This window comes from Canis lupus, chromosome 25 (assembly GCF_048164855.1).
Source record: "Canis lupus baileyi chromosome 25, mCanLup2.hap1, whole genome shotgun sequence".
NCBI lineage: Eukaryota > Metazoa > Chordata > Mammalia > Carnivora > Canidae > Canis > Canis lupus.
The window spans coordinates 41,160,075-41,229,008 of NC_132862.1; the positions used below are offsets into that span (position 1 = coordinate 41,160,075).

The 68,934-nt window shown below is 44.2% G+C and overlaps 2 long non-coding RNA genes across 3 annotated transcripts; one reads left to right on the forward strand and one right to left on the reverse strand.

Moving 5' to 3' along the window:
* Positions 1-24,899: 24,899 nt before the first annotated feature.
* Positions 24,900-28,759, reverse strand: LOC140616899 (uncharacterized). Its single transcript, XR_012017218.1, has 3 exons — positions 28,597-28,759; positions 27,608-27,818; positions 24,900-25,996 (listed from the first exon to the last, which is right to left on the reverse strand). It is a non-coding gene; the product is annotated as an uncharacterized lncRNA (long non-coding RNA).
* Positions 28,676-59,161, forward strand: LOC140616898 (uncharacterized). 2 transcript variants are annotated; one of them, XR_012017217.1, is made up of 4 exons: positions 28,676-28,790; positions 28,984-29,065; positions 47,141-47,302; positions 58,185-59,161. It is a non-coding gene; the product is annotated as an uncharacterized lncRNA (long non-coding RNA). The 2 variants fall into 2 exon arrangements; XR_012017216.1 differs by lacking the exons at positions 47,141-47,302; positions 58,185-59,161 and adding an exon at positions 29,884-30,111.
* Positions 59,162-68,934: the final 9,773 nt, after the last annotated feature.

Here is a 68,934-nt window from a genome sequence, read left to right on the forward strand (position 1 = left end):
AAGACAAGTGATCTAATTTTTTTACTTGTTAAAATATATACAAAATATTTTTGGGAGAAATTGTATGATGTCTGGAATCTATTTTAAAATTCTCTAATAAGGGTACCTGAGTGGCCTTTGGCTCAGGTCATGGTACCAGGGTCCTGGGATCAAGTCCTGCATTGGGCTCCCTTCAGGGAGTCTGCTTCTCCCTCTTCTTATGTCTCTGCCTCTCTTTCTGTGTCTCTCATGAATAAATGATATCTTAAAAAAATAAAATTCTCTAGTAAGATAAATAAATAGATAAAGAATTTTAAAGGAAACAATATTGGAATTAAAAACATAAACGCAAAACTAGATCATGGATACGTGGGGTTCTCTACACTCTTCTCTTTCCTTTTATGTACATTTAAATATTTACATAATAAAAAGTTTTAAAAAAATGGCTTGCAGGGCAGCCTGGATGGCTCAGCGGTTTAGCGCCGCCTTCAGTCCAGGGCGTGATCCTGGAGACCCAGGATCAAGTCTCACATGGGGCTCCCTGCATGGAGCCTGCTTCTCCCTCTACTTGTGTCTCTGCCTCTCTCTCTGTCTCTGTGCCTCTCATGAATAAATAAATAAAATCTTAAAAAAGAAAAAAAGTGGCTTGCAGAGAAAACCTTCAGTTATCTGGGAAATCAATTTAATTGTTTGATAATATCAAACAAAATGAGTGTCTTTAGATTGTCTTATTTTTAGTCTATTTCACTTCAGTGAAGGTAATATGTGTGCATGATTTTTTAAAAAAGATTTTATTTATTTATTCACGATATATATATATATATATATATATATAGAGAGAGAGAGAGAGAGAGAGAGAGAGAGGCAAAGACACAGGCAGAGGGAGGAGAAGCAGGCTCCATGGAGGGAGCCCAATGTGGACTTGATCCTGGGATTCCAGGATCACACCCTGAGCCAAAGGCAGATGCTCAACCATGGAGCCACCCAGGTACATGATTTTAAAAGTCAGGCAGTACTATACAATTCATAACAGTTATTCTGCTATTTCTTGATTTTTTTCACTTTTGGACATTGCTCATTGATCCTCAAATGTTGATGTCTGTGAGTCTTTACCTTGGGTCAGTCAATTTCCCAAGAGGGGGATCTTCTCTGATCCTCTGCTAGAGTGGGAAAAAGGGTGAGAAAGATGTTTCTGGCTGTCTGCGTGGGAAAAGGATCCTCATATAATCAATCTGTTAACAACCTCCAGCTTATAGCCAGACCTTCAGAGATACCTGGTGCTCCCAAATTCTGGGATTTGCTGGACAGTTTTCCTGTTAGTCCTTCTACCACAGGCATTTATGGATTTCTCTGCTCCGTTAAGTCAGTGCGTATCCACCCAATAACTTTCCACTGACTACAATCATCATTTATTCATTTGACAAAGAATTTATTATCTGTGATGTGATTAATACTATTCTAGGTCCATATCAGTGAACAAGAAGTAGGCATAATAAATAGTTATGTTATGTATGATATTTTTAGAGCAAGAAAAGGTAATCAGAAATGTGTGTATGGGATGGGGAGGTGTCAGGTCAATTTGAAATAGGGTGAACAGGGATCCCTGGGTGGCGCAGCGGTTTGGTGCCTGCCTTTGGCCCGGGGCGCGATCCTGGAGACCCGGGATCGAATCCCACGTCAGGCTCCCTGCATGGAGCCTGCTTCTCCCTCTGCCTGTGTCTCTGCCTCTCTGTCTCTCTCTGTGTGACTATCATGAATAAATAAATAAAATCTTAAAAAAAATAAAATAGGGTGAACAGGGTAGGCTACATTGAAAAGGTGACATTTGAGAAAAAAACTGAAAGAGGGAGGGAGTTAGCCATTAGACTGTCTAGGGATAGTCCCTTTTAGTTGAAGACTTTTGTCTGTCTTCAGACAAGAAGAAGGACAACTTCTTGTTGTCCTTGTATGGTGTATCTTGCTATTCTGCTCTACTATGGAAGTGAGTGTCAGGAGAGAAATGGACATAAATATTGATGTGTTCAATCCACCACTTTCAACCAGAAGTGCCTCCTATTAACCCCACCTTTCTCAGCCTAGGGTGTTTCCTGACTTTTTCAAATTGCCTAGCACAGATGAGTATATGAGACTTCAGTAACTCATTGTTTATTGCTACATTAAACCAATAAATCATTAGAGTTACAAATGGCTTTCAGAAAGCTTGATTTTGTCATAAAATGTTCAGCTTCCTACAACTCCATTTCTTTTCTGCGTCCTCTTGAAGTGCCACCCCATGTGCTGTATTGTAAACAGTGAAAAGATTGGGTACCTCATAGCAAAAAGATTGGGTACCTCATAGCAATTAAGGTTCTAAGTAGTGGGTAGGAAACTGCTGTTTGTGCAGGCACCTACCTAGAGTAGGATCTTTAAGAAATAATAAGTGCAGGTCATTGACTAAATATGATTGTGCTCAGAGAATGTATTGGGTGATCAAACTGTTTTCTATGATGTAGAGATGGTGGCTAACTGTGCACTCGTCAAAACCCCTAGACCTATACACCATAAAGAGTGAATTTTACTGTATACAAATTTTTAAAAAATCAAGATTTACAGTTTCTGTTCCAGTGCAAAAAAGTTTGGAAGTCACCATTCTGTCCTAACAAGAGTAAAAAGCCAGAAAAATTGAAAAATCAATAACTCTTCTTATATTCATTAGAGAAATGAGGTCACAGGGCAAATTGATACACCTCAAACTGGAAATAAAGGTAAGTACAGAGAATCATAATTTAGTAGAAATCCACAAGTAGAAACCTCTGTGGGAACCAGTGCCTAAGGAAGGAAGCCTGAACTGTAACCGATAAATTGCTGGAGACTCATGTGAACAAATCTGAAAGATAAAAATCCCAAGGGAACCCAATCACTGGGGTCACATTTTTGTGAGTTTTACCTTCAAGAACTCTATCAGCTTTGAGGGAGAAAAAGCTCCTTATTGCTCTGGCAGGGGAAGGGTAAAGGGAACCATTTGGAAATATACCAAAGTATTCTCTTCTTAACAAGGTCTACCCTCAGGTAAAACTATTTAACCAGAATTTGCAGGAGTTTTATCAGAGATTCCAGTGGGGGAGAGAAATGCCTGGACATCAGCCCACTTTAGCCATCCTGTCCCCTTTAAAGGGGGGCAGGGGGAGACCGGAGAAACTCTTAAGAAGTTTGGTCCAGAGGCAAGAGTTCACTAAAACATGGAGTCCTAATCATAGGATTTCCCCTGCCCTTACAACTAACTACCACATTACTAAAGGCCTATTTACTGTAATTCCTTTCACCTAGTACATTATTCTGGCAATCAAGACAAAAATGTAATTACTAAAGGGCAAAAAAAAAAAAATACAATTTGAAGAGAAAAAGCAAGCATCACAACTAGACTCAGATATGGCAGGGATGTTGGAATTATTACACCAAGAATTAAAATAATTGTGATTAATATACAAAGGACTCTGATATATAAAAGAGATAACATGCAAGAACAGATGGGCAATATAAGCAGAAAGATGGAAATTCTAAAAAAAAAACTAAAAATAAATGCTAGAAGTAAAAAACCTGTAATAGAAATAAGAATACCTTTCATGGGCTTATTGGTAGACTGGACATGGCTAAGGAAAGAATCTCTGAGCTTAAAAATATATAAATATAAATCTCCCAGGCTGAAAAGCAAAGAAAAAAAGACTGAAAACAAAAACCAAAAAACAAAGACCTGTGAGACAGCTACAAATGGTGTAGAATGTGTGTAAGGGGAATACCAGAAGGAGAAGAAAGAGAAAGAGAAGAAATATTTGAAACAGTAATGACTGAGAATTCCCCCAAAGTAATATCAGAAATCAAACAACAGATCCAGAAAGCTCAGAGGACATCAACCAGGATAAATGCCAAAGTAACTAAACCCAGGCATATCAAATGCAAACTACAGAAAATTATAGATAAGGGGGTGGGGGGGAAGCACTGGAGGAAGTCAGAAAAAAAATAAACAACAAACACCTTATCCATGGAGGATCAAAGATAAAAAAGAATGCAAGCAAGTAGAGAGTGGAATTAGATATTTAAAATGTTGAGAGAAAAAAACAACAACCTACAATTCTGTACCTTGCAAAATTATCCTGAAGGAAACTGAAAGAAAAAGAAAGACTTCCTCAGAGAAACAAGAATTGAGGGGACTTGGTACTAGTAGAAGAAATGTTTGTAAGTTCATCTGCCTTGTAAGAAATGTTAGAAGTTCTTCAGAGAGAAGGGAAATGATATAGGTTAGAAACTCAGATCTACATAAAGAAAGGAAGAGCATTAGAGAAAGAATTAGTGCAGATAAAATTAAAAATTGTATTTTTCTTATTCTTAATTTATCTAAGATAAAAGTTTACTTAAAATTATAATAACAGGGGCACCAGTGATCCTGGGTCCTGGGTTGATCCCTGTGTGGGGCTTTCTGCTCAGTGGGGAGCCTGCTTTTCCTTTTTCCCTCTGCCTCTCACCCTGCTCTGCTCTCTCTTGCTATCTCTCTCTCTCTCAAATAAATAAATAAAATCTTAAAAAATAAAATTATAATAACAACAAAATAATAGTAACAATGTATTTGCTTATGTATACTTATGCATATCTATGCTTATGTATAAGTAAAACGAATGATAGAAAATATACCAGAAAAGAGATCTAGGAATTGGAATTATTTTGTTGTTATAAGATACTCACGTTGCCTGTGAAGTGGTATAGTGTTATCTAAAAACAAGCTTGAATTAGTTGTAAATGTATATGCAAAATCTAGGGCAACCACTAAAAAAAGTTTAGAAAGCATATACTAGGAGATGATTGGAGCTAGAAAGTATTATGCTAAGGAAAATAAGTTGGAGAAAGACAAACCATATGATTTTACTAATATGTATAATTTAAGAAACAAAACAAAAAAACATAGTGGGAAAAAAGAGAGAGGAAAACCAAAAAATAGACTCTTAACCATAGAAAACAAAATGATGGTTAACCAAAGGGGAGGTGGGTCGAGGGATGGGTTAAATAGGGATGGGTTAAATAGGTGATGAGCACCAGGTGATGTATGTAAGTCTTGAATCACCAAATTGTACACCTGAAACTAATATTACATTGTATGTTAACTAACTGAAATTTAAATAAAAAATAAAAATAAACAGCGCCAAAGCATATGCTAAGAATAGAGATAAAATGGAATTACATAAAATGCTCAATTTAAATCACACAAGCAGAAAAAGAGTGGAAAACAAAAACAGGGACAAAGAACAAGGATAACAAATAGAAAACAGTAATAACTATGGTAGATAACAATCCTACTATATCAATAATTATGTTGAATGTCAGTGGGCAAAACACACCAATTAAAAGAGATTGTCAGGATGGATAAAAAAGCAAGACTCAAATATACATTGTCTACAAGAAACCCATCTTAAAGACGCATATAGATTAAAAGTAAATAGAGGGAGAAAGATATACCTTGCTAACACTAACCAAAAGAAAGCAGGAGTAGCTATATTAATTTCAGACAGAGCAGATTTCAGAGCAAGGAAAGTTATCAGCAATAAGGAGGAAAATTACATAATGAGAAAGGGGTCAATTTTCTAAGAATACATAACAATTCCTAAAATTACCTAACAATAGAGCATTAAAATACCTGAAGCCAAAAAACTCATAGATTGTAAGGAGAAATAGATAAGTTTACTATCAGAGTTGGAGACTTGAGCACCTCTCTCTCAGAAATGGGCAGATCTAGAGGACAGAAAATCAGTAAGAATATAGTTGAATCCAACAGCACTGTTAATCAACTGGATACAATGGACCTCTACAGAATATCTCATTCAACAATAACTGAATACACATTCTCAAGCTCACATGGAACACTCACCATGATAGACCATATTCTTGTCCATAAAACACACCTCAATAAATTTAAAAGAATAGAAACCACACAGATTTCCTCTCATAGCATAATGAATTGAACTAGAAAGAAACAATAGAAGGATAAGTGGAGAATCTCCAAATACATGGAGATTAAACAACACATTTTTATTTTTTTTTATTTTTATTTTTTTTTATTTATTGGTGTTCAATTTACTAACATACAGAATACCCAGTGCCCGTCACCCATTCACTTCCACCCCCCGCCCTCCTCCCCTTCTACCACCCCTAGTTCGAACAACACATTTTTAGATAACATGAATCAAAGGAGATATCTCAAGAGAAAGTTAAAAATATTTTGAACAACATAAAAATGAAAACACAACATACTGAAATTTTTGGATGCAACAAAAACAGTGCTTAGAAGGAAATTTATAGGATTAAATACAAATATTTGAAAAGGAGAGATACCTAAAATCAATCATCTAAACTTCCACCTTAGGAAATTAGGAAAAGACAAGTGAATTAAATCCTAAGTAAGCAGAAGAAAAAAAAAAAAAAAAAAACTAAAGCAGAAATCGATGAAATTGAAAACAAGAAATCAATAGAGAAAACTAACAAAACCAAAAGTTGGTGTTTTGAGATCAATAAAATTGATAAGCTTCCAGCCTGGCTAACTAAAAAAAAAAATAGAGAAGAATCAAATGATTAATATCAGAAGTAGAAAAGGAGACATCACTACAGGTCTCATTAAAAGGATAATAAAGGAATAATATTAAAAATTATGCCCACAAATCTGATGACCTAGATGAAATGGACCAATTTCTTGAAAGACTCACTCTGCCAAAACTCACAATAAGAAGTAAAGGACAATATGAATAGCTTAATGTCTATTAAAGAAATTGAATCAATAACTAATAATTTTCCAAAATAGAAAACATGGCCCAGATGGAGTCACTGGTGAATTCTATCAAACATTGAAGGAAGAAATTATACCAATTGTCCATAATTTCCTTCAGAAGATAGATGCAGAGGGAGTACTTTCTAACTAATTTTATGAAGCCAGCATTACCCCAATCCAAATCCAGACATAGCTATTACAAGAAAACTGAAGACTAGTATTTCTCATAAACACAGATGCAAAGGCTGTCAACAAAATATTGGCAAATCAAATCTAAGGATGTATGAAAAGATTTGTACACTATGACCATGTGGGATCTACTTTAGGTATGCAAGGTCAGTTTAACACTTGATAATCAGTAATGTAATCCATTACATCAACAGGCTAAGGAAGAAAATTAACTTGATCATATCAGTAAATACAGAAAACACATTGACAGAATTCAACACTCATTGATGATAAAGAAAAAAAAAACTCAGTAAATTGGGTGTAGAGGGGAACTTCCTTAACTTTAAAAGAATATCTACAAAAAAACCTACAAATAACATCATACTTAATGATGAGAAACTCAAAGTTTTCCCACGAAGACTGAGAACAAGGCAAGGACATCCCTCTCACCACTGCTTTTCAACATCATACTGGAAGTCTTAGGCAATGCAATAAAACAAGAAAAGGAAATAAAAGGTATACAGATTGGGAGGAAAGAAATAAAACTACCTTTGTTTCCAGGTAACATGATCATCTATGTAGAAAATGTAGAAAATAATCTACAAAAAAATCCTGGAACTAATAAGCCACTAGAACAGTATTATAGATTACAGGTTAATATACAAAAGTCCATCACTTTCCTATACAGCAGCAATGAAAAGTGGAATTTGAAATTAAAAACAGCATACCATTTACAATACTTAGGTATAATTCTAATAAAATATGTAGAAGATCTCTGTGAAGAAAACTACTAAGATTTGATAAAAGAAATCAAAGAGCTAAATGGAGATATTCCATGTTCAGAAATAGGAAGATTCAATATTGCCAAAATGTCAATTTTTCCCAACTTGACCTATTGATTCAATGCAATATCAATCAAAATCCCAGCAATTACCTTGTGGACATCAACAAACTGATTCTAAAGTCTATATGGAGAGGCTAAAATTCAGAATAGCAAACACAATATTGAAGTAGAAAAATAGAGTTGAAGGACAAACATTACCCAACTTCAAGACTTATTATAAAGCTACAGTAATCAAGACAGTATGGTATTAGCAAACGAATAGGAAAATAGATCAATGAAAGAAAATAGAGAGCCCAGAAATAGACCCACATAAATATAGTCAACCAATATTTGACAAAGGAGCAAAGGCAATTAAATGGAGAAAAGATAGTCTTTTCAACAAATGGTGCTAGAGCAATGGTACATCCACATGCGAAAACAAATCTAGACCCAGACCTTACATTTTTCATAGTAGTTAACTCAAAATGGATCACAAAACTAAATATAAAATGCAAAACTATAAAACTCCTAGAAGGTTAAATAGGAGAGAATCTAGATTACCTTGGGTTTGGTGATTTATTTTTAGATACACCATCACAGGCATCATCTGCAAAACAATCGACTAATAAGCTAGACTTCATTAAAATAAAAAGTTTTTGTTCTGTGAGATGAGAGAATGAAAAGACAAGCCACAGACTGGGAGAAAATATTTACAAAGACACATGGGATAAAAGACAATTATCTAAAATATTAAAGAAAAAACCCTTAAAACTCCACAATAAGAAAAAAAATGGGTCATAAATAAATTTTTAAAATGGGCCAAAGATTTAACAGATACCCCACTAAAGAGGGCTTTCAGATGACAAATAAGTACATGAAAATCCGTTCTACATCATGTGTCATCAGAGTAATCTAAATCCGAACAGCGAGATATCATTATATACCTAAACACTGGCCCAAATCCCAAACACTGGCAACATCAAATTCTTTTTTTTTTAAATTTTTTTAACGATTTATTTTTGTTTATTTATGATAGACATAGAAAGAGAGAGAGAGAGAGAGAGACAGAGACACAGGCAGAGGGAGAAGCAGGCTCCATGCAAGGAGCCCGACGTGGGACTCGATCCCAGGACTCCAGGATCACGCCCTGGGCCAAAGGCAGGGGCGAAACCGCTGAGCCACCCAGGGATCCCCGCAACATCAAATTCTGATGAGAGGATTGAGCAATAGGAATCTCTCATTCATTGCTGGTGAAAATGCAAAATGGTATAGCCACTTTGGAAGGCAGCTTAAAAATTTTCTTAAAAAATTAAACATAGTTTTTTAAACACAGTTTTCTATGATACAATCCAGCAATCACACAATTTGTCATTACGCAAAGGACTTGAAAACTCATATCCACACAAAATACTGTACACAATGTTTATAGCAGCTTTATTCCTAATTGCTAAAACTTGAGAGCAACCAAGATGTCCTTCAGTAGATAAAGGGATAAAGAAATGGTGGTCTATCTAGACAATGGACTATTACTCAAGCACTAAGAAGAAATGAACTATCAAGCCATGAAAAGACATGAAGGAAACTTGGCCGATTTGAAAAGGCAACGTATTGTATGATTCCAACTATGGAGTTCTGGAAAAGGCAAAACTACAGAAATAGTAAAAAGATCAGTGGTTGCAAGGTGCTAAGGAAGGGGAAGATGGGATGAATAGAACACGGAGGGATTTTAGGGCAGTGAAAATACTCTGTATGATACTATAACAATGAATAAATGTCTATGCATTTGTCCTAACCCATAGAATGTAGAATACCAAAAGTGAACCCAAATGTAAACTTTGGACTTTGGGTGGTTTTAATGGATCAATGTAGATTCATCAATTATAACAACTATACAACTCTGGTAGGGGATGTTGATAGTGGGGAGGCTATGCACACAGGGAGAAGGGAGTTTATGGGAAATCTCATATCTTCTACTTGATTTTGCTGTGAACCTGAAACTGCTCTAAAAAACAAAGTCTATATATAAAAAAAAAAAAACCCAAGCATATTGTTGGGGGATCCTAGAATGGAATGCAGAATTTGAAAAATGAATCTACCTGTATTATGAATGTATTGACATAACCTCACTGAAGGGGAGTAGGGGAAAAGGAAGCTGACCTAAGTAACTTTGGAAATGGTGTTTTAAGTGGAAACTAAAAGGCTAGAGACAAAAGGAACTATAAAAAAAAAAACAAACCAACCACTATATTCTTGTTGGAAATTTTGTTTCTCACAGAGGTAGTGGTTAGCAATTCTGAAACTACTTTATGTATATATTAGGGTTGAACAAAATAAGTATAAATTATGGATAATGGGAGTCAAATTTCTCACTGTTCAAGACAGAAGTTACAAGCTGGCTGGAGAGAAGGCTAGGGTACAGGGTGCTGATTAGAGTTGATGAGTCAGGTATCAGTAAGAACTCATTTATTTTAATATGTATATAGATCTACAGGCACAGAAATAGATATGTGTGTATACACAGGCAAGCACACATGCATACATTTCCTAACTGTATGCAGAGAGAGCCCAGAAGCAGTGACACTCTGGTAGCACCAAAAACACCTAGCACTTGGATTCTTATTTCTAAATAATATTCTCCAATAAAAGAAATCAGGGCTTTCTTGGAAAATGGGTGATTTTATGCCTGGAACAGGGAAAATACGAGATGAGCCTGGTGCAACCTTTAGTATCGGGAAGTAAGGAAGCACCAAAACACACACAGAGAGAAAGGGACAGAGATAGACAGAGATTGAGAAAAGAAAAGAGAAGGAAAGAAAAAGAAAGATGCAGATATGTCAAGAAGATACTGATGCTAACCAAAGGAGCTCTCAGTGGCCACAGCTAGAACAATTTGAGGAAATAAACAAATAATTACACAGAGAAGTGAAAAAATAGATTCTAATATAAAGAATAAGGTAAATATCCATGAGTCCATACTGACTGTACTGGGTTGAATTGTGTCCCCTCAAAATTCACATCTGCCAGAATCTTGCAATATGAATTTATTTGGAAAGATCTTTGCGGATGTAATTAGTTATAGAACTTTATTAAAAAATCATTCTGATTTTTTTTGTTATTTTATTTTATTATTATTATTTTTATTGGAGTTTGATTTGCCAACATATGGCATATCACCCAGTGCTCATCCCGTCAAGTTCCTCCCTCAGTGCCCATCACCCAGTCACCCCAACCCCCCGCCTACCTCCCTTTCCACTACCCCTTGTTCATTTCCCAGAGTTAGGAGTCTCTCATGTTCCGTCTCCCTCACTGATATTTCCCACTCATTTTCTCTCCTTTCCCCTTTCACTATTGATTCTGAATTTAGCATGGGCCTTAAATCTAGTGACTGCTGTCCTTATAAGAAGAGGAAATGACAAAGAGAAGAAGATGATATGAACATGGAAGCAGAGACTGGAGCAATACCACTACAAGCCAAGAAACACCAAGCATTGCCAGCAACCACCAGAAGCCAGGAGAGAATAATGGAATTCCGCTTTCCCCCAGAGCTTCCAGAAGCCATCAATACCACGGACACCTTGGTTTCAGACTTCTGTTCCATATTGTGAAAGAACAAATTTCTATTTTTTAAAGCCTCCTTGTTTATGGTGATTTGTGAAGGCAATCCCAAGAAACTAGCACACTGATATAAGTAAATCATGGAATAAATAAGGGGAGAGAAGGGACACATCTCCTTAGAAGAGAATATGTGTAGAATCCATGTCTCAGGCAGAGCTTAATTCCTCTCCCTGTGAGCTTTGGCTAGACTGGGTGACTTGCTTCCAAAGAAGAAAACATAGGAAGAGAAAAACAATAACCCTACAGAAAAAAAATTACTAACTCCCTAGGAAGACACTCCCTTAATCTCTGATCAAGGTTAATATCACTAGTAATAAGTCATATTGATAGCACATATCCCCCAGTATGATGTAGTGAAAGGGTACTTCACTTTCATGGTATCTTCCCCCAAGCCATAACCTCAGTCTAATCATGAGAAAATATCAGATAAACACAAATTGAGAGACATTCTACAAAATATCACTCTTTAAAACTGTCAAGGTCATAAAAAAATAAGAAAAGACTAAGAAACTGACACAGATTAAAGGAAACTAAGATCAGATGATTAATGTAATGTGGGGTCGCGGGTTGGATCCTGAAACAGAAAAAGGACGGTAGTGCGGAAGTTGGTGACACTACCTAAACTGTGGAGTTTAGTTAATAGTGTCATGCCAACGTTAGTTTCTTAGTTTTGACAAATGTGTCATAGGTAGGTAAGTAAGATGCTAACATTAGGGGAAGCTGGGTGGTTGATATACGGGAACTCTCTCGAATATCTTTGCAATGTTTTGGTAAATCTAAAATGATTCCAAAATATAGAAGGTTTAAAAAAATACAACTGTGAGTAAAAGATCTAGAAGTCAGTCAGCACTTTCTCTACCTTTACTTTCCATCTGTGGTTTTATTTCCTTTCTCTGAGATGGAAGAGAATCTTCACTCAACTTCTGTTTGCCTTCTCCCCTCCCCCAACCCCTTTTCCACACTAATGAATACATTTTAGAAATAAGAAAGTAAGTAAATCAAAGAACGAGTGCATAAACAAAGGAACAAACAAATAAATATCTAACTTACAGTAGAATGAGGGCATCCAGCAGTTTAGTGGGAACAATTAGAAATTGTAAATATTTAGCTCTCACAGCTGCCCACCACAATGGCAACAGCCACACCAACACAGGGTTTCAACATGACAGTTTAATATTTGTTCTGGCTTCCTGGTCCGTCTTCCACCAGGGCTCCTTGAACAGCTGACTTTGAATGGAACCAAGGTTTCATCTGTTGGCTGATTCCCCTCTCCGCATGTGTAAGCCGTGCACTGGCTTCCACTCCATCTGATTGGCACTCAAGGAAGAAAAGTGTGGTCTGAGGACAGGGAGCACACCATTCTTAGATATCCTCAGGAGGTTGTTGCACAGATCAGATGCACCCGATAAGGTATGTGAGTACCCTTTGTGAACCTGAACACACTACAGAACTGTAAGGCGGTATTGTTGTTGCTGTCATTTGCCCCCATGCCTTGGCTTTCTAGACTGTAATGCTCTGCTTGTCACTAGCCTGGTGTGTTTCCAGATAACTTCATGGGCATTGAAGACAGTAAGCCAGCCTGATTTGATTCCTCAGCCCCTCCAGCCCTAGGCTCTAGCTTGAGCCATTTGATCTTTATGACTTTTGGTTCAGCCCTATGTTCATTCATTCATTTAAAGGAATAATAATTCAACCTTGTGCTAGGCAGCCTTGTGTTAGGTATAGGAACACAGAGATAAACAGGACACAATCCCTGACTTTGAAGGGTACATATTACTTTTGGCCATTCACTGGCATTAGTTCTTCTCCTCTCCAACTCTAGCCTTGTCTTTCTCTCCCTGGCTTGGTCCATCCACACTTCCTGGTGATCTGATTCTCCAGTTTGGCTTGGGAATCCCTACCTACCATGTCCTGCCCAGCATAGCAGCAGTGTTGGAGAGAAGAGGTAGTTCTGGTATCCAGCCCCTCCTAATTTTTAGCCTTAGAGACTCAGGAGTCTGACAGTGCCGATTACCCACCCTTCTGTCTGGACATCAAATTTCTAAACTTGTTTTCTGCCTTTCTCCCTCACCTATTGGTACATTCTGTCCACCTGTTGAGACATTTTACTATTTTATCTTGGGCACTTATACTAGATTCCTGCTTGAATCCCTGTAGACTTCCTTACGTACCCCTGAACATTGTTTTCCCTTCTGATGGAACCTTCAAGCAGCAGCATTGGGACCTTGCCTCCAATGCTGCTGCTTGAAGCATTGGGACTGGGAGCTGATAAGATCCCATTAAAGTTTGGAAATCTGCTTCTAGATCACAGTTCCACACGGCTGATGAGAGTCCAGCTGAAAATGACCAAGAAACATATCAAATGGCAAGAAGAGAGCCCTGCCTCAACTGGGAGAAGCAACACTGGTTAGTACCTTTAGGATTTTTATCTTTTCCAAGAACTGTGACAAAAGATACATTTTTGCTCAAGTCCAAACCAGTTCTCTGTGTCCTACCAAGTAATCAGAACCTAGTTTTTAAAGCCAAAACATCTCATCTTTAGCTTTAAAGTCTTTTTTAACATTTCGCTCTTTTTTTTTTTCAGGGAGCTTGGGAGGTTCAGTTGGTTAAACCTCTGCCTTTGGGTCAGGTCATGATTCCAGGGTCCTAGGATCTAGCTCCACCTGCCTGCTTCTCCCTCTGCCCCATGCTCATGCTCTCTCTCTCAAATAAATAAGTAATAGCTTTAAAAAATAAAATCAAATCTCCCTCTTTTTTTTTTTTTCAAGTTTGGGGAAATAATGAGAACAGTTCCACTGGTCTGAAGGTTGGCAGAGGTTGGAGCATAAGCCGACCACAGTTCTTTGGGGGCAGAGCTTTCCCTATGGCATGAAGAAGCTCAGTTCTGGGTAGATATTGATCCCCTCAGGCCTCAGGTCTGGTCACCTCTGCAAGACAGCAGACAGCAGGTAACTCCATTTACTATGTGAATATTATTATCTTTCTTATTTGTTCCATGATGTGAAGAAGGTTGGCAGGCTCTCTTATAAGATCAGACAACTACCACCTTCTTCATTGCTCTGAAACAACACTTTAGAATCTGGAGTATAGCTGATCCAGGGAAGAGCAGGGTTACCTATCCCAGCTAGAGAGAGGTCTAGGAGCCACACATGATAGAGAATGTCCTTCACTTAACACTCTCAGAAATGCTGAGAGGAAAGACAAGAGAGGGAAGAACCAAGCAGACCATAAGGCCTAGGAGTCCAGCTCTATCACTAATCAAGGGAACTGGGGCGGGTCAAAAGGCTGTTTCTGAACCAGATGTGGAAAAACCCAGAGTGAGAGTAGGGGGAGCTGATAAGAGGACCAGGGGAAGGAAATCTGAGAGATGTTGCCATCCCTGTCAGACGCTCACCTGGCACCAAGAAGATCTGAGAACTAGATACCCCTCAAAGGCTGGGGGTGTCAGAAAAATCCATCACTATCAAGCTCTATGCTACTAGTACCTGGAATGAGAAGTGTTCTCTTCCTTGCCTTCTACCTCTTCAAATCCTACTCATCCTCAGAAGTCCAGCTCAAGACCAACCTCCTTGTGTAACACGTCCCTTCCTCTGCATTCCTACCACCATGGTTAACCTTACCATGCACTTTGGCATGTAAGTGCTATGCACTGCATCATAAAGATTCACATGTACTGCCTTAGCTTGTTTCTCTCCTGAAACAAGGCATCTTGCCTTAGGTCCCTTCATAAACGTTCTATTGGGTTTAGTAAATCCTTGTGAAATGAAGACAGTAATCGAGTTATATTGACATTCTCAATGGCCCACATGGTTCACCAAACCTATGTGTTGCCTATCTGGCTCCATGTACATAAGCAAATGTCTGTGAGTGGGAAGATTCTAACATGTGTCAACTGGTAGAGGCTCAATTTACCACCGGTGGGACATGCACACCATGGGACTTTCCAATAGGACAGTAAATTATGCAGATCAGTAGTTCTCAACTTTGGATTCCTGTTGGAATCATCTCGGAGCTTTCAAAAGCTCCATTTTGATTTAGTTGGTTTAGGGTGGGGCCTGAACACCAGTGTGTTTTCTCTGGATGATTCAAACAGCCAGGATTGAGAACTTTGTGTCATATTTTTTTGTGTGTGTACTTTTCATACTTCAGAGTTCAAGCTTATCTAATCAACCCCAATGTCTAAACAGTGTTTTCTACCCCTTTAATAGAATTTGATTTATTTATCAAGTATTTAGACATATATTTTGTGCCAGGCAGAAATAAAGAAAAACAAGGTATTTGTCCTCAGGAAACCGACTATAAACAGAGACACACTTTTATGGAAATAAATAAAAGTATGAGTAAACCTTGCTACCTAAACTTGGGAACTTAATAGTTTCAGATAAATTTTTTTAAAAAAATTCATTCATTCATTTCTAAGAGAGAGAAAAAGAGAGAGAACAAGCAGGGGATGCTGCAGGCAGAAGGGAGAGGGAGAAGCAGGCTCTTCCCTTGAGCAGGGAGCCCAATGGAGGGCTTAATCACAGAACCCTAGGATCATGATTTGAGCGGAAGGCAGACACCCGGGTGCCCCTCAGATAAATTTTTTGATAATACCTTGCTATTTGGATTCTCATTCCTTGCTACCTAAAAGGTAGAAACCAAGTAGATTATGTGAGGGCACCCTCTTTGCAAATTTACTATCCAACCTCTTGCTCTAGCTCAAGAACCAAATTGACCATGGTTGCTCGCTACTATAAGTGCTATAAAGAGGAATTAGTTGAGAATGAACAGGAAGAACTGGCCATCTAGAGAAGTGAAGGACTCTGGCCTTGGAATCTTGGAGCTGTCAACAGTCTGGCCACATTAAAAGGAAGCTTTCTGGGCTAATACATCAGTACTCAGTCTCTGCTAGAGACGTTTTCTGTTTCCATTTGAGACTTTTGTGTCTCCAGTGGTGCCTAAATGTAGTTCCAAAGTAAAGGCTGAGAATCTACATTGTCTGGTTCTGCTGAGGAGGGCAGATTGCCTGTGGATAGAGGAGTGCATGTGGGGGGTTTCTTCTGGTCAGAAAAATTGGGAGTATTAGAGAGGAAAAGTAGATATAGAGGAGAGGGCAACCATAAATAGTACTGAGCCAAATAGTACTGAGCCAAAAGGCCAAAAAGAACACTAGAAATGAAAAGCCAACAAATCCTCTTGACTCCAAAACCACGTTCTCCATGCTCCGCACTCAGTTTATTGCTGTGGCTCCTTCCTGGGGCACTTGGATGGTTTTTACAAGCTCCAATGCTCTCCCATCCCATCTTACCCTTGACTTTTTTTTTACTTAAATCCTTTTGTTTTAAGGCATTTTTTTTTTAAATAGAGGTAAAATTGGTATATAACATGTAAGTGTCAGGTGGACAACATTATAATTCGACACCACCAAAAGCTAGTTACCATCCATCACCATACAATTGACTCTTTTTATCCATTTTTTTTCCCCCACTCATGCCCAACCCCCTTCCCTCTTGGAACCAACTTTGACTTCTGCTATATCTGGGGTTATTAATATCCTGAACTTTTCCATCACTCACTCACCTCATGATCTTATGAACATGATAAAGGAAGGAGTTTCAGAAGTTATCACCTTTTGTGACTTACCTTCATACAATACCCAAAAACGAGTAATGGAAAGACTAGCTCTTCTTCAGTGAGATCCTTTCTCACGCTGTTCCTACTCTGACATTACTAATAAAGCTCAGCCTCCAAATCATGGACTTTTAATATGCTTGCATTTTTCTGAGGCAGCAGATGACTCTGTGCATCCCTGCCCTTGCCTTCCCTTTTCTCTGGCCTCCCTTCTGCTGCAAATTTAAGAATGCTCTCCCTGAGTTATGGCCCTTGGAATTATTTCCCAGGCCCTTCATCTGTTGGTCCACAAAGGAGGATCGATAAGAGAGTTCAAGAAAGCCGAAAGCCAGGAGCATTCCCCATGCTGGACTGAGGAAAGGTTGAAGCAGACCAGGCACAAACCCTTTAGCTCCTTGTCAGCAGCCTTTGATCTGCGTGGCAGCTAACACGAAAGTAGAATTTGGCCCTCCAACTGTACAGGACAAGACTTGACAAGGAAATCAGTTTCTCTGACAATTTCAAAAGCCCCGACACTCTCGTCACTTGGCACTTGGCCATGGGGAATGGTGCTATGGACACTTACGCACCACACCAGAGAAGCCATTTTCCCAGGAAGGACTGGCAGTTCGAGTTCAGGCAAGTCTGTGAGGAATGAAGGACAAGCTCTTCCCTGCCCTTCACTCAGGACAGATGTTGGAGGAACCAAGAGGATTTTGATTGGACAGCTAAAGGAACTTCCTACCTGTCTGGGAGGAAAGACACTAGGAGAGGTGGCCAGGGAGTCTGAAGAAACTCTTAAAGTCTAAAGAATAAGCATATATGCTGCTGGTCTCCTATGATTTAAGCAAAAGATGCTGTAGCTGGCCTTTGGAGGATCGTTCCTCATTTGCAAGGCTACCTGTGATGCACATGTGCATTTTTCAGCTTACCCGCTTGTTCTTAAATAAGTAAACTCCATTATGTTTGGCTTTTTCTTAAAATGTGTTCCTACCATGTGGCTTCCTGAGTGCTCTCATCAGTTGATTTAACCTCTCTAGGCTGCTTTGTACAGAATTAATACCAGATAACTAAGGTGTTGGGCTTGTGGTTGGTTTAGGACTAGGGAGACTGGAAGACATTGTGAGTGTTCCTGTTTAACAAGTCAACCAAAGTGCAGCTACCCATCAGGGATGTTGAGGAGGCTTCCTATAGAGTGAGAAGAGGATTGACAAACTTCAGAGTCCCCACTGACACCCCCAGTTTCTGCCATTCTTCCCTGATGACCGGCTGTATAGGATCATTAAGTTCAAGAAAGTTCTGGAAGCCAGCCTTAAGAAGCAGCACTAATTATTACCCCAAAAGGAGGCATCTAGGTGGCTCAGTGCTTGAGCATCTGCCTCAGGTCATGATCCCGGGGTCCTGGGATTGAGTCACCCATTGGGCTCTCCAAGGGGAGCCTGCTTCTCCCTCTGCCTATGTCTCTGCCTTTCTCTGTGTCTCTCATGAACAAATAAATAAAATCTTTAAAAAAAAATTATTACCCCTAAAAAGAATGTTCTTGAAATTAAGCATGTTGGGAAGATTTGGTAAGAAAATGAGGAAGGTCCAACCTGAGAGTGAAGTGAGAGGCACTCACTAGGTACAAGCAGACACAAACAGAATTCACAGAGTGTGAAGCTGCAGAAATTGTGCCAGAGTGGCCCATGCAGGGAATGAAGAGCAACAGTTGAAGAGAGGGGAAGCAGATCCTGAAAGCTGTCTGGCAGTGAACTGTAGAAAAGCCAATATAGAATCGTGCCAGGTTACCAAAAGGGGGAACCACTGTTGCAGGCCAGATTTCCAGGAAGCAGATTCTGAAATGAAGATTAGGGTGAAGGAAACTTCATGGAAAGTGCTCTTGAGTATCAACCACTATGGCACAAGGGCAGGAAGCAGGGAGGAGCAGAGGGCCACAATGCAGTCACAAGGCCTCAGCCTACCCATCTCTTACAACTGATATGGCCCTTTCAAATTGCCCCAGATTGAGTCATGAGGCCAAGCATTTATATCTATGCATGCTCAATCATTGGACACCAGCTGCCTGTGGGAAGAGGCATGTCCATGGATGGGGCATCTCTCCTCAGCAAGGACAATTCCAGCTGAGTGCCATAAGCCAGCCACATTCCTAGCAGATGAGAGAAACAAATCCTTCCCTCCTGAAAGGAGATCTGGGCATGCAACACAACAATACTGATGAGACACTGCAGAGCTCACCTGGATCTTGCTCTCAGGGCTGTCTTTGGGGAAACTGGCAGAGTTGTCAGAATTTTCCCATGGTGCCCTTCATGTTGCTTCCCAGCATCCTTTATATCCTCTCCTTTCAGCATCCTGGAGCCCCAGTATCTCAGCATGAATCCATACTAAGGGTTCAGAACTCATTATGGTGCCATCCCCTATATGTCAAGCAGTATTTCAAAATCAGTACTCAGAGACACCATGTTTAATTCAAAAGAAAGTACCATTAGAGGTGCAATTTCCATATCAGTGTTAGAAAGGGTCTTTGCAAAGGCCTATTAAAAACCAGTTTGCTAAAAAGAAATCAAAACCCTTCCCCTCCAAAGTGAGTTGTTTTGGGGGATTTTATTTGCCCTGAAGACATGTTTTCTGAACTTTGAGCAGAGTCCAAAGCTGGTGAAAGTTTCCCCTTCTGGGTAAGTTCCAAAGAAGGGTAATGACAGACTTTATATGCTTGGCAGACGTGAAGGTTGGGCCGCCGGAGGGTGTGCACTGGTGCTTCTGAACACACCACAGAAATCCTTCTCCTTCTCAGCAGCAACAACAGCACTGCTCCCTACCACCATCATGACCACCATAGCTGAGGGAGGCCTTCTTTAATTAAAGCAACTATCTTGCCTTACCATCAGTGCAATTAGAATTTAACGAACCAGATCACTTCTTTCAAGGCTTTGAATTATAGCTGATCTCAATATTCATGTACTAAAAAAACAAAACAAACAAATAAACCAACAACAACAAAAATCCAACCATCATCCACTCTGAAAGCATGAGAGAGGCAGCAGAACAATAGGAATGAAAGAGATGGAGCCATTCTATACTGGGGAGATCAGGGTGGCTTGAGAATGACCAGAGGAAAAGTGACCACTTCCTTTCAAGAGTCTAAAAGAATGAGGAGGGCAGCCCGGGTGGCTGAGCGGTTTAGTGCCACGTTCGGTCCAGGGCATGATCCTTGGAGACCTGGAATCGAGTCCCACATCGGGCTCTCTGCATGGAGCCTGCTTCTCCCCTCTGCCTGTGTCTCTGCCTCTCTCTCTGTATGTGTCTCTATGAATAAGTAAATAAAATATTTAAAAAATTAAAAAAATAATAAAAGAATGAGGAAAACTTTCATATTCCTGGTAAGGGGGCAAGGGAGGTATATTAATTAATTACTCAATTAACAAGCATTTATGCAACACCATTTGACCAGGACCTCTGCTAGGTCCATGGACGACTGGACAGGAGGGAAAATACAAAGATAAATAAGACACAGGTTCTATTTTAAGGAACTCACAGTCTACTTCCAGCTATGCTTCAGGCATGCACACTAATGTAACAACTAATAAGACAAGAAAGTCAATGACAGTATGAAGAAAGTCACAGCAGATGGTGAGTACACTTGTTGTGGTACTGAGTAATGTATGTTAATTGTACTTCAATAATAAATTTTTAATTGGAGAAAACAAAAAAAAAAAAAAAGAAAAGAAAAGAAATAAAGTCACAGGAGTTGTAAAAGCCATGCTGTTTTGGAGGATGCAGAACCCAAAGGAGTGTAGAGAAAGTGGAGAGTCTTCCAAGAAAGGAACAAAGCATAGTGTGGCAAGAAATGAGCCTGGACCGCTCTGGCATCAGTGAGTAATAATAAGTAACAAAAAAATCAGCCAAGCACTGTTTGGGAAATTTAAGTCATTAATGCTCACAACAACCTTACAAAGTCAGTCCTATTATTCTCCCCATTTTACAGATGGGGAAACTGAAGCACACAGGGATTAATTAACTTGCCCAACATCACACAGATAGGAGGTAGCAGGACTGAGTAGCCACATTAGAAATAGAAAGCAGTGGGGTGTCTGAGTGGCCCAGTCAGTAGAGTAGTGACTCTTGGTTTCACCTCAGGTCATGATCTCAGGGTCCTGGGATTGAGATCATGTCAGGCTCCATGATCAGTGGGGAGTCTGGTTGTGGATTCTTTCTCTCTGTCTGCCCTTCCCCTGCTTGCACTCTTTCTTTCTCTCTCTAAAATAAGTAAATAAATCTTTAAAAAAAATAGAAATAGAAAGCAGTAAGAGGTGAAATTGATTTTATTAATGTTTTCTTGAACTCATATTTCCAAAATATGATTATTTCAATTATGTAATCAACAGAAAAATTATTAATATTTTTTTTCACACTAAATCTTTGAAATCTGGGGGTCCCTGGATGGCTCAGTTGGTTAACCATCTGACTCTTGATTTTGGCTCAGGTTGTGATCTCAGGGTCATGGGATTGAGCCCTGAGTCAGGCTCCCCACTCAGCAGGGAGTCTGTTTGAGATTCTTTCCCTCTGATCCTTCCCCTAATCGTGCTTGCCCTCTCTCTCTCTCAAATAAATAATAAAAAATAATAAATCTTTTTAAAAAGTCTTTGAAATCTGGTGTGATCTGCACTTACAGCACACTTCAATTTGGACATTTCAAGTACTTAATAGCCACATGAGACCAGTGGATACTATATTAGACAATGCAATGCCAAACCACAGGCTGTGCTTTAAACTGCAAGGCAATGTTTCCACTGTAGGTGACTGACCAGGATAGGACTGGAAAAATACACTGGGGGCAGTTTGGGAAAGGTCTCTAAAGGCAAGTGAAGTAGTCAATGGCTTCTAGAAACCCCTTTTGAACTGACATAACAAATGTAGGCCCTCATATATGAGACAAGCCTGAACCCCTCTTGTGTGATCTGCTCTTTGGTACCAATCAATCACTGTGATGTGGTTTTCTGAGAGGTAATATGGTATGATACTGGAGAGCCCTGATACTGGAGCTCAGCAGACTGGGGTGTGGGCCCTGCCTGCACCACATACCAGTTGTGTGATCTTGGGCAAGTTACTTAATCTCCTTAAACCTCAGATTCTCCATCTACAGCTATAAAATGGGAATAATCATTCAGACGTCACAGTGCTATTGTGAGGATTAAACCAGATAATAGACTTAAAGCTCTTAGTGCAGTGCTTGACAAGTCATAAATGTTCAAGAAATGTGAGCAATTCCTATTATCAAAAGCCACAAGTTACACAATTACAAATTTCCAAGTCACGCAGTGAGCGAGTCTCTGGATTGTCACCAAAGTCTCACCGCCTTTCTATTTGGCCTCTTTCCTTGGTGCCAGGTAGAGACCAAGTCAGACTGGGCAGTAAACTAGTTTAATCCATGTGGCGACCTCATAGAGGTGTGGTGAGAAGACCCAGAGGGCTCACTCAAGAGCCTGCCAGCTTGAGAAAATTTTCCAAGAGATAAAACGGAAAGGAAGGATGAGTAATGATGCCTGAACATGGGTGCTCATCCAGTCAAGAAAAGCCAGTTAAGATCCTTGAACATCAGAGCTAGAAGGAGAGTTAGAGATCACTCAGGGTAGATCAACCTTCCTCCTTTTACAAATGAAAGAATTGAAATCCAATGAGGTGAAGTAAATTGCCAGGGCCAGGCAGCTAGTTAGGGGCAGAGGCAGAGGCAGAAGCTAGGCATCTCAATGCCTGACCCTGGTCCCCACTTAATGAATCCTGCCTGTGACTGCCTTGTTCTCATATCAGCCCTGGCTTTGAGTCAGAAATACCTGGAAAGCTTTCAAAATCTGCAAATGTTGGATCCCTCCACAGGACATTCACATGGATGACTCCTCCTCCTATTATCAGACTCTGCATCCTTACCTTCAAAATCTAGTTCTCTACATATTTCTTCTGTGAGGTTTTTTTCAGTTAGCTATATTAATAATAGTACCAATATCGATAATAGTACTGGCTAATGTTGTGGGGGCTCAGGAAATGCCTGCCACTGTGCTGAGCACCTTGCATGGGCCATCTCATTTAATCCTCACAAGAATAATTCCATTTTTCTTAAGCCCGATCTAGTAGATGGGGAAACCTAGATTCATTCAATGGTGAAAGAATTTGCTCAAAACCAGAATGGTGTAAGGGATCGAGCGAGAATTTAAGCCCATCATGAGGTCTGAATTTGGAGCCCATGCTCTGAAGCCCAAGTCTATATAATCACCATGTGACTTTGAACAATAGAGATCCAGTTCTGCCTCTATTTTATAGATAGGGAAATGGGAGTCTTTGAAAATTAGGTAACCTAATTAGGTCACAATCATAGTTGATGGCAGGAATAACACTGGAGTCTGGGAAATAAACCCAAGAATTATCATCACCATGTGTTATCTGCCCAATATGTGTCGTACTCTTTCTTACAGATTATCTAATTTAGTCCACCTAATGGAGGTAGATATTTTAGTCACACATTATGGGTGAGGAAACCAAGGCACTGATAGGTTAATTAACTTGTCCTGGCTCACACAGCCAGGAAGTGACAGGGCCAGTTTTTTAACTCCTACGTATCTCAACACTGGATTTCCCAACTCCTAGTACATTATATAAAGTATGTGGTACATACTTTACATGCTTTTTAACAATCATCTCAGTTATTCTCCGTAGCAAATAACAAACTCCAAGTTTAAAATGAAGCAATTCAGAGAAGTCAGAAGCATGCTCAAGTTTGCTTGGCTAGTAAGTAGGGGAGCTGAGATTTAAACACAGGTCTGTGTTGACTCAAGGTCTTAAACTCTTCACTACTGATGTGCTGTGCTAGATGACCTGGACCCTAAAAGAAAACAAGGCTTGGGACCATTGTGAGATCCCACAAACACTTCATTTGCTTTGGTTCATGAAAATGAGAAGGGAATGGCCTGTCTGACACTCCAAGTCCCTCCCTAACTGTTGGTAGCTTCCACTCAGTGTGGATTTCAGCACTGATACTTCCCAATAAAGTACAGATCCTCTTGCATTACTTACAAGCTTGAAAATAGACAATAGGAGGTCACACTTTCCAAGAATAAACTCCTTGGGGCTGAGAGCCAGCTGGAGATATTTCAGTCCCAATTAGGTAATTTTGAGGGGTAAGTTATAAGCCTATAAAAGTGAGCAGTCACAGCAGTGATTTGCATGCAATCTTTATAAAGGATTCCAAGAATCATCATTATGAATGCTGGTCACACTTTCTCTAGTGCCTTTACTCTGTTGAGTTCCAAATATTTGTCTAACATAAACTCATGAAGTCCCCCAACATCCCAGTGATGATAAAAGGAAGGAGAAGGTGACTTAGCAGGAGGAGGTATGCTTAAGATCAAGGAGGAGACTTAGCAGAAGAATCTAGATCCAGTCCCCAAGAAAAGATGTTAGATCAATTTATTTTTTTAATAATAAATTTATTTTTTACTGGTGTTCAATTTGCCAACATACAGAATAACACCGAGTGCTCATCCCGTCAAGTGCCTCCCTCAGTGCCCGTGGTTAGATCAATTCTAACTCCACTGCATAAGTCATTCAAAGGCAAGAGGTCACATCTCTTCTGCACCTATCTCTTCTGTGCCTGAAGACCAGACAATTTTATTTTCCTCTATTAGAAAAAAATACATGAAAAGAAGCACTAATAAAAAAGAAAGATCAAAGGAAGGAAATAAGCAACTTCCATCTCTACCTTTTCTTTCTTTCTTTCTTTCTTTCTTTCTTTCTTTCTTTCTTTCTTTCTTTCTTTCTTCCTTCCTTCCTTCCTTCCTTCCTTCCTTCCTTCCTTCTTTCTTTTCTTTTCTTTTCTTTTCTTTTCTTTTCTTTTCTTTTCTTTTCTTTTTTTTCTTTCTTTCTTTCTTCTTTTTTAAAGTAAGCTCCATGTCCAGTGTGGAGCCCAATGTAGGACTTGAATGTGTGGCCCTGAGATCAAGATCTGGGCTGAGATCAACAGCTGGACACTTAACTGACTGAGCCACCTAGGCATCCTCTATGTTTTCATTTTTAAAAATCCAGACTTTTCTATCCCATTTGTTGTTTTGAAAAAAGAAATTTGTTTTTTTGCATTTTTCTATAGAAAGGGGTTCTCTGTTTCTCAGTGTGAGTAGTTTGAGATATCTCTCTCTCTCTCTCTCTCTCTCTCTCCCTTTTCCCCCATTTGCTTCAGTTCCTATGTCTTTGGAATTTTTTTGTTCCTTCCCTCCAAATTTCTCATTTCATCCCTTCTCTATCTTTTAAATTGGAGTGGTTTCTTCAAGCTCTAAGCAAACTCATTCCCTTTCCTTTCAGCTGCTTTCCTGAATTACTGTTGCACCCAATTCTGTTTTACTGACCACAATTGGTGCAGCTGGGATGGAGAAGGAGCAACTAAAAAAGAAATGCTAATCAGACCTTTTTATAGAGTTAGTAAATACATGCACACACGCTCCGATTTAAGAGAAAAGTATCTTTTCTTCAGTATTCCACACAACCAGGATGGTAGAGTTTCCAAAATTCCCCCAATGCATGTTTCCCCCATTGGCCTGAGGAGGCCAGGTGAGAACCATGGCATGGCTGGCCTTCTCCACATTCCCCTCTTTGAGTGGTTGCAGACGGAGCTCAAACACTCAGAGGAGCAGGGCACATAGACTTGAAGGCACACTTGCCAGGTAAATGTCTATGTGGAGATTGCCAGTGGAAACAGAAATGAGCATTGGGAGGCCACAGAGGCAGGAATGGGGCAGTGAGGTTTCTTATGTTTCACTTAGGGCCAGGAGTAATACAGAGAGCTCCATTAGACCTTTGCCTTGAGACCAGAAGCATGAACCATATTCTGGATGGGATTTTTGGTTGGTGGTAGTCCTTTGGTTTGTTTTGGTTTTTCACCTGGGGAAAAGGAAGAGTGAGTGGCAAGGCCACTGCTGATACTCCAAATCCTGTGTGGCTTAATACCAAAGGTGCTCTACTGGATTTCTTTGAGAATGTTCCCCAACACTTAGCTGGGGAACAAAGCCAAGGAGGGAGGAAAATGAAAAGAACAAATGAGCAAACTGGAGGAAGTGTGTTAGAAAAGACTTGCAAACAAGATCTGTGTAGTTCATGTAACGTGTGGGGGACACTGTTTATTCTCCCTGGGCTTTGGTGTCCCCATCTGCAAAACCAGCTTTAAACTGATTCATCCCAAAGTACATTCTGGCTCTGCTATTCACACTATTAAACTATATAAATAAAACCATTCCCCTTGGTCTATTTTGTTATGGAGTCATATAAAATTGTCCTGAAGTGGGACTTAATTTATTTCAGTCACTGTGTCTACGGGGCCAAAAAGACCCATCTTTTCGAGAAAAGTCCTGTTCATTTAAAATGTGAATTTGACATCAAAGCAATTCTTGTCACCATCCAAAGCTTACTCCTCTGGAGCCCTGAGCAAGGTCCCTTTAAGCTTGGGTGTGTGTGCAAGAAACTGGCGAGTTCACATGTGAGCCCTGCTTTCCCTCTATATCTGACACGGCAAGTGAGGAGGGAGGGGGCGAGGCGGGGGGGGGGGGAGAGGAGGAGATGGGAACTTTCTAACGATCTTCTTTAGTTAATAGGCACAAGTTGTTAGCTTGATCTGAGAAGGCCTCTTTCCCCGTGTGCCAATTCCACCCCCTCCTTTTTGTAATGGGTTTAGTTCCCACAGCTAATGTACTGCGTAATGAGGCCGAAGGGAAGCGGAATGCTCTGGAGTAATGATACGGAGCCTCCCAGGCCCTGACAAAGGACAGAGAGAGCCCGGCTGGATGGTCTCAATGACAGGGTCCAGGCTCCTTTCAGCCCTGGCAAGTAAAAGCCTCCTGCCAGGGCTTGTGCGAAGCAGAAGTGCTTCACAGTCCAGGCCCCAGTGTACAACCCGAAGAGGTCCTGCTATAGACAAATCCCTACCAGGCCAAATTTGTTCATTTTTCTAGACCTGGTCCAACCTTCCTTCACCTCCCTCCTGGTCTTCCAGTCACTGGTTCAGAGGCCTCTTACTCTCAGGGTGGGGTATACTTTCCCTATATAACCCACTCCCCCCTAGGGTAAGAAAGACCCTTGCTCCATCCCGTAAACATTTATGAGGCTGGAAGTGAGGACATAAGAGCCACACTTTGGGCAAGCCAAAGCCCAGTAGGAAAAAGTAGCCACATTGAGAAGGCAACTCTAATTCTCTCGGTCATTTTTGATGGCTCACTTCTCTGTGCTCTATAGCATTTCACTCTAGTGCAATGTCACCTACTTTATTTGGCATGCTAACCCCATCATGTGTGCATCTGTCATCTTCATCTCCTCACCTATACTCCTTAAGTGCTCCTTAGCCACCTTTTCATTCTCTATGGTCTCTACTTATAGCAAACAATATAGACCAGGAGCTCATTCTATGTGTCCTGAGTTGAAATTATTTGAATGACAGGGAATGCCGTTTGAAATATTGACATCCTAGGAAAAAACCTAGAGATTATTATAGATTATTTCCTGAATCAACCCAGTGGACTCTAAGCATTCCCAAAGGGGAAGGAGGACGATAAGGAAAGGTAAGATGTCAGAATCCAAGGCAAAAACTTGCAGCTTTGGACAAATCCAACACTCACCTGTCAACTAAAGAAAAAAATTCAAAACTTCACAGCTGGAGAAATTCAGCAAGAGACAATTGGGATATCAGGAGGAGGCTGATGGGAGAAGATCACATGTATGACTGCAACTTGATGTGTGCTTTGAAGTTTATGAAGTAGGTGTAATATTGACTTCGTCTTCCTACCATCTGTTACAGGGCCCTCTAAAATGCAGGAATGTTGTCTGGCACTTTCAAATGAGAAAAATAGGCTCTTAGTGGTCAGGTTACAAGGTTTCATACTAGTAAATGTCAGAAACAGTACCCCAGACCAGTGCCCTGCTTCCTCTGACATGGATCTCTAAGAATTTGTCAGTATGAGGGAGAAGCTGCAAGAAGAGACGAGTTTGGATAGTCACAAAGGACCAGAACTGGTGAAAAGGGCTTGCTCATTGCCTCCACAAACCTATAACCTGGGGGAACCCTGGAAGCCTGAGTGAGATGAAATTTGGAACAACCAAAAAGACAGGCTTTTTATGAGGTGAGTAGTAATCTTGCAGTGCTTAACTGGATAACAACTAGGAGAACTCATCCAGTCCAGCCATGTGTAAAGCTCTGTGGTAGGTGTTTTGTTTCCCATGGGAATTCTACGAATTAGACCTAGTGCCTGCTCTCATGGGTCTACTTTCAAGATGATGGGATTGGGACATATGAATATCTTTAAAGACAGCTGGGAAAACTCATATCTGATGAGCCCGAGTAGGTTCATGAGGAAAAGTGGGAAGTTTGGGAAAGTTTCTCAGGCCTGATGGTGGGTTCATTTTCTTTCCACCAAATGTGCCTTGAACACTGGACAGTGACAGATGCCTGGACTGGTACAGAGACACGTAGCTCTGTGTTCTGATTCAAGATGCCATTTCTTAGACTGTCACTGCCAAGTTATGGACTGTTTTAAGAGACTCTTCTCATTTCTTGGAAGGTCCTAAGATGCATGGTACCTCTCACCTGCTTCTTCCCTGTTAGACTTACCCAGAAAGGGCTGTCCCAGGCCTCTTTGTAAGTTCTTTAGAGAAGAATCTCTTTAGAATCTTTCATTTTTCTGCATTCAGGCAGAAATAGAACACCTATCTCCAGCCAGGGATCACAATACCACATTCCAGACAGATGGCTTCCTTGTGGTTCTACCTCAGGACTTTTCCCTCTGCCTGGAATCCACCCCTATGGTAATCACATGACCATTTCCCCTCCCCATTCAGATCTCAACTCAAATGTCACCTCTTCAGAGAGGCATTCCCTTAGCTATCCCTCCAATCATTCTCTATCCCCTTGTCCTGGCTTATGTTTTCTTTTTTTTCATAGTTCTTATCACTGTGTGACAGTATATCAATTTCCTTGTTCATGTATTGCCTCTACTAGAATTGTCAGCTCCATTTAAGGAAAGAACCGTGGTTTTGTTGACCACTACGTCTCCAGTTCCTAGGACGGTGACTGGCACACGGTAAGCCCTCAATGACTGCCCAAGGAATGAATGACTACAGAGCATTCCTATTCCTCAGATCACTTGCAACCAAAAGCCAAAGCCAACTATAGCACTAGGTCCCCCAAAAACTGTCCTCCTACCTGCCCCATGTCATCTCTTCTGTCTGAGCAGTTACAACCACCATTGCCATTACCGACCACTGTTTTATTTATTAATATAACAGTTAATATTTGTACAATTATTCCCAAGGCTCATATAATCTTAATAATTAATTAAGTGCCTATAACAGGAGTGTGTCTGGCATATAGCAATGACTTGATTCATATTTTTCTAATTCACTCTCATGACAGTGTAGACTATATTAGCCAGGGACATCATAATCATATGGAAGAGATATGACCATTTGTCAGTACTTTGTTAGGCACGGTGCGAGGTTTTGGGCTAGGGGCTTTTACATACATTTTCTTATTTACTTCTCCCCAGAGCCCCAAGAGGTAGGTATTTTTATCCTCCAGGGTCACAGTTGGTAACTGGGCTATGGATATTCCAACTTAAGTCTGTTTGACCCCAAACCATATTCTGTACTAAAAAAAATCCTGCCCTGGAAAAAAGCCTTACCTCCTCAGTTACTCCTAGAAAAAGCCCTGTTTTTTCACCCAGAAAATGAAAGACCTTTCAGGTACTTTGCAGTTGTCAGTTCCATGATTCTATCTCTTCCATCTTGGTGTGAGCAGGATCATGAGCTTTACTACCTGCCTCTATCTCTGCAAGATAATTTCTTCCAAAGACACTCAGGTAATCTGTCTCCTCATTTTGTACCCCCTTCTACTTCTTAGATTATTTCCCTTCTCTGAGGAGGACATATGATGCCCTTGTCCCTCACTGCCCCCTTCATGAAAAGGCTTTCCCCCAAGGCTCTGCCTGCCTGACATGCACCCGTTCATTAAAAACGAGTGACGTCCTCTTTCAGTCGGCCTCATCATGTTCTTCCTGGTTTCGCCCAGAGCTGCTGCCAAGACTTCCCACCTCGCCTGCCTGGCAGACATAACTCTTTTATGCTAGGGCTCGGTTATCAGAAATAAAATGAGCCCCTAAGTCAATCAAGCCCAGGCAGTTGGGCCGCCTTCTTCATCAGTTATCAGAGTTAGGGAATTAGGACTCAAGCCAGCCTTCTAGAACCAAAGTCTATTTACCCAAAACACCAGCACTCACTAGCAGAGTGATGCTCCTGCGTGGTTTGGAAAAAAAAAACTTCTGGCATTACAAGCTGCAAGCACAGAACACTATTGGTTGGAAGAACAGAGGGGGGTTTATGATCCACTTAAAATATTTGTGTAAGGAAACCAGGGATTCGCCACCTGTTTCCCCTTCTACTGATATTTATGACAGCTGAGGAATCTTACGCTTCACAAAAGCTTCGGCTCTATGCCCAAACCCTCTAGCCTATTCTTTCCATTTACATGAACATTTTCACAGAAAAGCATAAACCTCGCCTCGTCATAAAAGAGGAGAGTTCTCCCCTCTTCCAGCAGGGTGATGAACACTCTTGCACAGGTCGTGGCAGCTCAGCCCCATCCTCTGGTTTGGAGCAGGAGATGAATGTGCTGCCATGTATGCTCTTCTCCTGATCTGGGGCCATTGTTGGCATGAATGGAAGTAAAGAATGGAGTGCCCATAGGCATGCAATAAGAGGTACACTGGAGGGAAAACCAATTTCCCTAGTTTCTTTTCGGTGCCTCTTACTCCTAAATGGCTGTTAGATTTCTCCTGGAAAGTGTCTGGATATGATGAATCTATCAACAGAAACTTGAATTCTCCTTACTCCCCACCCCTTCACCTCCACCTCCAAGGGCCAGAGAGTCTGGCTGGGCACTCTGGGAACACCACTGGCTCCTACACCCAAGGAGCCTACAGGCTTTTGGAGGGGAGCACCACTGTAAAAGCAGAACATTTTATAGTTAGAGGTGCTCTTCAAGGTTATCTGGTCCAAATCTCCTCTTTGAATAAACATGGAAACTGAGGCCTGGAGAAACAAAGTGAGATATTCCAGGTCCCACAGCTAACTGGTAGCAGGGGAAGACTAAACTAGATCTTCTAACTTCCAATGTAGTATGCTTTTCATTATGCCATCGGGATCATGATAAAAAATAATTTGTTTAGCACCTGTCTTTGGACTGTGCTGCTAACCAAAGTCCATTAAGTAGACATGGTTCAGGCTCTTTGCTCACAGCTTAGTGTGAGAACAGAGACCTGACTACATCAGGTGTATTGAAGAGGACATCATGGTACATTCACATACACTGAACCAAGGGAAGCACGAAACAAACCATGTACTGGCTTTATTGCGAGGGTTCTTGGTGTTCTGACAAAGTTATGGTAAATCCTGTAAGTCAGGTCAGAAACTAAGAATCGGGAGCATATCTTGCTGGGAGGTGAGAAACGGCAAGGAGGGTAGCCCGCTGAGAGAAACTAGACTGAGATGACAGATTCAGCATCCACTCCAGCATCATCCTTTCACCCCAAACCTTTAGACCTGATGTCCTTTAAAAACCCATGAAACGCTGGGAAACAAGAAACCTAAGGAGATTCTAGAGTGACAGATCTGGGGAGAACATCCCCAGAAGCAAGCTCATCCATCCTTGAGGTAGGGTTTAACCCATCCACACCTACAGGCTTCCAAAAAGATGTATCCACACTTTCCTAAAATCTGAAGAAGATACTTCTGCCTCTTGTAAGGTGACATTTCTCAATGCTACCCTAATCCTCATAGTTAGGAGCCTGAATTCACTGTGCTTCATGCAACAGCCTCTCCCTTTTGCTGGGGAGGTAGTGGAACTAGAAACCTGTTGCATTTTGTCACTACTACACAATCCCTCAGAGGACTATGTTAGCCATGCCCTCTGTAGCTGTTTCCTCTCTCTCTCTCTCTAGCCTTTTCTTCTGCAAATTATACAAACCTGCAGCTCCAAACTTTATGATTCTCCCAGATCCCTCTTCTTGCTTTACCTTCTAACAAGCCCAGAAACACTGTTACTAAATTCAATCTTCTGATTGTTCTTCTGATTGTCTCTGGAGTGAGGGCAATGAATTGGCCTATCTCTCTAATTGCACTATGATTTAAGCCACTAATTGTTAAGTATCATAGTGTGATAAAGTCATCAGCTCATTTTATAGGAGGGTTTTTTTCTTTACAGTCCAGCTTGCTTTGTATTACACTGCTCCATCACCTTATTGTACTAAAAGCCAGAATCTTAACCAAAATTTCTTTTTTTAAAATTTTATTTATTTGTTCATGAGAAACACACACACACACACACACACAGAGGCAGGCAGAGACACAGGCAGAGGGAGAAGCAGGTTCCCTGCAGGGATCCTGACGTGGGACTTGATCCCAGGTCTCCAGGATCACACCCTGGGCTGACGGCGGCACTAAACCGCTGAGCCACCCGGGCTGCCCTTAACCAAAATTTCTGCCTCACCCTGTCTTAGCTTTCTTTACCCTTGTGTACTTTACTGAAGTTTGCCGAAGCCACTACTTCTGCCACTTGATCAATGGTCAATTCTTAATTATCCACATGTAGAATAGCTATTTTGTGGGTCTTCATTTGCTGTTGGCTCTTGTGTGGCATGGACTTCCAGAAGACAGACAATTCCATGCAAGCTACCGTGAGGAAAGCAGACACTTGCCTGGTTGAGATCTGTACCCAGAAACTTAGAATGGCCAGGTTCTGGACAGTTAGCTAACTCCAGGGACCAGGTGATGTGTAGTCAGCTCCTTCTGCCTATAGAAGAGGAAGCTTATCTGCTCTTCTAAGAAAGCTTGGTTCTGGGTGATGATCAGCATCCTCTGTGTGCTTAGCAAGACACTGCAAATGCCTGTTGATGAACAGACATCATTAGTTAATCCATCTGCAGGCTCTAAACACCCACAAGGGATTTGAATTCCACACTACTGAAGCAGCAGCGGAGGCAGCAGCTGTCGCTCAGCACCTGCCACAGGGGAACTGGCCAGATTTCAGAAAGGGTCCTCTGAGGCCAAAGATTGCAAGAAGTAGAGATTCCAGGGGCATGGGGGTTGACAGCTGGCGTTGAAGGGGAAGGTGCAGAGAGGAATTGGAGGGGGAAAGGAGAAGGGAGGATAGTGCAAAAAAACCCCCAAGAAACCCTCCTTAAAAGTGGGCAGAAAGAGGACAAACGGCAAAGGAGCATCCTCAAAATGAAGCCAGAGATCACTAAGGGAAGTTCTGGCAGGAAATCTGACTGCCTTTCCCAAGGACACCTTCCTGCTATTTTGGCCACCAGAGGGCTCCTGTATTCCAAAGATATTATGGAAAAGTGATAAATGTCTCCAATATTTCCCGCTTTAAGCATACACCTGTGAAATTAGCAATTTCTGTTTATGTATACAAAAGTTGTCTTTGAGGTTGGAGATTCAATTCTAATTTCAACACTGTGTCCCCTGACTCAATATGGACAGAAACCATCAACTCTCTGCTGTTTATCTGCAGAAATGGAAAGGCTGCCCCCTATCTTGTTACAACCTACAGCCAGAATCAGGTTAGGGAGAGGCAGAGGGAGAAAATGATTCCAGCAAAGTAAGACTTGAGATTACAGAGATACAGATCATCTTTTCCCAATGTTCATATTTAGTTAAGGATTAGAAGCCCCGTTTCTTGCATGTCTTGTACCATCCTTGACCTGGTGAAACTCATATGTCAAGGAAAAGAATAATGTCCATGTGTTTGGTAAAAGGCTCAGGTTAATGGGTCAGCTCTGTCAATTTCTAACTATTTGACCTTGGCCCAAACACCTAACCTCACGAGCTACAGTTTTTTCCTCTATAAAATGGAAAGTATTCTTATCTCATAGGCTGGACATAGAATTGAATGAGATAATGTCTTTGAAGAGAGTTGGCACGTGGTAAAAACTCATTATTCACTCAGTCACTCAAGTCTGCACTACATTTAAGATGGACATTACCAAGAGTACCAATACAATTGCAAAACCAGAACAAACTGGGCAAGCTCAGTCTGAAGAAGAGAAGGCTAAGAATTACATGCTATCTACCTTCATACATTTGAAGGACTATGATGTGGAAGAGGAATTAGAACTTTTGGCAACCCAAGAAGTAGAAATGGGATCCATGGATGGAAGTATTAGGAAATCAGATCAAGCTTGCTAGAGAATTATATGAATTGCCTAACATTAAAGCTTTCCATGCATGGAGTGAATCATCCATGTAAAATATCAAGCTAGCTCATATCTGGGCAGGGGAATGGTCTTCAAGGAGAAGTTGGATGAGCAAAGTCAGTGAAGTTGTAGTGTAATTCCTGCATCAGCTGATTATGTGACCCACAAGACCCTTTCCAACTCAGGGAATTCTACGATTCTTGGTTCCAAACAAAGGGGGAAGAGGGAAAGCATCGTTATGTCAGACTGGTTAAAAGGATGGTCACTTTTCCAACCTAGCAGATGTGGACAAGTATACTTCCCCTGTAACATACACTTCCTATGCATCTGGCCAGCCCCGATCTTATTCCTGGCCATAGAGTGGCTGGTGCTTAAGCCTTGGATAATTATTCTATGTCAAGAGCAATGCTACTCACATCAAAGATGGTTGATGTAGACCCACTCCAGTATTTTTGGAGTGCCAGCTTTGTGTTTCTGACACAAGAGTGGATGTCCAAAGGAAGGTAGGGATGGAGGGAAAACAGTGAATAAAGAATGAATACACAATGAAGAAAGGGTGGGTACATGCTTGGGTTATAGTTCAAGCTTCTTTTAGATCAGGAACTGTGTAATCTGGATCACTTTCCTTCCCTCTCTTCCTCTATCTGACACTGAAAGCAATCTTTTCTCTCATAGCCAGGGAACTCTGTCAGGAGGCGAGAGTTTGGACATAGGACTTTTGGAAACACTTCATCTGTATGAGCTGCAATGGAAAAACAATCCCATTTAGACCTTCTCTCTAAAAGGTTAAGTGAGTTTTCGTGGTTTTTCTAAGATAGAATGGAATGAGAAGATTTTGAAATTCAACTTGATCGTTAAATAGATGTGAAAATGTTAACAGTATCCATCTCAGTTTCTTTACCTGTAAAAGTGAGATACTAATACCCCTTGGAATTTTTCCTGATTGCATGAAGTGCCCTGTATAGGGCGGGGCACATAGTGCTGTTAGACCATAGTAAGGTGCTCTTGCTATTACAGATTGAGTAGCAGTCAGGAGCAAGGGACAAAGGAACTGGAAAAACCCCAGTTCAAACAGGAAGGATATGCAGATTTATAGATTTGGAAGAAAGGTGTGGGTATGTTTGCCTTGAAGGAGTAACCAAGAGGCTGTTACGTTTGAAGTTATGTAAATGAACTGGTATCTTTACCATATACACAGGGTTTGGTTTACGTAAGGTGAGGACATGGGTGTATACGCTATGTCATCAAACGGGCACAGGGTCAGTCACCATAAAAAGAAACAAGTTGGATCATATTGCAAGGGAGCAACATTCCCCACATGGCTGGACTCTAAAAAGTAAATGGATCCCCACTGCAGGTAAGGTTGCCCGAGGAAGGGCAAGCATAGACTCTTAAAATCAGTTTTGAAGTAATGGGTATGTCATAGGGCAGATGGTAGCCAGTGGCACTCCAGTTTCTCTAAGGCCAGTGGACAGAGAGATGTGCTTTGATTGAATCAGTTGAGAACTAGTTAACCCCAAAGGCCTTCCCTACACTCAGATCTGTTAAAATGTCAGTGTTATGACCATAGGACATTATGAAACAGTCTTCTTTTTTTTTTTTTTTTTTTAAGATTTTATTTATTTGAGAGAGAGAGAGAGCGTGCATGCATGAGCAGTGGGGAGGGGCAGAGGAAGAGGGAGAGGGAGCCGCAGACCCCCTTCTGAGCAGGGAGCTGGATATGCGACTTAATCCCAAGATCCTGGGATTGTGACCTGAGCCAAGGCAGATGCTTAACTGACTGAGCCACACAGACATCTTGAAATAGTCTTCTTGAGTGCTTTCAATATAAGGCCATTACTCATGATATCTGCCATCTTCACTGAATTCGTATCCGGATGCCAGTCGTAGGATACCAGGTAGCTGTACGCATCTGTTGGCCATAGTAAGTACATAATGTTTCATTGGAAGAATGGAAAAATACCATGACTTTTCAGTCACAGGATCATGATTTGTGCCAGGGCCATGTGGGTCTGTGGCAGAGACTCAAAGACATCGAATTCTAACTACTGGCCCTGTTATTTGCACTGTTAGGCAAAGTGCCTGCCAACGAAACAGGGTACCAAATACTTCAGTAGTCACTTCCATTACTCTGCAGGGCAAATATAATTACCTATCCTCTGTGGAGGAGGCCTTGGAAAAGATCAGTTAACTCTCTTTCAAAAGTTAAGCAATTTCCTTCTCAAGAACTTGAAGTGGGAGGGAATGCAAGTCACCTGTCCTGTTTGCAAGAACTTCCTATGTCTCTCCCTGTAGCCCACCCTCCCTGATGCAGTCAGAAGGGTCTGCAGATCCAATGGATTTCAGACTTTTTAAACCCTGAGCTACTGTAATAAGTACATTTTATATCATGATCCAGAACACACACATGAGCACACACAAATACATCCATTTCATGAAACAATACCTACTGCATGCATGTATTTTGATATTTTCTATCCCATTCTATACTCACTCGTTCCATTTTTGAAATGTCCATGACCGGGACGCCTGGGTGGCTCAGCAGTTGAGTGCCTGTCTTAGGCCCAGCGTGTGATCCTGGAGTCCTGGGATCAAGTCCCACATCGGGCTCTCTGCATGGAGCCTGCCTCTTTCTCTGCCTCTCTTCTCTGTGTGTCTCTCATGAATAAATGAATAAAATTAAAAAAAAAAAAAAAAAAAAAGAAATGTCCATGACCTGGATTTCACTATATAACCTGAAGTTTGAACAGTGTTTTTCACCACCAATCTCTTCTACCTATTTAAAAGCCTTCAATTGCTCTCCATTTTCTACCAAATTAAAGTTCAAATTCCTGGAACACCTGGATGGTTCAGCAGTTGAGTGTCTGCCTTCAGCTCAGGTCATGATCCTGGGGACCTGGGATCAAGTCCCGCTTTGGGCTCCCCGCAGGGAGACTGCTTCTCCCTCTGCCTGTGTCTCTGCCTCTCTCTGTGGGTCTCTCATGAATAAATAAATAAAAATCTAAAAAAAAAAAAAAAAAAAGTTCAAATCCCTTAACATGACAAAGGCCATACATAATGGTCTTTCTCTTCCAGATCAATTCTGCAATATTCATCCAAGCACCCTATATTTCCACACACCCGGCACCTGACCTTTGTAAGAGACCCACACTCACAATGCTTCTCATTGCAGAAAAAAATTCTCTCTATCGTTAAGCAGTATCCCAGATATCACCTCCTCTGAAGACTACCCGGATCTGCCCAAGCAGAACCAAACTCTCCGCTAGGCTCTGGTCTTTAGGAATTCTCTTCTTGTAGAACATAGAATGATCATCTTACCCTCCTTCTCATAGTTTAGATGTCCTTCTCTATTTTTGAATTGGTAGCAGTAATTTAAAAAGAAAAAAAAAAACAACCCTTGGTACAACTAGACACCCCCAAAAAACAAATAATCCAATTAAAAAATGGGCAGAAGACATGAACAAACATTTCTTCAGAGAAGACATACAGATGGCCAAGAGACATATGAATAGATACTCAACATCACTCATCATTAGGGAAATGAAAATAAAAACTGCAATGAGATATCACTTCAGGGATGCCTGTGTGGCTCAGCAGTTAAGTGTCTGCCTTCAGCTCAGGGCGTGATCCTGGAGTCTGGGGTGGAGTCCCACATCGGGCTCCCTGCATGGAGCCTGCTTCTCCCTCTGCCTGTGTCTCTACCTCTCTGTGTCTCTCATGAATACATAAATAAATAATTAAAAAAAGAGAGACATCATACCAGTCAGAATAGCTAAAATCAAAACACAAGAAACAAGCGTTTTCAAGAATGTGGAGGAAAAGGAACCCTCTCACATTGTTGGTGGGAATGCAAACTGGCGCAGAAACTGTGTATGGAGGTTCCTCAAAAAATTAAAAATAGAACTACCCTACAATTCAATAATTGCACTGCTGGGTATTTACCCAATGAATACAAAAACACTAATACAAAGAGATACATGCACCCCTATGTTTATTGCAGCTTCAATTATGGTAGCCAAACTATGGAAGCAGCCCAAGTGTCCATCCACAGGTAAATGAATGCAGAAGATGTGGTATATCACAAGCAATGCAATATTACTCGGCCATTGAAAAGAATGAAAATTTGCCATTTGCAACAACATGGTTGGAACTACAGAGTATAATGCTAAGCAACATAAGTCAGCCAGAGAAAGACAAATACCATATGATCTCACTCATATTTGGAATTTAAGAGACAAAACAAATGAGCAAAGGAAAAAAAGAGAGAAAGACAAACCAAGAAAGAGATGCTTAACTACAGAGAACAAACTGCTGGAGCTGATGGTAGGAAAAGAATACAAAATACTGATTCACAGGCCACAGTAAAACTCTGTTGCCAAACAAATGCCCTGTTACAGTCTCAGATGGTGGGCAGTGGATGTCCTGATTTACAACCTGTTGCAGAGCTTAATGAACTCCCAGGTCATCTTTATCTATGCAAAAATAACAACAGAAAGACCCGCAGTGCTCCGTAGTTTTCAAAGCAATTATTCGCACATTATTCCATTTAATTATGGTGTGTCAGAGCTGGAGGGGTCTTTAGGAGGTCAGTCTAATCCCTCAGCCTGCAGCAAATGAAGACTGTGACCTGCCCAAGGTCACACCCTTGAGTAGCAGCAGATTGCAACGCTCTTCTTATCAAACCATACTTTTCACACTCAAAGGAATCCAGTTCTCCCATGTTCTCCAGGATTCCGAGGGCTCTACCGGCTTCATTCTGCCCGGATTTCAAAGCCCCCTCCAATGAAGGAGTGTCTACCTTATCTTTACAAGATTCCCAGGCAGGGGCTCGATAGCCTCTCTCTCAACCCTTCTTATAATTTGCTGCCACATGAGCTAATGTGGTCTTCACAGTACTGTATCCTTATTACCAAGAGTGCCTAAGCTATTAACTCACCAGTAACAGGTGCCAAATTGCCTCTCCTTTTGCACAAGATGTTCATTTAAAATCAAATTGCACATAAATCCCTCCAGTCCCTGCTCCCTTCCCTCTGCCCTCAGCCTTTTTTGGTCTTTTCTTCCCCGTCAGTACTCCCAATCTTGTCTGCAGAGAGGCTCTGAGACGATCTGCAGGGAACGAAGGCTGGGGGGACTGGCGGGGCACAGGGCCACAGGGCCACAGGGCTTACTCTACCCCTAGAGCCCAGCTTCTCGGAGGGGCATCAGGGGTGGCCGGTGGAAGCACTCAGAGAACCAGGACGCCCCTTCAGGACTCTTTAGAACAACTCCCGCATCTCACGGATGTGGAAACTGAGGCTGGGAGTGCAGAGGCGACCTGCCCAAGCAATTAGGGCCACCCGGCTAGGAGGACGCGCCCAGTTTCTGCCCTCCCAGGCCGCTGCTCTTCCTCCGCCACAGCCTTCGAGGTTGCCGGCGAGGACCCCGAGCCTGGGAGGCGGGAGGGGATGGAGGAGGCCCAGCTGCAGGGGGCGCCGCCCCGGGAGCCGCAGCACAGCGGGGAGGGAGCGGAGCGGGAGGCGGCGGCCCCCAGGCTCGGGCGGGCTCGCCGCACACCTCCGGGGGGCGCCGTTCCTGGCGCGCTCTGGCTCGGGGCCCCGCCGACCACGGCCGCAGGGCGCAGGCACAGAGGGCAGGTGTCCCGGCCTCCCTGCGAGCCGGGCCGGGGGCTGCCGCCCCACGGTGGGGGAGCCCGGCCCCCAGCGCTGCCCGCGGCCCCTTTCTGGGGAGCCAGGGACAGTGTCCGAGCGCCCTTCCCCATTGACTGGGATTATCCCTTTTGAATTGTTCAAAAAAAAAAAAAAAAAAGCTGCAGCTAGCGAACCCTGCCTGACAACACCGAAGGAATTTTTCCCAGGGATCGGCCGAAAGCTGACTCACATTTAAAGACTTGCCCAAAGTGGTCATGCCCCTCTGAGCAAATACCACAGGCATGTAGGACCTCGCTCCCCGGGCCTCCCGGCCGCCCGGGCTCCCCGCGCGCCCGCCCGGCCCCCCCGCGCGCCCGCCCGGCCCGGCCCGCCATTGGACGAGCGCGGCGCCGCTTAGCCGGGCGCAGCCAATCGGAGCGCCGCGTGGCCGGGTTGCCGGCCGGGTTGCCGGCCGGGCGGCGGGGCGTCGGCGGGGAGGCGCGGGCGGGGCGCTGCCGCTGCTTGTTTCCTGCCCGGGGGCGGGGGCGGCGGGGGGGGCTCGGCTGTTTGCTCAGGCAGGTGAGGCCCGGGAGGGAGGTGCCGAGGAGGAGCGGAGCCGCCCGCACCGGAGGCTGCCCCGGGGCCCTGGCGATCCAAGATCCCAGTGCGGCGGGAGCCACCCGGAGCCGCGAGCTGGCCGGGCTCGGCTGCCTCGGGGCTCCGGCACCCCAGCCAGTGCCCGGCTCCCCGGCCCGCCGGCGGGCGTCGGGACCGAGCGAGGCGGCTTGGAGGGAGGGGCGAGAGCGCGGGCCGGGCAGGCCGCTCGGCGCGGCGCTCGGGCTGGGTCTCCTCCTCGTGCAGCTCTGGCCCCGCTCGGCGCTCATCTCGGCACGGGGCACGGAGCGCGGAGCGCGGAGCACGGGAGCTTCGGGCCGCATCACCTGCGAAGTCCCTGCCCGGAGCTTCTGGCTCTGCCCTCCACACCAAGAGACGTTCCCCTGTCCCGAAGGGTTTTCCGCCCAGCGACCCTAGAGCTTTTCTTGACATGTGAATGGAATCCCAAACTCCCCGTCCTTAACGACCTTTTCAGTACGCCCACGGCTCCAGTCAGGCCTCATTCCCCTGCGTCTCTCGTGGACCGCTAGCAGTGCCCACTGCGCGCCCCAGTTCTTTCCTACCCCGGGCCTTTGCACATGCTGCTCCTCTCACCTGCAACCCCACTCTCCCGCGGCCTGCTCCCAGCTCATCCGCAGGGCCCTGAACAAATGGTGCTTTCTTAAGGCCCTCCCTGCACCCTGATCAGCCGCCGTCTCTTATGGCACCCTGTGGTTTGCCATTGCAGCAAATATCCAAAACTGTAATTTTATAAGTTTATTTGTATTTATTTGCTTAATGTCTCCCCTGCTAGAAAGGACAGAGGCCACTTCTGTTTTGTACCTAGCATCGTGTCTGGCATTCAATAAATACTAGGTTGAATTCATTTAAAAAAAAAAATGTATCTTCAGGAGTAAAGAATCATTGTACTCATTTAACAGATGAGGGCTGTAGAAACTCGGACAAGTGAGGTAGCTTACCTACATTCAAATAGGCAAAAATGTTCAACCCGTCTCTGGCTTTCTGCTTGTGTTAGGCAATTGTATTATAAAATCATAGGCCTTCTAAGAGGTGACAAATGCTAGAACAGATAGCTATAGCACTTTGGGTGCTGTGACTTTGCTTCTGCCATCCAGGACTCTTCAGCCCAATGGAAGATCTGTTCACTTACTCATTCAACAAATATTTATGGAGCACCAATTAGGAGCCCAGCAGCACAATGGTAAACAGGAGAGTTGCCTTCAGAGCTTACTGGTGAGGGGGAATCTAGGCACCACAGCTGCAGCCTTGTCTACCCATGAGCAGAATCCACTCTGCCCATTTAGTAAAATACATGGGTTATCTATTCTGGTATCTTCTTGTTGGTTTCAGGGTCTATTGTGACATGAAATAGGCTTAGACCATACTTTTTATTGGACTAAAAAATGCATTCCCAATATTCCCAGATTAAAAAAAATTTATTCTGCTTTAATTTATACTATTGTTTTAGATTATTGATGAAGTCTGGGAGCCAACCATCATTCTTTCTGAAGGAGAGAGATGCTAAAGCAGGGAAGCATTATCCATGGGGAGAGATTTTTCCGGGTACTATTTCCTTAGCTGTGATCTAACAACTGGCCCTGCCATCATCTCTAGCCACTGCCCCTCCCCACTGACACAGATGCACACTTGCGCCTCCTCCTCCACCATCACCAGCGACATAAAGGGGGAAGGGAGGGAATATCAGGACCAAGTCCTAGCTCTCCCTTAATAGCTAAGTCATGTGATCTCTAGCAAGTCACTCACTGCCCTTCCAAGCCCCAGGCTCCTCATCTGGCCCAAATACGTTCCAGCAAGGAAACATCTATGAAATGAAATTGCCCCGTTACTTTATTCCGTCACTTAGCACATATTTATTGATCATCTGCTGTGCACCAGGCACTCTGTCCAGCACTGGGATGGCTACAGTAAGGAGCAAAACTATTGCTGTGGTCTCTGTCCTCGGAGAACTGATGGTCCAATGTGGGAAAGACACTTGCAATCAGCAATTAGTCCAATTAAACAGTTACTGACCAAACAGTCACCATATACATATAATTAGAAACTGAACTGAGTGCTAAAGCATGGTCACATCAGTGTGCAAAAATCCCATGGCAGGAAGGCGCTTGTACATTCCAGGAAGCTGAGAAAGCCAGCGTGGCTGCAGGAGAGGGAAGGGAAGAGGGCCAAGGTGCTGCGGGGGGCTCAGTGTTGATCTGACAGCTATGGGAAGCCACTGGAGGACTTTACGATGACGATTTTCTGTTCCAGTTTTTATTTTAAAAAATTATTACTCAGTGAGGCAAGGGGAGAGGAGAAGTAAGAAAACTGCTAGGAGTTGAGGAACAATGGGAACTTGGTTATGGTGATGACAGTGGGGAAGAGAAGGGTTGTTGGACGAGACTGAAGAGAATTCATCAGCGGCGCTGATCTATCTTTAAAGCCCAGGTTCTCATTTTTTCTCCATTTCCTCCCAGAAAAACACACATTTCAGATTGTAAATCCCAGCCCTTTGCGCACCCACTAATGTGGCAGCAAGCTTATTCTACATTCGCTACTTTCTCATTCGCGCCGGCGTATGGTCACGTGCCACGGATCCTGGGGCTGTGAGCCTCCTAGGTCTGTGCATATTGTCCCTCGCTCTCCCCTCCTGTGAACCAGTCATCATGTGTCCTCTCGTCAGTATGATCTTTCCCTTAGCTGGCTGGCAGGGCAGGGCAGGGCAGGGCAGGGGTTGATCCTGGTCCTTTGACACCTTGGCAGTTAGCAGAGTGGAGCTTCAGAGCCCACAGTGGGGACTCCTTGAGGGCAAAGCTGCTGGGGAAGGGTGAGAAGGCCATATTCCGTTTTCGCACGAGGCCCCTTTGGATACAGACTCATCTCACAGGAGTCCCGCCGCTCAGAGCTTGGGGGCCCCAGCCAAACTTGCCCTCTCTTGCGGATTGTTCCTGTGAGTCCTAGAAATGCCCTGACCTGTTTCACTTTCAGTTCTGGCACACACACACACACACACACACACACACACACACACACACACACACATTCATCCTCATACACCTGCCTCAGGCTATGGTGTTTCCATTGAAGAGGGAATGCCATTATTTGCTCCTTGTGGTTAACCCCATAGGATATAAGCCTTGTCTACATGGGAAAATGTGTTCTTGGATATTTTGCAAGTTGCCCCCCTTTATGTGATCCAACATTTTCATTGAACCCTTCCACTGACCTCTGACGGGATGTGTCTCTACCTGAAAAGGCAGATCTTTAGGGAGCTCTGAGCCACAGGGCTCCTTTGGCTGGTTCTCCAAGGTAGAAATCCCAGTGACTCCTCAATGGGCTGCCCCAGTTAGCTTCACACCAGAGAAAATCCCAGCTTTCCCCACTTCCTGTTGCCTCTGGCCCTTGGCAGTCCTCGGTCCAAGGAGGATCTAGGTGAGATGGTTAGGTGAGAGGATATCATTAGCTCCTGGTGCCCTGTCATCCCTCTTGGAGCCTTTCTGCCTGGAGTGTGTGCGGCAGACGGTGGATCCCCTTATCTATAAAGGCAGTACTTGTTCAAAGCCCTGAGACTGGGACAGCAGCCACTTACCAACACTCAGTGTGGCCAAGCCTGTCTGCGTGGCTCGGGTCTGATGCCCAAGAGAAAGCAGGGTATCTCAGGGGTCGATCTCTGGGCTGGCTATCTCCCAGTTCGTAAAGCAATTAGCAGAGGGGCCTGGCCCTCCCAGCGTCCATTCATTCTTTCTTTCTTTTATTCATTCACCAGACTAAGAAGAGTTACCCAAGGGCAGGGATCATATCATATTCATCAGTAAATTCCTACCGCTTAGCCCTGAGCCTGGCACTGAAGAGACTCTTCAGTGAATGAACCCATTCAGTGACCATGCAGGGTGCAGTGCAAGTCCCTTGAGGATATGCAGCAGGTATAGGCCACAGGGGTGGGATGCAAATCCTTGCCTTCCAGGAACTCACAGTCCAGGTGGGGCAACAGTTGTTCCACAGCGATTTCTTCATCTTAAGTGTGGGCCAGAGCTGGAGTAGGGCCTGCTGGGAAATGAGTAAGCAGGTCCCAAGGCCCCAAAACCAAAAATAGCAACCCACCTCTCCTAGCATTGATGTTGTTTTTTTTCTACCACCCTCATTCAAGGCTCAGGGCTTTCTCCTTGCACAGGGCTCTTAGCTTCATACCTTTGACCACTCTTCTGCCTCCCTGGCATCCCAGGGCCCCACGTCGGGATTCTGTTTTTATGGGGTACCTGGGTGGCTCAGTCAGTTGGGTGTCTGCCTTTGGCTCGGGTCGTGATCCCAGGGTCTTGGGATCGGCTCCGCTCAGTGGGGAGCCTGCTTTTCCCTCTCTCTCTCTGCCTGCTGCTCCCCCTGCTTGTGCTCTATCTCTGTCAAATAAATAAATAAAATCTTAAAAAAAAAAAAAAAAAGGATTCTGTTTTTATAACACCACTGGAACAGGCAGGCAGGTAGTGAGGCTTAGTGAAGGGCTCCGGACTGGCAGATCCAAGTTGGAATGCAGTTCCCACCACTCCTTGGCTGTCTGGAGCTGCACACACATTAGTAAACCCTCCTGAGCCTCAGTTTCTTAATCCCACAAAGGAAGATGACAACAAACACCCACAAGCATGTACCCCATGCCAGGCTGTCTGCTTTAACTTCTTCAGTCTTCGGCATCAGTGATCGCCACTTTACAGATAGGAGAGTAAAGCACAAGAGAGGAAGGACTTGTCGGCAGAGGCAAGAGGAGAATTGCAATCCCGGGAAGCAGCTCCTCCAAGCCTGGCTTCGTCCCATCGCCCTGCTCTCAGCCCCACTTTTTATGCGCCCTCATGGAGCGCTTCACAGGCCCCTTGCACCCAAGCAGAGCACGTCTCCTGGCTTCACAGCCTTTATAGAAACACGGATCCTTCTGTCTGTTTCTCCAGGCCTTGACCTCAAGCCCGAGCCCGGGACTCCAGGCAGGTCCTGACTCTCCACCCCGCTGGGCTGCCGCTCAGAGAAATTTCCCTGAACTCACCCTCCTCTTTCCTGGGCTCGCAGCCTCAGGTCAGCGGTCAGTGGCAGGTCCTCTGACCCGTCCCGGCAGCACTCCCCTGTTCCAGGCCGGCCCCCGCAGTCACTGAGCCTCAATTGACTCCTGCTGTTTTCTCATCTCCAGGCTCTCTCACGCGGCTTCCTTTACCCCTTTCATCCCTGCCCCCCACTCAGCTCCCACATCCTGCCCTGGGGCCCTCTCCCTGGCCCCAAGAAGTCTGTCTCGGCATTGTTCTCCACTTCCAGCATTAGCATTCTCAAGGCCCACATTTGCATTTTGATGGCTCCTGTCCCAGCTAGACAGGGGTACACTTTGATGCATATATATTTTGGAGAGGAGCGCTTTCTCCTGCACAGCGTCTAATTTTCCACTTTGATTCAAGTGCATTCTTTGGTTCGGGCCTGATTTACTCTGGGCCAAGACACACTTGAGCCAGCACCTTTAGGCTATGCTCAGGCCTAGAAGATAACGGAAGGGTTTTTGCCTTGTGGGAGCTCCAGGGAACAGAAGTCTCACTTCCCACGCCTCCCGCTTCTGCTCGGAACATCAAAGCTTCCTGCGAGCTCGCATCTGCAACCAGTGTTCTTCCCTCCCAGGCTCAAGGGCCTTGGCCCAGACCATTGCCCGGCACAACTGCAAAGGACAGAGATTGGGGTTCACCGTGGCCACTTCTGGTTGAGATGGGGGCAGCCGCAGGCCTTGATTTGAGGAAAATCCATCACAAGTAGGCAAGGAGGATGGGATACCAAAGCCACCCACATAGCCCAGCCACTCTCTCTGTCCATTTTTGTAACCTGAAGACCCTTCGGGTTTTAATGCAGGAACAAAGCAACATGGGGCCCAGGATGCATTCTCATCTAGGGCATGGGTGGTGGGGCTTTTAGTTTTTATATGCCTGTGGGCTGCTGGGGTTCAGCCAGAATTAGAACAGCCAAGTGCCAAGCAACAGAGAGAAAGGAATGTCTTGCCAGGTCTCCAGGGGTGTCGGGGCCACTTTTTACAGAGGTTTAGGGAATTGTGGTTTGCATGGCACGGCTTCCTAGGGTTTCATCCCAACTTCAGAGTGATTTATGATTCCTGTTCCATTGAGCAGCTCTCAACATTCATTTCCACCTACAGCCGAGTTCTTTCAAATATGTATGGTGTGGGGGTGGATAACAAGGCACATTAGGGTGGGGAAATGGAGGCAGAGGTCAGGGATGGCTGGTGTTGGGATCTCGGAGGCTTCCGACTCCAGGGCAGCAGCAGAGCAGCAGAGAAAGTCTTGATTTCTCCAGTTTAGTCAGCATTCAGCTAATGTTGCTTCAGAGGGTTCTATATTCCTGGCTCTGTGCTGATGACCAAGGTGGATGGGAAAACAAATAGAAGTAGGTCAGTAAAATCTTGAGGACTTTCTGTTCTTATGGGAGAGAAATAGATGCCTCATGATAACAGTTACTGCCCATTGATCACTTGCTCATGTAGGGTGTTTCCACCCTAGTATTATTTCTAACTTTCGTAGCAAGGTTATACACTGTTGCCCATTTTACAGATGGGAGAAAGAAAGGTTCCTATTAAAGGGTCCAAGGTCACATTGCTACAAAGTTGCTGAGCCAGAATTCACTCTTTTGAACTTCACAGCCCAAACTCCTGCCTGGGGCCCAGATGCAAGGCAAAGCAAAACCCCAAAACCCAAGGACGTGAAATAACCAAGTGCTATGAGAATTCAGGGAGGAAGGACCGCATCGTGCTGTGGGCATCAGGACCAGTTCCAAATAAGACGCCTGCTCTCACTGTAACCTGGTAAGAGGTAGGAGGAGTCCATAGGGAGAGATGTTCAGGAGGGCACAGGGAGCCGAAGCACTGAAACCCACTGGGGAGATAGTGAGTCATCTTGGGGTGCAGGATCTGAGAAGAAGAAGGTAGAGAATAGGGTGGCACCAGAGTGGCAGAGCACTCTGTAGGTATCTGGAGATATTCTATAGGTGTTAGGAGACCGCGGGAGAGTTCTGTGTAAGATAGTAATGTGACGAAAGATGTATTGAAGAAGAGAACTCAAGATGACTTAAGTATAGGAAGAGAATAAAATGTCAGGGGCAGGAGCAGCACCTGGGTGGCTCGTTGGTTAAGCATCTGACTTTGGCTCAGGTCACCTCTCAGGGGCCTGGGATCGGGCTCCCCAGGGAGTCTGCTTCTCCCTCTTTCTCTGCCTTCCCTCACTTGTGCTCTCTCTCTCTCAAATAAAGAACTAAAAACTTAAAAAAAAATGTCACGGGGATTCAGGCCACTGAAATCCAAACAAAGGGTGAAGAGATCATGAACACCGTAGCCTGAGAATGGCAAGGTGATATTAAGTTTCTGAAATGATTTAGAGAGGGGAATAGGGACCCAGAGCATGAAGTGAGAGGTGAGCCAGTTTGGAAATTACAAGGCAAAAGGTGCTGATTAAAACCCTAGCTAGGAATGGATTTAAGCCACAGGGATAACAGAAGACAAGAGAGAGAGAGGGATTAAATTCAGACTCAAAAGTCAGAATGGGTAAGGTAAGAAGCAAAGGGGACAGAAAAGAAGTGCTGGGACACCAGGTGAGGAGAAAGGGAAATTCTCAGGTGGCCCACGGGGTCAAGTGTGTGCTCTCTTCCCTACCCTTATCAGGCCTGCCAGATTGGGGGGTGGTTCCTGGCCCTGCCACCTGGCCTAACCCTATTCAGGCATCAGCGTCTTCTTTAAGGTCGTCACAGTATAACCCTACACGATTCCTGTGAGAAGCAGAACACGTAGCAGGTGCTCTCATTGTTATAGCTACTGCTGATTTATGTTATTCTTTCCCAAGTTTAGGAATTCGTGGAGATCAGGGACAAGGTCTTTGTATTTTCCTCAATCACCCGCTTGACCTCAGGCACATTAGAGTCACTCTTTGTTTCTTGACTGCCAGGAAAGTAGGATGGGTGAAATCTGTTGCTTTCTCTCTTGCTGCCCTGACCATTTATCCCTTGGTAGTGTTCCACTGCCATTAGGTATTAGTCAAAAAAGGCATTTGAAAGTCAAGAACAAGGACTTTTGGAGGCTCTCAACTCTGGACCTTTCTGACCAACCTTCGGTTTCTCCATATATAGAATATCTCCAATTTCCTTCCACAGGGCCAGCGGGCTAAGACCAGCCCAGTGACGTGGCTGGTTCCCAGGCTGGGTTCAGAGTGGAGTAGTGGGGAATCATGATGGTCAACTGCAAGCTTTCAATGTTTCTAGACTTGTATGATCACAGTTGGTGAGGGGTGGGGGGAGAGGCTTGGAGAAGCAAGAATGGGCATGGTCACATGAACACCTATGCACCCCAGTGAGAGGAGGAGTGGGGAGGCAGATACGAGGTAGGAGCAAGGCCTTAGGATGGCTTGGCTATATATGAATCTGAATCCAAAGTGCTTTTTTCTCAGACTTGAGATAAGGGTAGGGCAGTCCCTTCCATGGGTCTGGTCAAAGGACTTTCAGAAAGATTCCTTCCCTCTCATCAACACATCTTGGCATATCCTTGCCAAAGCTGGCTCAAGGAGTCTTTGCCCTGGGAACCAATTGTTAAAATCCTCTGACCACTAATGGCGGCCTTTGTTGCTTGTGTTTGTTTGGGTGAGGGGACAGAGGGAGGGGGAGTAGTGAAAGGCACAGAAGTGTTTGAAAGCCCAGCCTCCCCTTCGACTTGGCTGTCCCAGGCTTTAATAATGCCAGCAGCTGAGACAGCTACTGAACTATCAGGCCCGCCTCTCCCAGAGCTGGCGGCTCAGCTTTCATCTGTTTGTGACCAAGGACAGGGACATGGGGGCCAGCACCCAGGCTGGCTAATGAGTAATTGGGAACCTCCTCTGTGCACCGTCCTGGGACATGTACTAGGGTGACCTTGAGATTGCCAGGGCAGGCCTGATCCATCCTGAAGCCCAGGGGCCAAGGCGGTGGGGGGGAGGGGCGGCGTGGGCCGGGAGGGGAAGGAGCTATTTCCTCTTTGTCACCCCTGCTGCTGTTCCCAGGGGAGTCCAGGGTTGTGTCTCCCCCCACTGCTTATCTTCACCTGAATGTCCTGGTTTGAGTTTGAGTTATTTAAAAGTGTTTGTCCTCTATGGTGCACCTCTGGCCTCGTTTTCAACCTCCAACTATGCTCTCTCTAGTGAGCCCCTCCGCTGCAGGAAAAGCTCCTTCATGGCCATCTTCTTCCTCCTCAGCCAGAAAAATTCCTCCTTTTCTCTGTGAGGGCTTGGAATGGCTGCCCAGTTGGAGGGCATCCCTGCCCTTAGGGGTCTTCCACAGACTTGCCACCCCGTTTTTGCTTCCTCCTCCTCTTCCTCTGCGTACAGTTCACATACCTGCTTTGGTTGTGTTTGTTTGTTTTAAGTTTTTATATATTTATTTGACAGAGAGAGAGAGAGAGAGCGCGAGCACAAGCAGGGGCAGCTGCAGGCAGAGGGGGAGAAGCAGGCTCCTCACACAGCAGGGCTCCATCCCAGGACCCTGGGATCATGACCTGAGCCAAAGGCAGACACTTAACCAACTTAGCCGCCCCAGGCACCCTCACATACCTGCTTTGTGGGTCTGTCCCTTGCTTGCACTTATGGGGCCCGGGAGCACTTACCTAACTTCTCAGAGACTCTGTTTTTTCCCTCCTCTGTACAAAGGGCCCAGGGCACCCCCTCATCGGGCTGCAGGGGAACTGTAATAAGATGGCAGATGTCAAATGCTAGACAACAAAAAGATATTAATTCTCTGTTTCAGAGCCACATGTCTGTCCTCCTCCCCATTAGTAAGTCCTCTCTCTCCACCAGAGTGAACTCAGTAGCATGAAATACTTGAAAAATGTTTTCCAAATGAATGAATGAATAAATGAATAAATGCATTGCTAATGGCAGCAAATATATGTGGACATCTGTTCTCTGAGAATAAATCAGTTCAATGATTATGGAATGTCACAGTGTTGGAAGGAGTGGTACCAGGCACATGCAAACCATGCCCTAAAAGAATGGAGCAGGGCCTAACAAGTATCAAGACTTTTGTATTTTATTTTGGGGTTGTTTTTTAGGGATCTTTGTGTTTGAGAAAGAGCTCTGGCCACCGACAAAACCTAACTCTGTTGTAGCATCTGGATGATGTTAGGTGTTCAATAAGTTTCTATGGAATGAAGAAATGGATGAATGATCGAGAAAAATTAGCCATCAGCAATGGGAACAGGGCTCATTTTTGCTGTTGGGGGCTTGGGTACTGTTCAGAGATCTGGGTACCGACTTGCTGTGTGGTCTCCGCTCTGCCTCTTACTGACTCTACCTCCTTTCTTCTGATCTGAGCCACAAGGCAACATAATCCCCAATCTCTGTGTCTTCTTAGCGCAGTGCTAGAAGGCAAATACAGGAACTCGAGCCTTCCAGCAACCTCCCTGGCAATCTTATGCGAATATAATCACATATCTTTCTGGGGCCTTGAGAGCCAGCAGAGTTGAAGGAGGGGAAAAGGAGGCGAGGAGGGGGAAACATTAACTGGACAAGTCACCCCAGGGCAATGAAGCCCAAGAAAGCGCCTTTATCTCCATTCCTGCTATGCTTCATTGACTTCATTATTGTCCTGTCTCCAGGACAGGGTCCATTCTCCTTTCCTGCTCAGCTAGGCTGTCTCTGAGGGGCTGGGCCTGGCAACGCAGAGTGAAGAGGCAGGCAAAATATCAGTGGGTTAACTTGCAAAGCTATCCCCCCATCTCTGCTTTAAAGCAGCTGTTCCTTCAGGAAATTCTGACAAACCCCTCAGAATTATTGCTGGGGACTGTGGTTGGCAGGGCTCTGGGCTGGCTCAGCCCAATGGTGTTGTTCCTCAGCTGGAAGCTGGAACTTTGAGAGATCCTGTAAGGAGTTCCAGGAGGGCTCAGTGGCTGGCACTAGAGCTTGGAACAGCTGCTTGGTGATGGCAGAAGTTCAAATTCCACTTCCTCCAGGAAGCCTTCTGGGATTACCTCAGCCAGATGTTCCCTTCTCATGTCCTTTAAAGCTTTCTTGTTCCTTTTGGAACACGTAATGCTCTTTTGTATTCCTATTATTGCATAGTTGTTTTACTACCAGGAAGCTGCTAGTGGGAAGGATCTTAATCTCATTTACTTTGGTTAGTTGAGTGGTTAGCCTGGTGAGTCCTAAGGGAGGCACTTCTAAAGTACTTGTTGACTCCCATGTGCTGGTCTGCTTACCTCTCCAAGTTATTTCTTTGTACCTTCTATGGTTAGAAAGGATGCAGGGGAACGGAGGTAAAGGTTAAAGCCCCTCCATACCTATTTTGGCCATGTGTATGTAAAATCTCAGGTGGAGCACAGTGCCCCAGGAGAGAGAAGTCCAGGAAGTAACGCAGTCAGGGGGATATTCATGAGGGTGCCACCCCTTAGGCTCCAATTTCTGGTTTCTTGGCCCAACCTGTAAAGTCACATGGCCTCACTCTGTGAAATATTAGCTTGAATGGACCTACATGTGATAGAGCTCCATTTTAGGCTTCAAAGAATGAGACCCCGATTACTTTAGAGAGGCAGTCCAGTAAGGTGGAGAGGATCGCAGGTTCTAGATCCAGACTTCCTGGGTTCACCCCAGTCACTACCAGACAGCTGTGGAAATGTACACAAGCTACGTAACCTCTCTGTTCAGCTGAGGAAAATAATAGAAACTACTTCACAGAATAGCGAGGATTAAAGAACTTGTAACATGCGTAGGACTTTTAGAGTAATAGTACCCTAGTACTGCTTGCTGGGTTTTGATGAAAGCTTCGAAATCTTTGAGTTCAGAACCACAATCTTAGGATCTGAAGTAATTGGGGTACTGAGGTTCCCAACAACCTATGCTGATAAGCCCGTTAATTGTGTCACTTTTTCTGACTCTTCAACAAATACAGAATGCACCGGAAATCCACCCCCTCCCACCATCATCAACCTCTGACCTTTATTTCTAGTGATCCCTGACCCTGGCTTAGTCAAAATGTGTATGCTCAGCCTGGGGAAAAGACTTGGCTGTATTTAGCCCAGGTATGCCTGACCCTGGGTCAACCTAGACAAACACCTGCCTTCCGGTGAGCAAAGGTGGTAACATTCCTGAGGCTTGAGTAGGCTCTACTGTGTGTTGGAAGCCATCCGTTTTGCTCACTGCCTAAAACCATCTGTCAGGTGACCCGAATCATCCCAGCAAAACTCCCATGCTCCCTACCTTGGTTAAAAGAGCATTAGGAGCTTGGTGTACACATTCTCAAGCCAGTTGTTAATCTACCTACCTGGCTGTGTTGAATGCCAGGTCTGGTTATATTATCTCCCGGCTAGAGAAAGAGGGAAGGAAAAAGAACTCAAAGCCTGGGGCAGGGTGAGCCAGTGGTCAGGGCCAAATCAAAACTCTCCTTAAAAGGTATGTAGGTTAGGGGTAGATGCCCCTGTTAAACAGAACTGTTTCAGAAGGAAATCCCATGGAGCTGTTAATGAAGACATGGGTGGGAAATAAGACATTGAACACCCGACAGCAAAAAAGCCCACTTTAAGCATTTTTTTTCATCCGAGTCATGTGCTAGGTGCTGTGTGTAGCCTTCACTTCAACTCTGTGAGGTATGTTTGAGGAAACTGAGGCTCAGACAGGGGTGGGTAGGGGGAGAGATGTGCCTGGTGCCACTCCACAACTTGTAAGTGGAAGAGTTCTGAACACAAGGCTTCTGACTTCTGGCTCAGCCTACTATTTACATCTCTTCTTTGTGGAAGGGACCCTGGAGCTCATCCTGCCCAGCCTTTGGCCAAGTGGGTTTCTTGGCAGAACATTAGCCCCATGGGGCACCTTCCAAAAAAGTGTTCTGTACAAGCCATGCCCCTAGTGGAGGTTCACGATGCATGTTAAAGTCTCTGAGACATCTTGCAATTAGAGACCCATTTAATCTAGTGCTTCTAAAACATATTTAACTACAGAGTGACTTTTTTCTTAGAATAATCATTCACCTCCTGAGGAACTGGCTTTTGGAACACTTCTTGGGAAATACTAATCTGGTCTGATGCATTCACTTATTGGTGGGGAAATTGAGGAAGTGGCTTGCCTGAGGGCGGCCAGCAACCAGTGGCAGACCTGGGACCAGCACCCAGGACTTCTGACTCTCAGCCAGAGTGTTTTCTTTGACAGCTGACTGACCATGTCCTTTGACTTGGTACAGACCCAGTGGGGACCCAGGGTGAGGAGAAGACATAGAATAGATTTTTCTTGTGGAAAAGGCTGGACACAGGTCACGAAAAGGTCCTAAGAATATTTATAGCCGACAAATCAGCAAAAGCACATCTTCAAAGGCAACAGAATATACAGCTGCTGAAGAAGAATGAGATCAAAGAGAGTTACTGGTCAGGTGGGAAAATTCTAAGAAGGGTCTCTGAAAGATGTAAGTGTGGAGACAGATTTTGGTAGGCTGGGTCACTTTTAAAGGAAAAATAATTAAAAATAAATATAACAATAAATAAATTGAACGTGAGAATCTTACTTCATTCATTTAGGAAGATGATTTTATACACCTCCTGAGTCCATCATAAAGAATATTGGACAGATGTGGCTCCTACACAATTGGTTAGGATGAGCTGACCCTCTTGCCTCCAGATGTACAAATTGAAAAGCTAATGTGGACACTCCATGAGTTACCATGATCCACCATGACCTCCTTTGCTCCATTGTGAGGCATCAGGGTTTGGGGGCAAGAGTAGTGCACTCGGAATGAGAAAAATTCATGTTTGAGTCCTGGCTTTTTGGTTCTTCATTTATCTTTCTAGGTCTTCATTTTCTCAGTTAAAAAAGAAGAGTAGCTCCAAATCTGGGTGAGCCAGCATCGGAATCACCTGGGTTAATTAAAAACACAGATCCCTGGACCTAGTTCCCAAACTGCTGTAGCAGAGTTTCCAGGTATCTGCAATTTTAGCAAGGGCACTAAAGATTGTTTCTGAGCTACTTTCAGCTCTCACATGAGTGGTTTAAGTTTACTGAATGTCAATATTCTTGTCATAAAATGAGCATACTAATATTCACCTCTGAGTATTATATGGTACCAACATTGGGAACTTGGTAAACTCCAAAACTGCCTACAAGTGCTTAATATCAATATTCTGATAAGGAAACATTTTGATATATAAGAACTCATTTTATAGGGAAACTATAGGTAGCTTGAACCCATGTCTGGGATTTTTCTACATAGCATTAAGTAAAACCTTAAAATCGAGCTGATCCCAAGATGAAGTTTTATCTGGTAATGTTTTTTAACCTTCTTGAACTTTTGCAACTCTCTGAATCTTCTCTTACTTTTCCAAGCCACCTAGAGAGGAAGCTGCTAAAATGGTTTACACTAGTCAACATTTCCCAAAATTTGTCCTTTGGAACACTAACAGGTTTTAAGGGGAGGTGGGCAGGGGGTGGGGGTGGGAATGGGGCAGGTATCTGGATCAACTGTATTTGTGAAACTCTGTGCTAACCAGGTTTTATTAAGAATTCCAAGAGCTGGGCAGCCCTGGTGGCTCAGCAGTTTAGTGCCTGCCTTTGGCCTGGGGTGTGATCCTGGAGTTCTGTGATCAAGTCCCACACCAGGCTCCCTGCATGGAGCCTGCTTCTCCCTCTGCCTGTGTCTCTGCCTCTATCTCTCTCTCTGTGTCTCTCATAAATAAAAATAAACTCTTAAAAAGAAAAGAAAAGAATTCCATGAGCCTTAAAAAAAAGGAGAGAAAATGAGGCCCCTGACTGGCTCAGTTAGAGCATGTGACTGTTGATCTCAAGGTCATGAGTTTTTTTTTAACGGTCATGAGTTTGAGTCCCATACTGGGTGTAGAGATTACATTAAAAATTTTTTTTTAAAGTGTACTATAAACTGTGAATCTGTAAGAAGGCCAGAAGTGTGATTAGCATTGCTGTATTTGCTCAATGTGTTGAGGGCCATCTCTTAAGACTCGGAAATTTTTGCATTAAGTTTCCTGCCATTCCATGGCTTATTCTTCCCAGGTGTCCTTCCTTTTCAAAACAGGGCAGCTGGGGATGCAAGGCTCGATTTAAAGCAGGGGTTCTTAAAACTGGCTGTGTATTACCTGGGGAGCTTTTAGGAAATATGAATATTTGGGTTCTACCCCAGACATACTGACTCAGTGTGCAACCAGTCTCAGATCATCTTTGGACCTGTAATTGGGAATCCTCCAAGGAATGAATCACTTCAGGCATCTAAGTGGGAGGAATTCTTCTGGCTGAAGGGGGTAGAGAGGGAGGAAAGATGGTCCTCTAGCATTCCTTAAATTTCATGAGGCTGTCAGGGCATAAGCTATTTCTTGTGAAACTGGACCCTCCCCAAAGGATAGGAGGAGGCCTCTCAAGCGTTCTCAAAAGTCTCTGAAATCTGGAGATTTGGATTATGGTTCACATGGACCATACATAGCTTTCCTGTGTGACCATGGACCAATCTCCTAACCTCTCTGAGCTTCACTTTTCTCCTTGCAAACTGGTAGTTAGTTCTCCTATATGTCTTGAGCCCTTAATGAAGGCGTGATACAAACCAAATGAGGTAACAAAGAGCACTATGTTTCTGGCTTTTCCAAGGACTTATGAGCTAGCGAGACTATTCTGGTTTTTGCCCCAGATTTCACTTCTTTGAAAAACTAGCATCTGAGTGGCGACAAGAGATCTAGCCATTCTTTTTCCTTTAAAGGATCTTTGAGTTGGCTCTGTACAACCTGCAATAAATCATGAATCAACACTATATGTTTTAAAGAATATTAACCAAAGGATCTGTGAGACAACTAGGTCAGCAGTGGGCAAGATGAGGTAGGGAATGGAGACAAGTGTCCCGATCAATCAGAGCAGGCGTCACTCGATTTGAGGTGGGGATTATCTGGAAAACCTTCTCAGCTGTCTGGTTCATTTGCAGTGCTTGCTCAATAAGCCATTGTTATGAACATTTTTAAAAACCTTCTAGTCTGCCATGAAGGTTGGGGGTTGTAATGGTCCACAAACTTGGAAGTGTGGAAAGAATTCCTTTTTTTAAAAAATGCATGAAGTCCACTGGCTTAAACTAATTATGATAAGACAATGCCTTTCACAGAGAAAATAAACAGGTTATGGAACCATGCTTGCCAGCTACCCTGCATGTGCCATCCATCCAGCTAGCTCTGAGTGTTATCTCCTCCGATTCTCAGAACTACCGTGTGAGATCAGTTTGGTTACCCTGAAGCAGATAGGCAAAGGAACTGAGTCTTGGAGATGATAAAGAAAAAAAAAAAAAAAAAAAAAAAGAGGCCTGATCCCAAAGCACAGTTAGTAAGTAGAAGAACCAGGATTCGGAGAGCAGGTTCTTTGCATTGCATGCTGCTACTTTAATTCCCAGCTCCTTCCTTCCATGACTTGAATTTTTAAAACTTACAAATCTCAGGGAGGAATAAGATGTACTCCTCATTCATCTTTCATAGAGAGACCATAGAAAACCTGGAAAGTTCTTAATGAAGTAGTCTAACTGTGCAAGAAGAGCAGAACCCAAGCATCCTAATGGCCAAAATTGATGGTTTTTCATGGTATCTTGTTTTCCTAAAACCAAAAGAGAGACTGAGTCATACCATGTTCCAGAGCAAGCTGTTTCTCTGTGGAATCCTGGTTAGGGCCTGACAGGTACAGGAGTCAGGATGTCCTCAGGCAAATCTCTCTCTCTCTCCATCTGGTTTTGCCTCTCTGGAAAGCAGAGTCATGAAACTATCTTCCAGCCTGGGATACTTCTCTAAAGCAGGCTGGGAACAGCCTGGTGATGTCGGTTCCCTGGATATTATTTTGCAGGAGTTTAGGCATCCGTGGCTCTTTACCACACCCTGAAAAAGGCATCCTCCCCAGGCACTGAGTGACTACCTCGCTTGCTCTCCTTGTGGAGCAGCCTTCCCTTGGCCCCCCTTGGTTTGGGCTGTGAAGAGGGTGGTGCAGGAGGGAACTCCATCAAAGTACAGTGGGGAAAGGTGGTAGTGAACCTGTTCTTGGAGGATTCTCTGAGGAGAGAAAAGGGAGGAAGATACCAGGGGGAAAACTCCTGGTTTACAAAGTACCAAGGTGGGCATAGCAAAGAGGGTGCCCTCAAACCTGTGTCTTTCTCCATGTCTGTTGCTTTGTAGGAAAATAAGGATTCCACGTACACCCGTGGGCCAGGACACATCCCAAACTGGCAGCAGTGTTTCCTTTGGGGAGAAGAGTGAGGAACAGGACTTGAGCAGGGATTGGAGAAGATTGTAGTCTCATAGGTGAAGATTTCATTTTTAAGAGGAAGAAGAGGAGAAAGGGGACCTTGTCTGATAATAAAGAAGCTTAGATGTCCTGAAGGTAACTCTCTGACATTGGGTTCTTCAGAGAGAGAGAGAAAACAAGTGAGACTCCAACATTGCAGATCTAGCCCTAGGGCAGGACTGGACAGTGGACCCAGAACCCACTTAAGGAAAGTATATAACCTACGTAAGAATATATAGTTTGAATGGGAAATTATACCCCCTACTCATGGTTAGGCCTCAGGGGTCTCATCTGTGAAAGGGGATTCAGAAAAACTTGTCTAAACACAGGAAGTGATCTTTCTGCCCATTGAAGGGAGACTAAATTTCTGAAGGGCAGAGCCCTAGAGAGCTTCCATTTGCCCCATTAGAAAGGTGCCTCAGGTGACAGTGTCTTCCTTTCTTGCAGGTCCATTTAACCCTGCACAGAGCCCAGTCTCTCTGCCTTCCAGCCCAAGATAGTCCCGTACCTGGCATATCCCAGCCTCCCCAGGACACTGCAACTCTATGCGTACAAGATGTTTCAAAACTGGAGCCATCACCCCCACAATCTGTGGGATGTTCAGAGGACCCGGCACCTGGGGAGGGGGGAGGAGACAGGCAAACTGCCAGGCCAAATACCTTTCCTGAGGCCCCATGGAGGAGAAACCATCAGTCGGAAGGCAGGTCCCACTCAGGTAGGCAGCATCAGAACTGGAGGGGCTGGGCCAGATTCGGGACGATAACAGGAAAGTCTGCATGTAGCCACCAGCCCAGGCAGGGATGCATGTGCCTGAAGACTCAGGGCCCCCGAGAATGGGTGCAGCCATGCGGTTTGCCTTTCGTGGTCACAAGCTACCTGCCAGGTGGCAGGAGACTGCCGTGGGTGGTTGGCTGGTCTGGGAAGTGTAGTCCTTGCCCTGAGAGGGGCAGGATGGCACCAGGGAGCCCATGTGCTGCTCCTAGAATGGGCACACTGGAACCCAGTGCCACTGGGCACAGATTTCTTATCTACAGCTTCCTGAGGTTGTTTTTGGCTGGGACTCCCACACCTCTCCGATCCCGGCATTCATTGGCACTCATTGCTATGTGGAGTGACAGCCTCTGCTTCTGGCTCAGATCTGGTTGAGCCTCCTAAAGAGGTGATTTGGTGGGGGGGGCTAGGGGTCGAGGCCACCGTGTGTCACTCCTGTCGTGGCTTGAATTTGCTGTACATTTTGAGAAAGTCACCTGACCTGCTATACCTTGGATTCCCCTGGTTCCACTTAAACTCCTGGTTTACAAAGAACAAAGGTAGACATAGCCATTCTACCAATCCTGACCGTGTTGAGGAATGAGAAAACTAGTCTCTCAAAGATGGAAAATGAATTATTCAGGACAGAAAGTGAAGCTGAGTCTGCTGATTTTCACTGGTAGCTATTAGCCCCTTCTTTAGAAACAGAATCCTAAATATTGGGATTCATAAACTAAGCAGAATAAAGATGACATTTATCAACCTCCTTGTGGCCAGTAGAATTTAGGGGAAGTGTCATGGGAAAGTTCCAGAAAGTGTCTTTAAAGGGAAGAAGCATGTCCTTCACTACTTCTTGTTTCTGCTGGTGGGCTGCTGCCAAGAAAGCTGGAGCTCAACAGTCATCATGAACCAGGAGGCAGGAGCCAAGTTCTGAGAATAGCAGACAAGATGGAAGGATCTTGGGTCCCTGATGACCTTAGGGAGTGCCCCAGGACCCCTTACTATCTCCTCCAGACTTCTTCTATGAGACAGAGAAATGTATTTCCATCTTGTTTAAGCCAATAATATTTTGGGTTTCCATTACTTGCAGCCAAAGCTATAACTAATTGTTGCAAGAAGACAGTATAGTACATTTAGAAGGAATAGCCAACTCTAGAGATATGCTAGATTTGGACATGCTACTTTATTTTGTGTAGAAGAAAGTACCCAGTAATCTTGCAAAGGGAGGTCTCTGCAGGTTGAAGACAGAATCTGGAACCCTAAGTGAAGATCTCAAAAGGGATTTCTGTTTTTATTGATTGAATAAAAGAAATGTCTTTTGGAGAAGTTACTGCCCAAAAGGAGCTATTTGGGTGGTATTAATCCCCATGCCTTGTTTAGGATCAAGAAGGTAGAAGGGGAACTTTACAGTACATAGGTCATCAGCTCCTATGAAATAGCACATTTGGGGATCCCTGGGTGGCGCAGCGGTTTAGCGCCTGCCTTTGGCCCAGGGCGCGATCCTGGAGACCCGGGATCGAATCCCACGTCAGGCTCCCGGAATGGAGCCTGCTTCTCCCTCTGCCTGTGTCTCTGCTTCTCTCTCTCTCTCTGTCTATCATAAATAAATAAATAAATCTTTAAAAAAAAAAAAAAGAAAGAAATAGCACATTTGCGCAGCAGGCAGGGAGGAGACCCTTTCAGAAGTGAAAGGAGATGGTAAAAACAGTCGAGATAATCAAGTCACATAACCCATTGCATTATGGTTGCTTATTTGTGTAGTTTATTAAGCAGCTATTATACTCAAGGCAAAAGAGGTTACAATGATCAGACAGATCCAGTCCTTATATGCCTAATAAAATCTAGTAAAAAAAGGTAAGACATAGTTAACCTGTAAACACATATATAAAGTGATACCTACCTGGAGAGAGGTTTGGATCAGGTGGTGTGGGTCTGCAGAGGGAAAGAGGTCCCTGCCAGGTATGTTTCAGGGAAGCTTTGCAGAGGAGCAGGGCTTTGTATGTGGTCTTGGTGGATGGGTAAGATTTGGACATGCGGGACTGGCGGGGACAGAGAATGCCTCCTCTTTCTCCAAATCACTGTTAAAATGTTGACTTTCTTCCTGTGTGATGACTAACCAGGCCCTCCCAAGAATATGGATATTATATATATATATTTAAAAAAATTTTTTTTAGATTTTATTTATTTACTCACGAGAGACACACAGAGAGAGAGGCAGAGACACAGGCAGAGGGAGAAGCAGGCCCCACACAGGGAGCCCGATGTGGGACTCGATCCCAGTCTCCAGGATCACACCCTGGGCTGAAGGTGGCGCTAAACCGCTGAGCCACCCGGGCTGCTGGAATATGGATATTACAGTTGCTTGTTAAAGGCAAGAGTGTAGACTGTATGAATGCAGATGGTTTGGGGAACGTTGTTATGACCCGCAACTGAGGGAAGAAAGATCAGGTAAGCCCTCGGTTTCTGATTTAGACACACTAAGATTTGTGCCTTAGCTCAGTTCCTAGAGCTCCTTGGGACTGAAGGCTCAGAAGGCCTGTTGAGAATGCCCAGTCAGCTATAGCCATGCCCTAGAATCAGGACTTGGGAGAAGCCGAAGCAAGTGGTTGTAAGGGGGTGTCTAGGGAAAGGCTTGGACTGGTTGTCTCTGTTTTCTGAGCTCCATTAATCCACTTCCAGGGCCTTTGATCAAAGTCATGATGTAGGAGGTGCCTCTAAAAGCAGGTGAAATTACCTGGGGGATAGATTGGATGAGGGCCTGATACACTGACAGCCTGGTAGTTGTAGGAAGCTGGTGGTCAGACTGTTGGGGATACTGAAGCCAAATTCTGAGAAGCCCCTGGTTCTGGGCTTCCTGGTAAACAGATGTGCTGACTGGTAGAGTCGTGGCTTTCCACAGTTCGAGGTTTCCTCCTTTTCCTTTGAGGACGACTCAGTGTAGACCCATGATGATTCATCACCACCACGACCAGAATGTACGTTTAAATACCTAAGGTCCAGGCTCAGTCTACCACCTTGCCAGCAGAAGCCAGGGTCCTTCTTCATCTTTAGTTTACGAGTAAATTAGAGGCAGAGGGATGAGGGAACAGGGCAGTGATCAGTAAGGAAAGTCCTTTGCCTCCCTTTGCAAGAACACTGAGGAAAAAACCCAAAAACTCAATCTCAGTCTGTGAGGTATTTGTTGCTCCAGAGAAGAGCATGTCTAGGGGCCGGGGGAGCAAGGGAACATTTTACTGTTCTTCTTTTAGATCTTTGCCTGGAAACAGGAAGTTTGTTTGGCCCACTTTACCTGCTGGGGCCACTTGCTATCTACCTCAAGGCACAATCTGCTGTTTGTAATATCACAGCCGGTTGCCATGGAGACAGTGACGTGAGCACATCAGCCTTCTGGCTGTAGGAAGGGAACAGTCTGCTGAGATGGGGCCCCGTGTACAAATAAATACATTCCAAAGCAACAGGTGAGCCTCAGAGAAGCCAGGTCTCTGGTTTCTACTGAAATGTTTCTGCCATTAAACAAACATTGGAGGAAACACAAACATCTGTCTAGAAGCAAAGCTGGGAGCTCATGAATTCCAGGGCTGTGCCATGGCCCCTGCATCTGATTTCCTGTGTGGGCTGAGACAATTGGCTTAACCTCTCTGTGTTTTAGGTAAATTGGCTCTCTCTCCTTCCTGGCTCGCCCACCCCATGGTGGGATTAAGAGGGCGGATGCAACTGGAAAAGAAGAGGAATGGTCTTATTCCACTGGGACTCTAGGCAGAAGCGGGCAGGAGAGGTGCTTTTATGAGCCCCTGCCAGGGCTCATAAAATCATCTCCACCAGCAAATTACCATCATGTATTAACCCTTTTCATCTCCAGTCATTTTGCTACACTAATGCAGGAGGAAGCTCCAAAGAGAAGATGTCTCTTGGGGAGATCTGTTTCTCAAGGGCAAAGTCACTCTTGGGGAATTTGGCATGTGAAATAGTTCATCAAGCCTATGCACTTGGTTTCATTATATTTTCAGTGTGTCCCTAGATATATGGTTTAGCTAATGTACAAGATATACCATGTTAGCTTAAGAACAGCTAGCAGTATTGTGGGGACCCAGCATTTTCCTGCAAGCCCCAATCATTGATGATCTATTCTAAATTTCCAAGCCTCTTCTTGACATACGCAGACTGATACACCAACATAAATAGTCTGACTTTACATTGAAAGCCAAATATGCGTCTGGCCTATGTTCGCCTCTAATTCATAATTGAGTACAAGTGTTGCTTTGCACTTAACAGGTACCAATAACTACTTAATGAATTAATTAGTGTTAGCATTCACAATCTGGGTGCAATGCTCTGTATGTGTGTGCATGTGTGTTACAGAGAAATATGTAATCCTAACACTTTAGAGTTGGAAGGGACTTGAGAAGCATTTGCTCCAATACCTTTTTCTACTCAGTAAACCTGACTCAGAGAGATCAAATGACTTGCCCTAAGCTACAGCTCAAAGCACGGTCTGGACCCGACTCCATAGATTTCCAGTCCATCGCTTTTTCTGCCTTTTTTCTCCACATTCTCCCCTGCCCCCACCACCAACTATTTCCCTCTTGCTCAGGTCACAGGCGCAGGAGGCCTGAACAAGCTCCTGAAGTCAAGCAAGCTCCTATTGGTTGCCCTGGCTTGTGCACAGACAGCTCTTGACCACTTGTGCCTGCAGTGGGGCCCAGCAAGGCCCCTCACACACCTGGGAGGCCCCTGTGGCCAATCTGGTCCCTTCTCCTCCTAAGTTACTCACCCTGCTCTGAAAACTAGGTCTCTTTGAAGCCTGAAGTCCTGTGTTTGAGTTTCAGCTCCATGATGGACCAGCTGTATAACCTTGGCCAAATCCCTTCAATTCTCCGGGCTCAGTTTTCTCATCTGTAAAAGGACAGTAATGATTTCTGCCTTGAATGGATCCCAAGTTTTGGAGGATCAAGTGAGGTAATACGTGTAGGAAATGTACCTGTATCAGGACATAATAATATAATAAATCTTGTTATTGTCATGATTTGCAGTAATTTCTTACCTGCGAGTAGTGATATGCCCAGTCAACTGTGTCCTAAAGTGTTTCTAAAGCATATTGACTCCACCTCCATTTTTCTGGCTTCCTTTCCCCACCTCACCTCCCCTTCCAGCCTTCCCAAGTCCCAAGAAGCCAGTGCTTCTGGCAATAATCCTATTGGCTCCTAATCATTATTGCTGGTGAAGACAGCAGAAGCCCAGGAGGAGGGGAGGCATCCTTCACTCTTGGGGGATAGGAGAGCTAATGCCACTTGCTTTGAACCCTCTCCGCTTTGACTAGTTTCTTTGGGATTCACATATATAGGGTTGATGTTTTTTGTAATGTTTGAGTAAAATGAACCATAAACACCAAACAGCCCTTAGCCTGTACCTCTGAGAAGCAAGATGGATGGCTTCTTCCTCTTCTGCTCTTCCTGTTAACTCTGTAGGAGCCCGAGCTTACAGCTGTGGAGCACCCTCCTACGCACAATGTTTGGGACGGTGTAGGCTGCTTATGGGGGCTCCCACCCCCAAACGCCTTGCCAGAACTTGCCAGAATCCTCCAAACTGAGCTGTCTTATTTATTTATTTATTTATTTATTTATTTATTTATTTATTTATTTATTTATGATAGTCACAGAGAGAGAGAGAGAGAGGCAGAGACATAGGCAGAGGGAGAAGCAGGCTCCATGCACCGGGAGCCCGACGTGGGATTCGATCCCGGGTCTCCAGGATCGCGCCCTGGGCCAAAGGCAGGCGCCAAACCGCTGCACCACCCAGGGATCCCTCTTTTTTTTTTTTTTTTTTAAGATTTTATTTATTCATTCATAGAGACACACAGAGAGAGAGAGGCAGAGACAAGGCTCCATGCAGGGAGCCCGATGTGGGACTCGATCCAGGGTCTCCAGGATCAGGCCTTGGGCTGCAGGCGGCGCTAAACCGCTGCGCCACCGGGGCTGCCCTGAGCTGTCTTCTCAATGTGAAACCTGGGAAGCTTGCTCCTTCCTGCCTTCTACCCATCCTTCCCAGCAGAAAGGATGGATCCGGGAGGATTGAGTACAGGGTCAGGAGAATTGTATCACCACAGGGAGGTCACATAACCTGTGTTTGTACCAATTTCATCTTTAAAATGGGGCCATTCCTGTGCTGGTTTACATCAACACGTACGTAAAGATGATTGTTATTTACGTACTACCATCATTCTCCTTTTCCTTTCTGACGCCTCCTCAAGCCCATATTGTACCCCAGATTATGCTCCCCCTTGGGACCTAGGCACACTTTACACATACCTGACTTTTGTCTTCATCGGTACCATTTATGTTTTACTAGGTACCACATGGCTCGTCAGTGTGTCAGTCTGCGATACACAGAGGTGCTTGATGTGGTCACTTATGTGAACCCTCATGTGTGCATGGGCCTGGCACACGCATTGTCAGGTCTGGGAGTGGCGAACTGGTGTATCCAGTTCTCTCGTTTATCAGATAGAATTGAATGAGGTCCAGAAAAACTCGTAGTTGAAGGATATCCCTAGTGCTCACTCATTACTCTATGGTAGAAAATCTTATCTCCCAGTTTTTGAGGAAGAGGACGCAGGGGAAACAGCCCATCTGGAGCTGATTGAATGCAGTAGGTTGGGTGCAAGGGGCCCCAGGGTGACGAGAAGTCCTCAGCCAAGAACCCGATGCAGGCTAATTGTCAGTCCCATTTGCCCGTCCCTCGCCGAGTGTACAAGTGCTCAACAGCTGCTTCTTTGTACCCTTAAATATTTGAGCAGCCTGCAATCATGGCCCAGTGCTTGCTGCTGCCTGCGCCTTCCAACCCGGAAGGAGCCCAGGTCTTGCTGAGGCTACCCCTCCTTCCCATGATTAGATATGGTGCCTGTCAGGAGATAAAGAGGGGTCAGAGGCCCTGAGGGGAAGAGGGAAGGAGGCCGTATCTTCTTTTCCCAGGAAACAATCCCCACAGTTTCTGAATGTTATTAAGAAAGTATGAATGTAGAATTCAAGTTCATTCTAGCACCCAGTGGGTTTGCCCAAGTCTAGCCCAGGGGGTTTTGTGGGGCAAGGATTATGACCTCGACTGTCCATCACTGAAGTCTATGTATTAAGTGAAGGCAGGTCCTTCTGTCTTGACAAAAACAGCAGGAAGAAGCTAACTTTGGAGAGAAGGAACTGAGAAGTGGGTGCGCTCTGGTGCACACACGTGCGCACGCTGCACTCTTCTATTGATTGATAAAGGCACCACTGCCCTCTACTGGCCACTGCCTCATTTTTATCCGTGTTAGAAACTGCGCGGGAGTCGCGGTTTCTTCAGGAAATAATTTAAGTACTTATTGCAAATATTTTTTCAAATAACTTGCAGGTAAAGTATTTTTCGTAGGTTCCAGACAACTCATTCTTTCATTCGTTCAACAAGCAGTCACCGACGTGGGTAGGATGTATATGTCCCTGATCTCAAGAAAGTTATAATATCGTATTTCTGAAAGGTGGAAGGGAATGCTAATTTATGGGGTACGATTTATTTCACCTTGACCAGATGTGGTACCCAAATCACAAACCCCCCGAATAACAGAGCAAAACTTCGGGCCTACCAGTTTGTACCCTCGGCTCTGATATGAGCTCTTTCTCACTGTCCAGGAACATCTGGACTGGAATAGCTAACTATCATGGAATCATGGGTCTAGAAGGTCGGTCAAAATTCCCGTAAGTCAGAGTGTGAGATTTCCGAGTCCAGATGGAAATGTGTTCTCACCACTGTCAGTCTGACACCTCCTGCAGCTTGCGGAGGAGTGCTCAGAGTGCTCGGTCTACCTCTTGCCTCAGGCATCTTCTTGGCTTTGGATTCTCCGAAGCTGTGATAAAGCATTCCCTTTGCCTAGCCTCCTTCCTGGGATTTTCAAGCTCTTTGTTCCCACTGGGGTTATCCCAGGCAACCTAAATAGGCATGTTTCCATCCAAAGCTTCTGATCCTGGTTTTTCTTCTTGTGCTGTTCTTTAATCAAATTAGGCAAAGTACCGATCTCTTTTTCCTCCAACATTTTTTTGGATTAGGTAATGCAATTCACATGGTCCAAAATCAAAACAATGAAAAAACTTATGGTAAATTTCAACTCACCATGTCACCAGCCTACCCTTTCGCCTCTTTTCCCTCTCTCCTCTGCTAGGGGCAACCATTGTTATTAATTTCATGTGTATTCTTTCAGTATTTCTTTATTCATATGCAAACACATGTAAATATACATTGTTGTCATCCTTCCTTTTAGACAAAGAGGAAGGACACTATGTACACATTTTGAACTTTTTCCACATAACGATTTATTGCATAACTTTCCATATCTGTATACTCTGGAAACTTCCTCATTCTTTTTTATTGATGTTAATATTCCACTATGTGATAATATTGTGGTTTCTATAGCCAGTCTCCTATTGATGGATACTGGATATTTAGGATAAGTGCTCTTGAGGTTATGTGAGTGAAATATTTTTGCTCTTTTTCTCTCCAGCCTCAGCCACTATTTGATGCTATTTAAAATAGTGTTACTGAACCATTGGACGGTTTCCTGCCTGATACATACCCTGGCCATTCCTGGGGACTCACTCCTGAACATCAGCTGCTCACGCGGAGCTCTGTCAATGCTCCGAGGGTTGCAGAATGCAGGGCTGAGCTCTCTGTGGCCATGTGCACAACACTGCATCTTAGGACGAGATCTGCTCAGACTCTGGCAACTGGCATGGTGAGAGAGTGTTCACTTCAGAAATCCTGCGAGAAATGATGGTACTTACTGGGGAAATGGATGAAGATGATCCAAACTGTGTGGTCCTTGCATAGGCACACCAGCCCAAGTAGTGAAGGAAGGAAAGAAATGAGGATTGAATGAAACAACATCAGCCAACAAGCTTAAAAAGAAAAGTGTAATAGATATGTTTGTCCTTTCCAAAGCTGTACCATAACATTCGAAGACTATTGTGATCCTCTCTGCTCATGTCAAGACCACTGGGAGATTCCCCGCAAGGACCAACGTGTTTTGTGCGTGGTTTGTAGCAATCGGGTCATAGACTGACACTGAAAACAAGTTATGACCACTGGTGGACTCAGCTTACACCTGGTACTCAGTCTCCAGCCTGTCCACCCAGACAAGCATGAAACAAGATGACCAAAGAGGTGATGCCTTTCATTACTATTGCCCCATAACCATGATCCCCAAAGACAAGTTTCAGTTTGTCCATGGCGGTGTAACATACCATCCCATTACCTTGTGGCTTAAATAACAATTTGTTATTTTTCTCAATTCAGAGTTTCAGGAATCAGCACTTAGTGGAGCAGTTCTTCTGAGAATGAGGTGTCCTCTTGGGTCATTCACTCAGTTGCATTCTGTGGACAGCTGGGCTGGACTGAAAAATCTATGAAGATGTCAGTCACGTGTCTGGTGACTTGGTGCTCCTCCACGTGAACTCTCAGTGTGGCTGCTTTAAGCCTCCTTGTAGCATGTGGGCTGAGGCTAGCTGGGTTTCTCACATCCCTGCTGGCTTCCAAACGGAGAGGAAGCAGAAGCTACTAGGCCTCTGAAGCCCCGGGCTTGGAAGTCCCAAAATCTTCCCTGTGCCAAAATCTATGGGTCAAGGCAAGTCACAGGCCAGCCCAGATCAAGGCAAGGGGAAAGAGACTCTGCTCTCATTGAGAAGAACTCATGCAAGTACAGAGAGGGGAAGGATTATGGGGAGGGCCAACTTTAGAGGCTTGCTACCATAAACAGTAAACTGAGAGGACTGTGGGCAGAAGATGCCACAGAATTTGGGAATGTTTTGAATAAGACCCATGGGCTGTCAGTATCTCAATTATTGGTTTTTATTTGCATATTGGAGGTTGAGGGGTTCAAAAGCCTTTCCTCACCACCAGAAAACTACTCCTCTCCATGGCCTCGCACAGGCTGGAGAAATCCCAAGTCTCCATGCCACAGGCTATAGCAAGAGTAGAAAGGAAGCTCCTTAGAAGGAAATATGGGTGGAACCCGTGCAGGCTTGGGGACATGTACCCTTCCAGGGGCACACCAGCTTGCCTCTCCCAGTGCCAAGTTCAGAGGTTACAGTTTAAGTGTGGCCATTCTCCCTTCTTCAATCAATGCCAACACTCTTCCCTTGTGAACCCAGATATGGATTTGGAATTCTTGTTAACACAGCACCTAGATGACACAGATAGATCTGGATTGGCATATGCAAGAAAATCTATTAACTGATACAGACTATCTACTCTGGAAGGCATCAAAGAGACACTCATGGTCCCCTGCCCCGAGATAAAGTCTGGCAAATCTTCGACTGGACATGCTCTCCTCCATCTAGGTTTGCACTCAACAAGAGAGGACAGAAGAGCATGGGAGAGAAGGATGCACTCCCAGCAGGTACTTTCCTGAGCATCACAGGGATAGCGTGCCATT